A 64,394-nucleotide genomic window follows, 5' to 3' on the forward strand; every position below is an offset into this window, starting at 1 on the left:
CACTTTGACGGTTACCTGCTCCTTAAAAACTGCTTCTGAACTTTATATCAACCCAAGTAACTGTACATCTGACAATTACTTGTTGCCTGCAGTCTAACAGCAGACTTATATTAGAAGGGAAATGACACATTCTGATCCTTTGAAGATTTTCCTCTGCACATTCCAAAAAAATGTCTGTTTGCACCGAAATATCAACTGCTAATATTTCTATATCTTTGATCTTGTCTTGATTTAAATTTGTCCGTTAAAGATGTACATTGACTTATGATTTATCTGGAAGTAGAACTAACCAGACACATATCGATTTGTTTCTAGAAAGTCGGTTGATTTGTCCTACCGCTTATGAGATAAAAACCGATTTCTGATAACATGTTCACCGATTCTGAAGTTTAAGTCGGACCGGTCTTTTGATAAGATAAGTTAATTAAGTAATTCCGGTTTGTGCTATTTCAGAGATGTAGATTTGACCGGTCAAAATTATGACCGCTCCTTGTACCTATACATAAAGTTGAATTTAATTAAGTTTTTTAGATAGTTAATTACTTATTAATTAAGTATCTAATTGATCTAACAAATCATTTTAAAGATCTTAAAATTGTAATTTATGGTAGGGTTTTTGTTTTTCATGATCATATGAACTAACTATGGCTTACATATCATGATTCCATTATATGAATCAAAAGTTATAGCCTTATGAAATTTTGATCAAAATAAGAACAGACGGTCCTAAGGCTTTAGCTTAAGACCAGTGATCATCGGTCTTATTCTTGAGTATGGACCGTGAAAACGAACTTGGGTCAAAACTTGGGATTGAGAAAACTTAGCCTGGGACCGAGAAACTCATGACCAATTTTTCTAACCTATGACTGGTGTTCTTCATCTAAGATCGTGGATTAGGACTGATATTCTTCAGTTAGGACTAAGCACTCCCTTTAGCCTAAGATCGATGTTTCTAACCCTAGGATCGTGAACTATGACCGATTTTTTTAACCTAACACCGAGCACGCCCTTTAGCCTATGATCGATTTTTCTAACATAGGACTGAACCCTCACTTAACCTAAGACCGGTAAACTTAACCATAAACCTAGGACTGAACCCTATATTATTCTAGGACTGGTAAACTTAACCTTAATCTTAGACTTAGGATCCTAACCCTAGATTTAGGACCGAGCCCTCACTCACCTAGGATCGAGCCTCCCGAGCCAAATCGATCCTAGATCGACAAAATCGAACCGAAGCCCTATGACTCGGATCCTAAGACCTCTTTGATTCCACTTTTCAAAATCCAAAATTATTTTGATATTTTTGGAACTTCACTCCATTTTTAAATGGTTTTTCCAAGGTTTGTTAAATCTGATATCAGCCCAACAAGTACACATCCCTTTTTAAATAATTTTGTACAATTATTAATTAAGCTAAACTCATCCTTGTTTAGAACCCCATGGACTAATAATGTCATAATTAATATTATAAATAAATATTTAATAGCTATGATTTTATAAAAAAATAAAACCGTTCTTAGGCAGACGGGGAAGACATAGTGCGAAAACCTTTTCCGAGCGTAACCAAAACACTAAACCCCTTTACATAAACTCTGGTATAAATAAGTTTTGTACACGTATAATTTTACTAATTTACATAAAATCATTTGACAACTCTGATTTTTAAATATATAATCTTTTAAATTAACTATGTTTAATGGATTCTTAAATTATTATTTAAACTCCCATGATTATTAAAATTTGAAAAAATAATTAATTATTTTTACATTATTAATTTTTAACGGCTCTAGATATTTAAAAAAAATATAAAATTTATTTGTGAGACAATATGAAAAAAAAAATATATTTATATAAAATTAATTATAAAATATAATATATATATATAAGAGAAAAAATAAAATATAAAATAATTATTAGGGTAGCGTTTGGTTATATAAGTATAAGTTGTATGAGGTATAAATTGTAAGGAGGTATTACGAGGTATAAATTATATAGGTTATTAGTGTTTGGTAGAGAGTATAAAATATGTATAAATTATATAAGTTTTATTATTTTGTGTTTGGTTAGTGGTATAAGAAAGGAGTACAAAGTTTAAAAAGACTATTTTACCCTTATATTTATATAAATTGTTTTTTATTTTTATTATAATATTTATCTTATAGGTATTTTGTATTATTAATTATATTAAAATTAATACAAAAATAATATATAGTTATCATGTCAATGCATTTTTAATATAAATAATACGGTTTATATTATTGTATATGTAATTAATTCTAAATATCATTTATTAATAATATAATAAAATTTATTTTATAAATTAATTGTATACATGACTATTATTTTTTAATTAACATTATTAGTTTTTAAAAATAATAATTATATTTTATTAGATATAAAATTGTCTCATTTAATATTTTTTTCAATATAATTTTTATTTACAAAGATAAAAAATATATATATATTTAACAATCAAATACAAAAATAAGTATTTAAGTATTTATTATTATTATTAGTTAAATTGTAAAATTAAACCTAGATAAATATATATAAATATTTAGTTATAATTTATTATTATTATATTTTAAAATATAATAAATAAAATATAATTTTATAAAATGAGAGGGTTAAAAAGGAATTAAATTTTATAAAAGCTTATACAATTTTTGTAACAGGTTATAATAAGTACAACCTTATACCCCGTGTAATGTATAAATAATACTTAAATATTACTTTAGATATAAAAATTATCTAAACACTCCATTTAATTTACTGTACATATAATTATGCAACATCTACAATAATATAGAAATGAGTTGAACTTAGTTTTATCCCTTCATTACCAAAATTATTTCATCAATCATCAAAATCAAGTATGTTAAATTATCCTAAATTAATTAAGACATTAATCTAACAATTTCTCCATTTTTAATTATTTAAACTAAAATATCAAAACTAAGTGGGTTAATGATTTAAACACAATTCAACAATTTCTCCCTTTTTATTATTTTAACTAAATTATCAAAACTAGGTGAATTCATAACTTAATCACAATTCAACAACGATGGTGAAGACAAAAATGACAATTTTAGCGATACAAATAACGATTATGATGGTGATGACAATAACTATAATGAGCAAGAGGATGTTCAAATATTATGTGTAGTGGTTGGAAACTACATAGGGAAGAATAGAATATCATTTTTAGTCATCAAGGAAGTCTTAATGAAATAATGGGAGCAGAAATGACTAGAGAATGTTTCTGTAAATATATATGATCTCTATTTTATACAGTTCAAGAAGGAATCAAACTTGGATGATATTCTGAAATATAGGCATACTTATATTGGATCCAACTGTATAAAGCTGAAGAGATGGTCTGAAGAATTGAATCTGCTAAGCAAACAAAAAAAATAACCCATATATGGTTTAAGCTTTGGAACATCCCATCACACATGTACAATGCAGAAACTCTAAATCACTTTGCAAGTTTATTGGGGAAACCATTATATATGGACTCAATTATAGAAGGAGAACAACTTACTTTTGATAGAATAAGCATTAAAGTACATCCTCGAAGTACGCTACCAAAGATCATGATAGTAGTTGATAGGAAAGGAAAGTCTATAGTAATTGAAATCTCATATGAATGGAGGCCAGACATGTGTGTTTTATGTAATACTTATCAACATGTTAGCACTGAATGTGCAAAAATAATTGAGGAAGAGCATAAAATCCTAAAAGCCCAAGATGAAGAAAAATAGAAAAAAATAAAACGAAAGAATCAAGGATCAACGAGCATATTGGAGAAGTTAAAGAAAATCAGCAAGGAAAAAATACAAAGAAAGAAATCAAGGAAAATCAGAGAAGGAATAAAGTAATGATGTAGAGGAAGAAAGCAAGATAGAATCAGATAATGAAGAAATCAATGAAATTGATGAAACAGAGGATTCTGAAAAAGATAAACCTAAAAGTAAGGAAGAGAAAGAGACAGAAGATGAAAGCAAAGATACAACAGAGGAGAAAAATAAAGAGGAAACTAAGGTTGTTGATCCTCAAATACGAAAAACTGAAGCATATAGAAACCCTGAAATCCCGAAAAAGAATACATTTTATTATGTTAGTACAAGTTCATATAGAGGAAGATTAAACAATAAGAGTAGACAAATATCATCATCTACTTCAATTCAATCTCCCTTCATTAAGAATGCGAGAAGATTGGGACGTGGAAGAAGGCAATATGGTCAAAAGGCGAATATGGAGACAACATAGGTTGGGATATCTAGATTGTAGTCTTTGTTTATTTTAATCTGTGTTTTGTAATGTAATTTGACTGCCGCCATTTAGAAATTTTTGGGTCTTTTGTTTGTCATCTTACAATCAAAACTAGGGTTTGTTTAGTTTTGATTATTGACCTCTCCCACTTTTGAACTTTTTAGTGGTGTTAAACAGTTTTCCCAAAAAAAATTTATGATTCCTGATTTATTACTAACTAGTACTAAAAATCTCAAATGTCGTGAAAAATTATCTTTAAAAAATTAATTATTTGTATTGTATATTCAATTATAATTAAATGTTATCATTTTTAATTAAATAAAAAATAATATATTTTAAATATACATAATATAATAAATATAAAATTAATATACATATCAAATAAACTTATAAATTAAAAATTAAATGCAACTAAAAAAAATATTTTTTAATATTTCAACCCTACAAAATGTTATATATTTTAGAATGATGGAAGTAGGGATGACAATGGGGCGGTTCGGGGCGGGAAATGCATTTACCATCCCCGTCCCGTTTTTATTTCGGGGATTTTTTTAATATCATCCCCGCCCCGTTCAGTTTTATTCGGTTTCAAAAAGGGACGCCGTTAATAAAATATCTTTTAAAAAAAAAAAAATTATATAATAAAATTTTATAAACAAATTTTTTAATATAATATATATTGTAATATATCAAAATTTTATATTATCATAAAGAAATAAATTTACTACTCTTATAAAGTATAGTGAATAAATAAATATATTACTAATTTAATATATTTAATTATGTTTATAGTGTTCGGGGCAGAATCGGGGTGGGTCAGGACGGGAGACACAAATACCATCACCGCCTCATTCCCGTTCGGTTTCGGGGAAACACCGTTCTAAATAGGGTACTTTGGTTTGGTTTCGCGAGGCGGTTTCAAATTTTCATCCTTAGATGAAAGGAAAGATGAATCGATAGGGGAAGAAATATGAGAGAATGACGTGCATCACACTATTATTGGTTAGAAAAAAAATAGGAGAAAGAGAATAAAGTGAAAATTTTTATTATTTTTTTAGTTAATCGAATTATTAGTCATTCCCTCACATATTTACTCTTCTAAATAATATCTCTCAACCAATTTCTCTTATTTAGGACAGTTAATTGAAAAAGAGAAAAATATTTGTTTTTAATAATTGTCTTTTTATTTTAAATTTTTGATTAAAAGATGTATTGTTAGGATATTTAAAAAAGATAACGGACTTCTCGTTAGTGTGTGGATTTTAAAATGAATACATATTTACTCGAATCATTTTTCTTATTTAAGAGAATGATTAGAAAGAGAGAAAAATACTTGTTTCAATACTTATCTTTTATTTTAAGTTGGGTTTTAAAGATGAAATGTTATCATATTAATAATATGATTAGGTTAGTGAGGGTGGATTTTAAAATGAATACATATATATATATTGTTGAGGAAGTTATACAAAAAAAAATCATAATTTAAAGAGGATTTCAAAATGATCATACTCTTCTAACGGTGAGTGTATATTTCATGACTTTTATAGGGAACCGACATATTTGGATTTTGGATAAACTCTTGTGCTAAGCCAACTTTGGTTTTTTACTGACAATTTTTCTGTCGGTCGGGTTCCAACTTTTTCTAATAAACCCTTTAATTATATATATATATATATATATATATTAGTTTAAATAAATAATTTTATAAAAAACAGTTAACTTATAACGATTAGATCGAAGAATTATACGTTTTTTTTAAAGATTTATGAGCTCAATAACGGTTGGATAACGTGTTTTTATTTACTTTTTATTTTTTTTCTTATTATGTTTTGTCGTTTTACTTAAACTAGTGACGAATTTAGGAATTAAATTTGGGGTTGATTTGAAATTCTTTTGGAAAATTATAAATGAAACGGATAAATCAATATAATTTTTTTGCATATTTTTAGAATTAGATAAATAAATAATAAATTAAATTAAAATATATTAGAAAATTAAGGAGTTATATCACATTTTTACCGTAATTTTTGTTACGGGATGAGTTTGAGACCAACACGTCCTTAACGTAGATCCGTCACTGGTTTAAACAATTTTTTATCATTTTAATGCACAATTTTAAAAAACTAATATTTGAGATAATTATATAATTCTATCCTATTATATATTTTATAAAAGATTCTACTTAACAAATTATAAATTTTAAGTTAGATTCTCACTTACAATAAAAATTCAACTAAAAATCTGATAATAGATACCGAATTCTCCTCCATTCCTAGGCATGACAATTTTGCCCCGATGGATTGGGTACTCGAAGGAACCGAACCGATCGGTTCAGATAATTTGTTTGATTTTTGGTTCCGGATAATTTTGGATCGGAACCGATCGGTTTCGGTTCGTGGGTACCCGAGAAAATAATTCTATTTTTTTTTATATAATTTATTTCAATTCGTTCCAGATTTTTTTTATTATTATTATTTATAACATGTGTATATTTTTTTATCATGAAATGTGGTAAAATGAAAAAAAATGTACATGAGAGAATGAAGAATGAAGAATGAAGAATGAAGAATGAAGAATGAAGAATGAAGAATGAAGAATGAAGAATGAAGAAGAAGAGATGAGAGAGGAGAAGGGAGAGATAAAGAGAATGAAGATTAGAGACTTAGAGTAGATAATTATATTATTTTATCAAATAATTTTTTAAATCTTAATGAAAATTGATTTTAAATTACGTTAAAAAGTTTAAATTTTGTTAAATTATTTCAAATTATATTTAACTAATAAAAATATGTTAAAAAAGTAAAAAATATATTAATAAAGTTAAATGATTAAAAAATATAGTTTTAAAAAATCGGGTCCGGTTCGGTCCCCAAAACCCGAACATTTGCCATGCCTATCCATTCCCATGACCTCTTTCATTTGGCCCTTCTTCAAAATGTTACCCATCTTCTATGAGAGAAATTTTGAAGAAATTAGTTTTGGAACTGTAAAATTAAAGGTTTTTTCATCAAATTTTCTTATTAATCAAGAAGATGGGGATGTGCACCAGATTTGACTATCTCGAGCTTATCTTAAATGTTTATTGCGTTTCTCTCTCAAATTCAATAAAATATTCAATTTTTTTATTTTATATATTTTCATTATAATCATTTAATACAAATAATTTCTATATTTTTTGAAAACGGTTTAAACAATTTCATTAAAATCTCAAAAGTGGGAGGGTCAATAATCAAAACTAGACAAACATTAGTTATGATTAAATGGTGACAATCAAAAAATCCTAAAGAACCTAATTAGTAGCAATCAAACATAGATTACAAATAAAGATTATAAATTATATCAAATCATAATTATCCCAATCAAAATTTTTATTTCTATATCAACTTGTTGTGTCAACAGGTTGTCTTCATCTTCCCCTTATCATTTATCTTCCTTTTTTTAAGGAAAAACAACTTAACGTCATTTCATTACAAAATTCCCCAAAGCGAAAAAAACCCAAATGAGTTTCTGTATTTTCCTAGACAAACCTAGGGAAATTAAGTTCGTTACGGTCTAAAAACAAATGAATTACAAACAATTATCAGAATTATAAACAAATTTAAATTGCATTTATCTCGCTAAAAAAACAGCGTCTTTGGTGACTTCCTGATATGATACCTTTCAGTTCCTACAGAGATGAAATGGGAATATGAACTAAAGATATTGATGAATACTGTATATTCTCATTTTGGTTTATTTCTTTATATGAACCCGTTCTGATTTGATAAAAAAAAATCGTTTTTCAGGATTTCTAGGCTCTTCACCTAGTTGTTCTCAACTTGAATTTCTATATCATTGTCTTCATTTCCTTCAGCTTCAGCTTTAGAATCTTCAACAATTTTGGATTGCTCTGTATCAACCTTGAAATTCTCTTCTTCCTTTGATAAGTCTGAGATCTTTATCTATGTTTTCATCGGCAACCACTTCAACTTGATTTGATTGCGATTCCTTAACTATTTCTTCATCATGATTAGGTTGAGGTTTCACCTCCTTCTTCGTACTACTTTTTTCTTGTACAAAATTTTCTTTATCTTATTTTTCATTTTTTTAACCACATTTTCTTTTTGATTATAGACAACTCTATTTCATTTTTCTGAATCTTTATTTATAGCCTTTATGAATTTTTTGAACTTCTTCCTTAACCAAATCACATTTGGGCTCGAATGTTGGAAGGTATTGCAGAAAAAGCATATGTATGGCCTACACTCATAAGTGATTTCCATGATAATAGGTTTTCCTTTTCTGTCTACTATTGTCATATTTTTCAGCAGTGTGCTTCTAGAATTCACCTCAATGTCAATTCTAGCAAATAATATGTGCTCTCCTCCTTCGGTAATTTGGTCAATGTATAATGATTTACCTAATAAACCTGGAAAATGACTAAGAGTTTCAGAATTGTACATATGTGCAGGTATATTCTAAAATTTGAACCATATATGTGCAATTTCTTTTGGCTTACTCAATAGGTTCAAGTCTTCATACCATTTTTCCAAGTTCATACAGTTGGATCCTATATATGTATGTCTATTTTCTAGAATTACTCCAGATTAGACCCCTTCTTGAATTTAAGAAAATATAAATCATGGTCATTTGCTGAAATCTTCTTCATCCATTTTCCTTCTCGTTGCTTCAACAATGTCTCTTTAGTAATTGAGAAGGATGCTCTGTTTTTTCTTATATAGTTTCCACAACTATATTTTTCCTATTCATTTTATACAGTTTTCAATTATTTCAGTAGACAATTTAAATTCAAATGGAGAATTAAGTACATCCACTTTTGTCTGTGTATTGCCCAAGTAGGTTTTCCCTTTACAGGTGTGATTATTTGTTTTTTCATTGTTGTTCTTCTAGACTTCATTAGTTTTATATATCGAGTTGCTCCTGATAGTATATGGCTTAGATTTGGGATCCTTCATTAGCTTATTCATTGTAATAACTGACCATTGGAAAATTTCTTTATATTTTTCTTTTTTTAGTAGATTTCAGTCTTGAAGATAGTGAATGTTGAGTTTAATTGTAATATACTGTGTTTTATCCTTATTAATGACAATTTCTCACTTTTTGACATATATAAGGAGCTTTGTAATCTGATTTTTGATCCCAAACAGATTAACTATTTATTATAGCGTATCTCTCGAGCTTCTTCATTATTTTCTATAGGATTTTCTCAGTGATAGTTGAAACAGATTGCTTACTTGTGTTGTTATTCTACTGTCTTTTCCTTACTCTTTAACATTTTTTTCAATTTTTTTTTTACTGTTACTTCCTTAATTACTTGCAGCACAAACTTCCTGGCTTATTTATATTTATTATTTTTGTTCTTCCTTTTCCCCATTTTTCCCCATGATGGCAGAAACAGAGTAATAGAACAAAGTAATTGTAGAAATACTAAGAGATGATCACAAATAAACCGCAACAAAGGACAAATTTTAGCGGCATTTACAAATGCACAAGAAACTCTAGACTAGCGACACTTAATGACTGACTTACGGTACAAGACAATATCAGTCCGCCCATGCGATCGTGCTGTGCCGCCTGTGTCGATCGCGCTTTCTTTGATCAATGGAGATTTCGACACCGATTTGATGAGTTACGATCAGGGCCGGCCCCGAGAGTTGGGAGGCCCAATGCAAATTCAAAATTTTCCCCAAAAATTAAAATAAATGTAATAATAGTACATTTTATCAAAAACATATTAAATATATAACTAGATCATTGATTTCAAAAAAGAAAAAAATACATATGGTAGTATGTAATTATATGTTTTTTTTAATCCTTTTTTAATAATATTTGTGATATATTATGTATGATGTTTTTATAATGAAAAAAATATGATAGATATTTTAAAATGAGAAGAGATTATGAAGATAAACATAAGAATAAAAACAAATAAAAAAATAAATTTAAGAGCATTAAAATGTAAACTCGAAAATAATTGTGAGGTTAGGGTTTGATTTATGATAACAAAAATTAAAATATTAGAAATAAAAGGCAGCTACAATATAATAATATAATATATATATATATAACGATGCTTAATTTTTAAAGTGTATAGATTACTAGGTCGAGAGCTGTGATTAATTTGGATATATATGTGAGAGTAAATGGATACTTGGGTCGGATTGTGGGTTGACCCGCACATAAACTTAAAACGGTTAAAAATAAAATTAAATATGCTATAGGTATGATTCGAACTTGCAACCTAACAAAACAAATACATCTCTTTAACTAACTAGGCTAATAACACTTTATATTTTAAATTCAACACCAAATTTGATGAACGTGGGATATTTTAACAATATAAGTTCAATTTTTTAACTAACTAATCTATATATGATTGTTGATCGAGCTGTGGTTAATTTGGATATATATGTGAGAGTAAATGGATACTTAGGTCGAATTTTGGATTGATCTGCACATAAACATTTTTACCGTAATATTTTTTTCACGATTTTTTATATTATTACTCGTGCAAATGTACGGAATATATGCTAGTTAAAGTTAGTGATATAAAAGAGCTACAATAAAAATGAATAAAAAATAAGCTTAATATTAAGGATAAAAAAATTTTTAAAAAAATAATATAAACTTTTACAAAGAGAGAAAAAATTAATATATTATTATATTATATATAATATAAAGAGAGAGAAATATATTTTTATATTTAATATAAATAGAAAAAATTAGTTTATTATAAGAAAATAAATATAAAAAGAATATGATATTATACGATAAAATAGATATTACGGTGCAAGACAGAGGCTGCCTATGCTACGGTGCAAGACAATATTGTGCCGACCGTACCGTGTTGTCTGTGCTTATTGTGCCTCCATACCGATCGTGTCGTACCGCCTATGGCGATTGCGCTTTTTTTTATTTATGATGATTTCGCGTCTGATCTAATCTTAAGAGTTTTTCTTCCATTAAAGTCTTAATATTTATAATTTATATTTTTTGGTTAAAGTTAAGAGGTCTTTAAGTTTATTTTAGTTGTAAATGATTAAATCATATTAAATGTAAGTATAGACCTAATTTGGAATTGAACGTTGATGTTTAAAAAGCTTAAAAAAGAGTACTAAAATTGATCTTCATTAAAGTTTAGAAGGCAGTATAATTTGAATTTTGATTCTAGTCACAATTTACAATTTTGAAGTTGGTTATTAAAGTTTTACGCTCACCTTTTCTTCTTTTTCTTTTTCTTCATTGTTGGTTAATTAGTAGCGAGGCGGACGCCGACAAAGGCTGAAGATTTGAGTCCAGTACCACCAACTAGCAAGGTAAAATCTTGGTCAATGATATTATTGGAATAAGACCTAACTTGGCAAGTAGCTGGTTGAGTCCTCTTTGTTCTCGCCTTCTTCTCCAGTCTCCTCCTCCTCCTCCAAATCATCTAAGATAAGATATGTATCTATCTATCTATGGATGTATCTAGCTGTCTTCTTCTTCTTCTTCTACATTTACTTAATTGAACTTCACTAGTTTACTTTATAGTTTATACTACAAAATATATGTTACTGTAAGTAAATCTTTCTTATTTTCCGCCGACACGCTTTCTCTCCCTTCATTATTCTAAGCTTCGAATCTGTCTCTCTCTCTCTCCCAGTCCTTTTCTTAAATGTCCCTCACCTGCAATAACAATGGTTGTCCCCGCCGAATGCGATCTCTACGTTGCTTCTCCTTCATTCTCACTACTATGTTCCTCTTGCATGTTTTCCAGGCTTAACTAGCTAGATACACTCTGAATCTTGACCAAAATGGAGCACAAGCCTGCTGATTATCTTTTCAGATTTCGCATTTCCTTTATTCTTCTTCTGATCGCTCTAACGATTCCTGCTGCAGACTTTGTTCAAGGAACTACCGATCCATCTGATGGTAATCTTTTCCCGGTCCCCCCCGGTCTTCAATTTTGTTTTGTTTAAATATATATATATATATATATATATATATATATATATACATATATGATGTTCTTACTTGCTTTCTGATCCAACCCATTAAGTAATTCATTGGGCAGTGTAGTTATCAAGATCCTCTTATAATTGGAGTCAATGGAAGCTAATATCAACTATTGGAAAATGCATTTCTTCATAAACATTCTTTTGGAAACAGCTTATCATGGAATCTACTATTATAACGTCGGCTGAAGCTAGACGCCACTTTTAAATGAAACCAAACCATTATTTATTCTATCTCTCTTTTTCATAAGTTATTATATTGAAACTTGTGTTTCTTTACAGTGCAAGCTCTTCAAGTTGTATATGTTTCGCTAAACAATCCACCGCAGCTAACTGGATGGAAAGCCAGCGGTGGCGATCCTTGTGTGGAATCATGGAGAGGGATCACTTGCCAGGGATCTGCTGTTATTTCACTGTAAGTTCAATGAACTTTTACAATTGGTGTTCGTATGTAGTAGACTAGTATTTCTTCGCAGGACTGCTTAAATTACTATATTGATTTGATCACTGAAGTTTGCTGTTTTTCCTTCTTTTGTTTCCAGTCAAATACCCAATTTGGGATTAAATGGGACACTGGGATATTTTCTTTCTGGCCTTGTTTCATTGAAAACACTGTAAGAAATTCCTGTTTGATTTTATGCAAAAGAAAGTTATTGTCCGGTTTGGCTTGTTTAATATTTTTATTATTGCAATCTTTCAGGGATATGAGTGAGAACAGCATTCACGACACTATCCCATATGCATTGCCTCCTAACCTTACAAGCCTGTAAGAACATATCATTGATTTGTAGAACTATCAATTAGATCAGGGAAGTCCCAGTGCTTACCGTTTGAGCAATGCAGAAATCTAGCAAACAACAACTTATCTGGGAATTTACCTTACTCCATCTCCAGCATGGTTTCTCTTAATTATCTGTAAGTGGACATTTTTTTTTCAAAAGTGTTAACATTTATGGGCATCATCGTGGTCTTGTGAATTATGTTTTTCAGGAACACTAGTCACAATTCTCTCGCTCAATCAGTTGGAGATCTATTTACTAATCTGGTTCAGCTCACAACCTTGTAGGTTATTGAAATTACCTAGACAATCTTTTTTCTGATATCTTTTGTTCCATCTAAAAGCCTCTTATCCTGAGTTTTTACCCCATCACATTTCATGTTTTTTAACCTCCTGCTGTATGGGGTTTAGCAGACAAACAATTAATGTTTTAGGGGGTCCTGTCATAGTTTCTTTTTTTCTTTTGAGGTAGGCATTTGTAAGAAAGTGCCGCCACAGTTTCAAGGTTTAATCTTGGATAAAAAATGTGCATGTGTACATAAATTTCCCAAAAGTGCAAACATATACATGAACTCCTAAAAAAGCAAATGTACCCTCAAACTCCTTAGCTGGTGCAACATTGTCCATCCATTTTCTTTCCGCTATTGTCTTAGGGTTACATGTGGAGGATTGAGGTGTTATTGGAGAGGGTGGGATGTTATGTTTTTGTTGGAAATATCATGCATATATATATATATATATATATATATATATGCCCTCTTATCCTTTAATGTAATCAGTCTAAGGGCTATCAGGTATGTTTGCTATGTTTATTGATGTCAGCTGCATTTTGAATGTTCTCATCCTTATTTGTTTCTTGCTATGATATTTTGCATTGCTTAAGTAAGAAAGATAGTAAAGCTTCATTATTTATGTGAACTTATGGTTGTTCTATAGTTATCTATATAGGATATAGTATTCTTCCAACTTATTGGATCTCATAATCAATTATGACTTTTTGTAACATCTTAGCTGCTGTTGTTTTTTAGATAAACATGAGTACTTTTAATGCAGGGATCTATCATTCAACAATTTAAGTGGAGATCTTCCTAATTCCTTGAATTCTTTGTCCAATCTTTCTATTTTGTAAGTATGATGAGATCCTGTTGCATCTTTTTTGGGTTATTTTTATCTCACTAACAAAGTAATTTGGCAGACATCTGCAGAACAATAAGTTAACTGGTTCTCTCAATGCTCTCACTAGTTTGCCTTTAATAGAACTGTAAGTTCATTCCATTTCTTCCAGTATTAGATTGATGTTTTTGCTTACCTTTATCTTAAATAGAATGCTTTTGCAGAAATGTTGCAAAAAACAATTTTAGTGGTTGGATACCAAAGGAGCTTCTCTCAATTCCTCATTTAATGTATGTGTCTAACTAGTTTCTTTGTTCCTGTCATGGATATTTCCTTGTGTAAAGATTTTGCTGTATCTCTTACACAGCTTATTGTCCAAACAGATATGACGGGAATTCTTTTGATAATGGTCCTGCTCCTCCGCCGCCTCCGTATACCCCACCTCCTCCTCGCACTCATAATAATCGTAGTCATTTTCCTGGTGCACAAACACCCGGGGGTTCTGGAAACCGAAAACCCATTTCAGATAATGGGAAGAAGGGACTAGAAACTGGAGCTGTTATAGGAATAATTTCTGGATCATTGTTTGTTTTTCTCTTTGCAATATTAGTGCTCTTACTTTGCTTTTGGAAAGGTAAAAAGAAAGAAAATGCTGCTGCAAAACCTTCTGCAGAAAATCTTCCTGTTACAAGAGACAAAGGCATGCTCCTTTCTTCCCTTAACTTTCACCTTGGATTCCTCTTATTGTTGTCAATTGAGAAGAGAATATAAAGAAAAATCCAATAAGAGGCAGACTTGAGTTGCTGTAACTGAAGATGAGAATTTTTTTGATCTTATTGGTGTCTAACTTTTCTGTTTTTGTTTCTCCCCCACCCCCCTTTTGTAGTATCTGAATACTTCTTGAGTTTCCTTTTATAATGAAAAGTTGATCTTTTTAAAAAAAAAATGTTTTTAACTAGAGGTATCTTATATGAATCGTTTTTCTACAAAATACCTTAGTATATATGTGGAGTTGTTGAACATATCCATTAGGTGCAGAAAATGGATGAAATCTTTCATAGGTAGAAGAGAGAATGTGTTAACAATAAAAAGGAACTTCTATTTTCAAACAGCTACAGTGATATCAACTCCAATTTGCTCTGATCTCTTCTGCCTGCAGTGAACACCGAGGGGCAAGAGTACAGGATGCAATCAACTATGACTCTTGCAGATTTGAAGCCCCCACCATCTGAAAAGCTTGTGGCTGAAAAGATGCAAGGGAAAAATGGATCTCTGAAGAGAGTGAAATCCCCCATAACTGCTACATCTTATACCGTTGCTTCCCTCCAATTGGCAACAAACAGCTTTAGCCAGGAAAACCTTATAGGTGAAGGTTCCCTTGGTCGTGTCTATAGAGGAGAATATGCCAGCCAAAGGGTAACAACTTTACTGTTGAGAATGTAAAAGATGTTATACTTTTGAATGTTGAATAACTCTGTCAGGTTGCTTCTCTTTGTAGGTAGTTGCCATCAAGAAGATCGACAATGCAGCATTATCATTGCAGGAGGAAGATAATTTTATTGAAGCTGTCTCAAATATGTCAAGATTGAGGCATCCTAACATCGTAATGCTGGTGGGATATTGTGTGGAGCATGGACAACGCCTTCTGGTTCATGATTTTGTTGGAAATGGCAGTTTGCATGATATGTTGCATTTTGCTGATGAAAGAAGCAAGACGTTGAACTGGAATGCACGTGTTAGAGTAGCGTTAGGCACTGCTCGAGCTCTAGAGTATGTGATACTTTTCGTTCTCTATTCCTTTGCTCCATTCCATTCTTCAAGAGGTCCATTCTCTATTGTTCCTATAATAGGTATTTCTCCATAGGTACTTGCATGAGGTCTGCCTGCCTTCAGTTGTACATAGAAATTTGAAGTCCGCAAACATTTTGCTTGACGAAGAGTTGAATCCACACTTATCAGATTGCGGTTTATCTGCTTTGGCGCCAAATACAGAACGACAGGTAAGCTGTTGGGCTCATAAAATGTAAAGTGACTTTTATATTTCTTTCCAAAGAATTACTATCTTGTGTTCAATTTTTTTGGGCTCTTTTTTGTGTGTTATTATTATGTTCAGTATGCTATGCAAAAACAGTTGCAAACCTCCTAACCTATCCCCTGTCTAGTTCCATTTATATATAATGTGCACATATGCCTGCTTTCAACATCTCCGTTGTCCATATTTTTTCAAACAAAACCAACCACATACATCCAGGTGGTTATGTTTGCTGACCAGAGACTTCCGTATGTGATGGTGCACAAGTCCCTGTATTCAGTCTTATTTTTGTCTGCCCCTGAATCCAGGTGTCGTCAACCCAGATGGTTGGCTCTTTTGGTTACAGTGCTCCAGAATTTACATTATCTGGAATCTACACTGCAAAAAGTGATGTCTACAGCTTTGGCGTAGTAATGCTTGAACTGTTGACAGGTCGAAAGCCACTGGACAGGTAAACCTGCTCTACAAGATGAAATTTTCTTTTGAAGCTGTATACTTTTTCTCTTAAATGAAATGAAGTTTGTTGAAAAAAAAATTGAAAATTTTGGCGTTTTCCATCATGCTTATATGTTTATTTGCTTTTCTCATGCCTATTAATTATCTGGATTCTATATAGTTCAAGGGTTAGAGCGGAACAGTCGCTAGTGAGATGGGCTACTCCTCAACTCCATGACATTGATGCCTTAGCTAAGATGGTTGATCCTTCTCTTAATGGGATGTATCCTGCAAAATCATTATCACGTTTTGCTGATATCATTGCCCTTTGTGTTCAGGTAGCTTATGTTTGTTTATTGATCCATATATCCTGCAATATTCTATTAGGAGCTTACATTATTATCTTTTATTTATTTAGCTAAGCTTTGAAGTTAAGCATCAGATGAGAAAGAAAATCACATCTACATGGTTAACCAGTTGTGTTTTGGCGGGATATTTTTTTATCCTGAAATTAAGATTTTTTGCACCCTTATGTAGAATCAGATAATGACTAATACTTTCAGCAAAAAAACTAAAGAAAAAGATAATGACTAATAATCGTTTTGCTCTGCTGAATTAATCTTTTGTCAATTGTTATCGTGCCTGACATACTAAATTTTCTCCATGCATCATTTTCTGACATATTTGAATTGCATATCCTTTCTCCATTCTTTTCTATTTTTTTTGAAAAAGGTCAACATTTTATTAGCATCGAAAGTGACCGAGAGTAGCGGTCAACGTTTTTGCTATAGGGGAAATAATTGTTGGTTATTTTAAACTAAGAATGCTTTCTTAAAGTAGAAAAGAGATGGAAGGTAAAACATAGTAGTTTTTCATTAAGTTGAAATCATTTAAATACAACTAAATGACTAGATAGCCAAGCTAAAAAATAGGGAAATACATGGACATGATCTTGTTATATCTTGTAGTAGAATTAGGTATAAATCTTGAACATAAAAGAATTATATTGAAATGAGTAGTGAAGAATTGATGAAGGAAGGAGATATAACCCTAACTGCTAGGGTGAATACAATAGGGATGAGGGAGAGAAATTCTAACAAGAATTTTCAACTAAATCATTTCATAACTATTCTTAACAACTAACTGTTCTATTTATACTACTCTATCAATAACCCTAATATTCTTTCCCCATGTATCAGATCTACTAGAAACTCTCATAGAAACCACCCACCACACCATAAACTAAAACTGATATGCTAAAATTAAGAGCAGTTTCAAGCACACTTGAACAATAATGATCACATATTTGAATTGTATATCCTTTCTCAATTCTTTTTCCTCGTTACATCCTCATATGAATGATCACATATATGGCTCATTATCTATACAGGATGCTATTTTCATTTTGTTGTGAATTGGAGCAAAAGAAAGAATTCTTTGTTAAAATTTCGCTTCTTTTTTTCATAGGTTGTCAGAATAGAGCTTACTCAGTCCCTGACAAAAATATGTTTTTGACTTCTGCTGTCACCCCTTTCAATAGACAGCACCGATGAATGCATACTTTTGTTTGTTTTTTCATCCCTTGATCATATGAAGGTTATGGCAATTGGTTGATCGATTTCCTTCTGTTTTGCAGCCTGAACCAGAGTTTAGGCCTCCCATGTCTGAAGTTGTGCAGGCATTGGTTCGGTTAATGCAAAGGGCAAGTGTGGTTAGGAGAAGTTCAGGCGATGAATCGGGGTTTATGTACAAGGTTCCCGACGAGGCAGCACCCAGTATTTCCTATTAAATAATATGTAGATGCAATAATAATACCTAATTATTATGCTATTATTACTGATTCCTTTGAAATTTTGCATGCAATTATTATTCCATGGCGGAGGAGTGATTTGATTTGCTGAGTAAATTTTACCAAAATGCCAATGAGTTGTTTGTGGGCCTATATTATGTAAAGAAGTAGTCTGAAACTGGAAAATGCAGTTATTTTATGTACTTGTTCGTGTTTAAATTAGTGTTAAACAACGAAACCAATACTACTTAATGTATTTACATTATTCATATGTTAATGTATAATATTGTAATGTTTGAATGTAATTTGTTTTCTTTTTAATAAAAGTTACATGCCACTAATTAAGAAGTAACGTAAAATCTTTTAATTAGATAAGTCTCTTATTTATTCTCATGAAACCTTCTTTTTGTGTATGTATTTTTATTTTTTACTAAGGCCTCGTTTGATCTTTGGGTTATTGGGATAAAACCCAGGTTTTATTCCAAACCCTAACAATCCTATCACAACTCACATCAATCATTTTATTAATTAAAATATCAAAACTACCCTTTAGTTAAATTTAATATTATTTTTATTAATTACCTTAAATAAAAATTAAAACCCCATCTAAATCTAACTATAACATATTATTTATCATAACATTTAAATTTTAAATAATTCAAATAAATAAATAATTATACTAAAAAATAGAATTTATATATTTATCTAAAAAATTGATCGGATTGAGTTGAAGGAACTTAAAAGATCAAATGGATAATTGATAATGAGATCAAATGGAATCAGGAATTGATAATTGATTTGGGTTAGAGAGAATCTAAACTCTCTAACCTTTGATGATGTATCAGTAGAAATGAGATTTGAGAAGAGGGGAGAGGATAAGATAAAATAGAAATAATTAAATAATTAGAAGGGTAAAATTGGAAAAAAAAAAAAAAACCATAGATTTTTACTTAATTTGGTCAAACATGCGATTTTTTAGAAGAAACCCAGACATTACCCAGATAACCCAAAGATCAAATCGAGGCCTTAGTGATTGGATTGATCTAATTAAATTAAACTCCCAATAAATCACTAACAAAAATAAATAAGAGAGATGATACAGGAAACGAATATGGGGGAACGAAACCCTGAGCGAGTCTACCTGGCATGTCAAATAATAATTAATTTTGCTTTCTTTTTCCACGTAGGATAATCCCCTCATTTCAAACTCCTCTCATTTTCTCTCAATCATTCTCTCTCTTCAAACTATCCCCGCTCAAACTTCTCTCATTTCCGCTAAACAATCTTCTCTTCAACCTTCATTTCAATCTATATCCGCTAAAACTCACTTCCATTTCCGCTCAAACTCTAACCCTAAGTATCCGCTCAAACTCTAACCCTAAATTTCCGCTCAAACGGAATCCGCTCAAACAATGATAAAGAAGAACAATAAAACTTTAGGTAAAAGGAAAAGTTCAGATAGAGATAAAAGGTAAGTTATCGTTGTTGCACTATTTTCATTTACTGTGTCCCTTGTTCATTGTGGATCTATTGCAGCGTTAACTTTGTTGGGGTTAGAAATTAAAGATATGAAGATTTAGATGAATTTGAATCTAAACCATGGTTATTTTTATTCATGAAATTGGGATCTGCGCTTGTTTATTCTTCATTGAATCAGTTCTTTATTTTCTGGTATATGATTGACTGTCGATATCTGTAATGATTTAGGTTAGTGGTAGAAGGAAATGGAAAAGATAACAGAGGTATGAAAAAGTAAAGAAAAACTCACAGCCAATATATTATCAACCTCACTTTGTGTTCTCCAGTTTAAACAATCAAGCAGCTGTTATTACCACACTTGAGAGATAGAGACAAGGTATGCGCGAACCTGGTATTCACATAAAAGACAGATGAAGAGGAGATTTTATACTTCAGCAATATGACTACTCTCAAACGCGGCACCCTAAAGACAATTCAGAAAAATAGTTGGCTGAATGCAGGGATAATCGATGCTTGGGCTCATTAAATGAATATTTACGTCAAACACACTACAAAGCCAGGAGCACCTCGAAGTCGAGTTTTTTTCTCAACCATTCATAGTGTGAGTACTACACATGAACATTAAGTCTTTATATAATACTTTTTTTTTGTCTAACATAAAAGTTCTTCAACAGAGTGCAACAAACTTGTCACAAAAGGACTATAATACTGTATTACTAAAGGAATTGATGGAGTTTGAATTAATGTTTGGAGAACTTGAAAGGGCTGAACTTGTAAGTCTATTGTCTTGTGTTTAATACGCTATTGTACTGTGTTTTGTACTGTGTTGTCTAGTGTCTTACACTTTGTTGTCCCTTGTCTATACTATGTTAACTCTATTGTGTTGTGATATTTGGATACAGATTTTTCTACCCATAGGTTATGATTCTCATTTTTATCTGGTCGTTTACAATGCGAAGTCGAAGAAAATGAATATCATTGACAATAGGCCACTCCCGAAGGGTATAAATATAGGTTCAAAGTACGCAGTATTGAAGACTATTGGATGCAAGTTTTTGAACTTTGTTGCGGATATGAAGTTGAGCATTTTTGACACACTCTTTAAATGTATTGTGAGGCTATTGAAAATGACCTGGCAAGACGTAGGGAACTATAAGGATTGTGGAGTATTTTGTATGCTGCACATGGAGACATACAAGGGAGATCTGAAGTGGACTTGTGGCATAACCTGAGCAAATGCGAGCAAAAATATTCATTGTCTACGAATCCAATAACTATCGAAGATTCTACAATCCGATTCTAACATTTATCGAATGAACTTAAAATACAAGACCAGAAAGTTGTATGAAACCAAATTATCCGAAACATTAATGTAATGGTTTCATGTTAGTAGAATTAAAACACTTCCTTTTTGTGAACCATCAAGTTGTACTTAACGTTTTAATGTGAAGCAACAAGTTGTACTTACCATTTACTTGTTGTAGAAATATAACATTTATGTACTCAGGACAACATAATAATAAACACAAGACAACATAGTACAAAATACAGAACAACATGGTATAAGACATAGGACATCACCGTTATAAATATAGGACAACATAACAACATAGTATTGGTTTCTAGAACTGTTATAATTTTCGACACTAACGCTATTTTTAGAACCTGGTTTCTTATTTTCTTTCTAAATGTAAAGTAATGATGTATTAAATTTCATTCATAAAATAATGAATATAACATTTCTGTAATCGTTTTATCCAAAACAAAGTTATCTTTGGGAAACATATTATTAAGCAAAGTTATCTTCTAATATTGTCCCCACATGAATTATCTTTGGGAAACATATTATCAGATACATGATGTAATTGACCCAACAACAATGAAGTAAATGATAGTTGAGTCGAGACTGGATGGGTGGTGAAGTGTTGATTCCATTGCTCTTGCGTTGATATTGGAGAAGGATTACTTGTTGCGGTAGTATCCTAAAACAAAATGACAACGGAGTCTTAAAACATAGTGTAATATATATGACAACATAGTGTAATACATAGGACAACATAGTGTAATACATAGGACAACATAGTGTAATACATGGGACAACATGGTGTAATACACGGGACAACATGGTGTAATACACGGGACAACATGGTATTGGACATATGACGACATAATTGTTGACACTAACCTTATTTCTAGGAACTGGATTCTTCATTGCTTTCTCAATGGCAGACTGTTTCCGTTTTGTGGGTGGTCGCCCTCGAGCTCTTACCTTGACGGGCGAGTGGATAACTTTTTCGGTTGGTTCAGAATCCGTCGTACAATTTGGAGATATCTTAAACTTTTCCTTCATATCTTTCATCACTTCATCTAAAGCAGAACAATTAACTTGAGATTTGGATGCAAGTTGTTGAACCTCTAGCATGATGGGAGTTAGATAGTTGTTCCGATTTCTTTCAATTTCACACACATCCGAATCATAAATGTTGGTGAATATTTGGTAACCTCTCTTCAAGTCTTTACGCCAACGGTCCAATATATAATATGTAGACACCTGGTTCACTTTCATTCCATTCAAAACAGCCAATATATGCCTACAAAGCAGTCCAAAAATATTAAAAGTTTTACACAGGTTTTTGAAAACAACATAATATTAACAGTCTAACTACATAAACAACAAAAAGATATACATATTTATGTTCCTAGTTGTTAGTAGGTTATTTTCAGAAATAAACGACATCCCAACCTTGGTAATTTTGTCTTCGGTACATGGTGATGATGGTTCATCCATAGGGCTACATAAGACAAAAAAGAGAAATCAGCACAAAGAATAAATGACAACACATGAACAACATATTACAGTAATACATGACAACATATTGGATAAAATGCAAGAAGACATATTGGATAAAACGCATGAAAACGTAAAAAAAAATAGTTTAAAACACGGATCAACATATTACAATAACACAAATGACATCAGAATATTAATATTTCGAGCAACTTAAATATTTACACGGGACAACATAGTTTAAGACACGGGACATCATAGTTTAAGACACGGGACAACAAAGAACAAAACATAGGACAACACAAGCCAACAAAAATATTAACAGTTTTATATAGGTTCTTGAAAACAACAGAATATTAACAGTCTAGCTATATTAACAATCACCGGTTGTTGGTTCCTACACATAACAATCACAAAACAACAGAAAACATGAATCTCTTGAAACAAACAGAAGAACAATAAAACAAAGAAAAAAGTAAACTATGATGGTAGAGAAGATATACCATTAGAAAAAGAAACTAAACGGACAGTCGGATAGTGACGAAGACGAATCTAAACAAAACACAGATCTCCAGAAGTAGTGATCTATTCAAACGAACAAAAGAACAGTAAAAAGTGTCACGAAAAAGATGAAGACGAATCTAAAGAACAAAATGAGAAGAAGCTAAACGGAGAGGATGAAGACGAATCTAAAGAATGGAAGGAGAAGATGATAAACAACGTGTTGACGAGGGTGAAAAAAATGGAAGAATAAGAAGAATGAGGGTTTTGTTTGATAATGAGCGGTAAATGAGATTTTGCTAGAGAGAGAAGATGTAACTTTTTTATCTTTCCTCCGTGACATGCCAGGTGGCTTCGCTCAAAATTTCTTTCCCCCAATTCGTTCCCTATATCATTTCCCAACAAATAAATAAATAAACTATAAATAATTTACAGCAGCGCCTCATCATCATCATGAGTCATGATGACCTGACCTGACCACTCTTTTGAAATTCAATTCCTGGAATTATTATTATTTCGAAATAAGAGAAGCGGCGGCAAAGACTAAAAGAGCCCATTTTTTCATTCAACCGTCACCCACCACCCCCTTATCAATTTTCATCATAAATTCTCCTTCCTTCCTTCCTTCCTTCCTTCCTTGTTGTATTGCTTCTTCTTCTTCATCCATGGACTCTGTCTCTGATCCCATCAGTTCGTGTTCAAGCGAGCATCAGAAAATCTATCATCAATGGTTCAACGTCGCCGATTCTGGTCAGTTTCTTACCGCAATATTCCGCCATGAACACCTGCTTCTATCCCCCCCCTTATTCAGATAGAGAGTTTTTCCATATGCTTTTTGTTGATAGATGGAGACGGCCGGATCACTGGAAATGACGCCATCGATTTCTTTGCCACGTCCAAGTTATCCCGATCTGAACTCAAGCAGGTGACTATTTTACGTTCCTTCTCATGGCTCATGGCCACAAGAACAGAGATCATTGATATGTCTCGCAAATTTATTAACACTATACATTTCCTTCTTGTTTGTGAAATGTCTGCACTAATCAACTAAAATCTTATATAATCAATATCAGTTGTGTCTTCTTTCTATGCCAAAGGAAGCTAGCTGTATAGTGTTGTTGTTGTTGTTGTTATTGTTAATCAGACTCAAAGCTCTGAGTCTCCACCTTTTTATTTTTTTTTGCTAAGATTATCAATTAAGCCTGCTAACAAAGTGGATTTATTTTAATAAACTATAAACAAATTCACAACATATTAGAGTTAGAGCCAGCAGTGTAGGTCCGGGAAATCCGCAAAATATTCATGAGGCCTTGTTTGTTTTTTACTGGACCACTTAGAAGACTCTAGTACTATTCTTTTTACAGGTTTGGGCAATTGCAGATTCTAAAAAGCAAGGATTTCTTGGATTTAAAGAGTTCATCACAGCAATGCAGGTTGTGATTTCACTTCGCTTATCTATCTTTGCTAACTGTGTCGTTATCAATATTGACCTTTTGGCTGATTGCCTTATTACTTTGCCTTTTTCTAATCCTAATAAACAGGTGGTGTCTTTAGCACAAATGGGGCATGAATTAACTGCCCATCTCCTAAAAAAGAATGGTAAGTGGAATCCTTGAATTTCTTATATTTATTGGCACTTGAGTTGGAGATATGCATATATGTGAAGATGGATTTTGTCCTTAAAACATAGCGCATCTTATCTATTATTTTTGAGAATTATTATTTTTTAATTTCATAAGATTCTTTTGGGACAAATTATAAAACTTGCATGCATGTGTCTTGGACGCCAAAATTTCTATTCATAAAGGGTTCTGCAAAATTCAAATGTTATAGTTTTATACCCACTTTAAAAACAATTTGGACTGTTAAAAATACATCATAACAAAGTGTAATTTGTATGCATTGCCGCAATTTCTTGTAAGAGAAAATGAAAATTTCATTAATAATCATAAACGTAACGGCTATGATTGGAAAATAATCCAGTTAAATACAAGTCATCATGTGTAGTTTTGAATTCGAAGAAAAAAGAAGACATCAAGGGTCACAACAACTCACAGTGGTGCTCATATATGAAGAAGAGAAAAACAAATGACTTCCTAGTGCCGTAGTTGACTCCGGAATAGATAGATTCATTCTTTGATCTTGTTTGCATTAGGATAATATTAAGGGCCAGTAAATTACTAAAGTTGCTAAAGTGTATTATACTAAATATTTTATGTGTGAGAACCTTCTGGCTTATGCTAGTAAATAATTGTAAGCAACTCAATATGCTCCAGTTCTACGGTGATGAAGGAATGAGTTCCCATATAGTGACGATTTGAGTTTTTCTTTCTTTTTCTTGAGTGGTAATTGACATGTATTGATATTTCTCTTTTTACTTGCAGTTGATACAACGACTTTAGAACCTCCAATTATGGAAGGTCTGGATGATCTCATAGCCGTAAGTTTTCCCCAAATTTTGACGTGTCTTATTGATGCTGAAGTGTTTCTCTTACCAACATTATTATCCTTTTGGTTGCTCACTTGCAGAGAGGTAGGAAGATCCATCACATCACTAGGGGAAATGGTAAGTTATTTTTTATGGTTTTCTATCAGATAGTCTTTATTTAGCATCTGAATATTTTGATGATCTGCAGAAACTAATCATCAGCAATTACCAGCTTCAATTAATTCATTTTCATCCAGATCCAATAAGAAGGTACATATTTCGTGTACAAACAGCTTTCAAGCTTGGAAAGACGTTTAAAAAATGTTGCCTTTGAAGTTAAGCCAATGTTGATTCTAAGTTTGGTGTATCTTTCTACTCCATTTCCTTTTTAAGTGATTGCTATTTCATTAACCTTGAGGTCCACATTTAGTTGCATGATGCGTTTTTCTGATATTTGCTGAGTTTCTTAAGAAATCTTACCTACTTTTTGTTAAGTTGACCCAACACTCTATGTTTGGTTTGGGAGGATTTGGGATTAGAAATGGAACCGAGGGTCCAATTCTAAATCTTTTTTGTTTGATGACTTGAAGAAATAAATTGATACTAGAATTATAATTACAATGGAATTTAATGCATCTGATTTTCAAAGTTTCAATTCCATCATTCTAATATCGGAATTGAATTATAGTTCATTGCCAATTTCTTACAGAATTAGATTATAGTTTCAATTCTCATCCTACAAACATAGCCTAATGATTCTAAGGATTTTTCTTTTCAGAAAAATAAGATTTGAAGAGCTTGACCTCTGATTTGGGAATAAAATCTACAACCATGAGAACAAGCTTCAAGTATTTACAATTTATTTCAATTGTACAATGGTTCACCCCTAACAGTTTCTTCAATATTTCTTCTTGTCTAGCAGGAAACTCCTATGATAGTTACATCAGTGATTGATGGATTGAAGAGGCTATATAATGAGAAGCTTAAGCCTTTAGAAATTGCATACCAGTTCAATGATTTTGCTTCCCCATTAATGGTTAGTCAACCTAATACTCTTAGTTGTTACATAAACACTTCATAATTAGTTGCGTGTGCTTATGCAACGGATGAGACTACTTTGGCTTAATTGGATTTTAACTCCCTGTTTTTCTTTGATGCTTTCAGTTTCTTTTTTGTAATGAACACTTTTTGAGTTCCACTTTTTCCAATTTATAAAGAGTTGACCTCTTCTTTTTCAATTTAAAAATAAAATAAATTAGTTGTGTGTGCGTAATAGTTTTGGTAGATAATTTATCCCCCTGCCGTGGAAGTAAACTTGATCTTCATGTTTGGTCATTGATCTGATTCTTTCCAGACAAACAGCGACTTTGATGCTAAACCTATGGTTATGCTACTTGGACAATATTCAACTGGAAAAACTACATTTATAAAGCACTTGTTAAAATGCAGTTATCCAGGTTAGTACAACATGCCATAAATATATTAACAGTAACTTCTGTGTAGTCCAACTAAAGTTCATACTCTTGCAAATTCTTTTGTTCATTCAGGGTCTCACATTGGTCCAGAACCAACAACTGACAGATTCATAGTTGTCATGGTAGCGATCAAGCATTTACTCTTATGAGATATGTAGTTACTTGAAGCTAACCATGCATCTTATATTAAAACTGATGGTCACTCGGTTATGATATCCTTAATTTGTTGTTTAATGGTCATTTTTATTCTTGTACTAGTCTGGACCTGATGAAAGAAGCATACCTGGGAACACGATTGCCGTTCATGCAGAGATGCCCTTCACTAGTCTAACAACGTTTGGTGGGGCATTTTTGTCAAAATTCCAGTGTTCCCAAATGCCCCATCATGTAAGTTCTCTCATAAGAAAATCTCTATATTTTGTTAGCAATATCTTCTTCCTCCTTCACATGCTCAATGCACATCTCAAATTAATGCCAACACTTAGTTCCATCTCCGTAAATGCTTGTAGCTGCTAGAGAATATTACACTTGTAGACACACCAGGTGTTCTATCTGGAGAGAAGCAACGCACACAAAGAAGCTATGACTTCACGGGTGTTATATCATGGTTTGCAGAAAAATGTGATCTTATTCTCCTTTTATTTGATCCACATAAGCTTGATATCAGTGACGAGTTCAAGCGTGTCATTTCATCACTACGTGGCAATGATGACAAGATAAGAGTAGTGCTGAACAAAGCAGACCAAGTTGATACCCAACAAGTAAGGTTTTGTTAGTTATGTATATTAAATAAGCAACAGCTAGCCCGCCAAGTAGACCTCAAAGGTCAAATAAAAACAAAAGTAATATTATTATTTTGTCATGAAAATTATAAAATCTCAACCCCTTTATACAATTATGTTAAAGGTTTTTTTTTTTTTTTTTAATTTTTTTTTATACTTGAGTGTGCTTAATTAGTTGAACTATTCTTTTACAAAATTTAGCTGTTGGCTTAGTATTATATTATCTGTGTTTGTGGTTTTCTTTTGGTATTGGGCCTAAAGTTTGAGGGTTTATTATTTGATTATTTTCCAAAAGCTATCAACTCAAAGTATATATCTAGGAAAAGAAGAATCTTATAAATTTTAGTAGGGTTTATTATTTGATTATTTTTCAAAAGCTATCAATTACTCAATGTATATATATATATAAATTATTTTTTGTATTTGATATTTCAGTTGATGAGAGTTTATGGTGCCTTGATGTGGTCACTTGGAAAAGTTCTGAATACTCCAGAAGTTGTGCGTGTATACATTGGGTAAAAAAAATTCAAAGTTTTTCTTACTTTGTTTGTTGTTATTAATTATCGAGTGAGGTCTGTATTAATTTGGTAGTTAGTTAATTTTATTAGTAAAAGGGGTGGTTATAGAGTGAAACAATGGAAAGAATCTCTTGGTTGGTTCTCAAACTTATCTTGAGAGTTTGGACTATTTTTACAGGTCATTCAATAATGATGAGTCTGTCAATGAAGGTGTTGTTGGTTTCAGAGGGAAGGAGCTATTTGAGAAAGAGCAAGACGACCTTCTTGTAGATTTGATGGACATTCCAAAAAAAGCTTGTGATCGTCGTGTATGTATGCTGTATCTCAACTTTTTTGTGCAAATCGAAAGATTCGAACAAAGTTTTACTTTATATTTCAGATAAACGAATTTGTAAAGCGGGCCAGAGCTGCTAAGATACATGCTTACATAATTAGCCAACTGAAGAAAGAGATGCCAGCTGTCATGGGCAAATCCAAAGCTCAACAGCGTCTAATTGACAACCTTGAAGATGTTTTTGCAAAGGTAATTAAAAATATAATTTCTTATTCTTTCTTCTTCTAATTTTTCTGTCTGTCTGTCTGTCTGTCTAATTTGCAAAGGTTAAAAAAAAAAAAAAACAGGTCCAACGAGATAATCATTTAGCAGCAGGAGATTTTCCAGATGTGAATCATTTCAAAGAGATTTTAAACAACTATAACATTGATAAGTTTGAGAAACTGAAACCTAAGCTAATTCAAGCAGTAGATGACATGGTTGGGTATGACATCCCTAATCTCTTGAACAATTTCAGAAACCCCTACGGTTGAAAACGCTTTTACAATTGCATGTTTTTTTTTTTTTTTTTTTTTCTTTCTATAAGAATTGATGATGATGATGATGTAATATTTTATCTTTAGACGATTTGTTGAATCTCATAGTGAAACAATTATTTTGTCAAATTGGATGGTGGATGTGAGTATTATAAATGAAAGGTGTTATGAAGAGCATGGTTTATTAAATTGTTGTGTATAGCTAAATGACTTAATATTCTTTCACGTTTGAGTTTGAGCGAAACCTGGTTAGTGAGTTTGGCTGAAGAAAACGTGCTTGACTGACCCCTGGCAATTGGACGGAGTAATAAATAAGGCGGTAAAAGAGAAAGACAAAAGTGTGGGACTCAGAGAATACGTTTGACATACGTTACTAATTATTAATTAGATATATGAGAAAGATGGATAGATAGATAGATAGTCTTAATTCTTAAATATATATATATATAGAGAGAGAGAGAGAGAGGGAGAGAGAAGATCAAATCCATGGCGGCGACGGCATCGAAGAAACTGAAAGCGTTGATGAACCACCCAGCAGGCCCTAAAACAAGTACTTGTTGTTGTTGTTGTTCATAATAATTATATTCATTTAATTCTTCTAATTAATTATACATGATTTGTAATTTGGTGAGCAAGCGAAGCGAGGTGTATAAATGGTTTTCATCCAATTTTGGATCATCATCCTCGTACTGAGTGACTGGTCCCTCCAAATCCAATCTATAATAAAAAGAATAAGAGTGGAGCTAGAAAGATGATTTGATTTGATTTGATTAAGAATGAATAGATTTGATTATTATAATTAATGGTGCAGTTCATTTCTGGGCACCAATGTTTAAGTGGGGGATTAGCATCGCAAATATTGCAGACTTTAAAAAACCAGCAGAGGAGGTTTCTTATCCTCAGCAAGCAGGTATAATTAAATTAAATTAATTAATTAATTTAGCTAGTTCTTCTTAATTAATTAAGCTGTTAAGTGTGTGTGTAGCTGTTACACTGAGTGGGATAATCTTTTCACGCTACAGCACTGTCATAATTCCGGTGAGTTGGATGGATGGATGCAATAAATAATAATCGAATTAATTGAAGATTATTTAATAAATAAGAATGAATGAATTGAATTGAATTGAATAGAAAAACTGGAACCTTGTTGGCGTGAACATGACAATGGCTGCAACAGGCATCTATCAGCTTACGCGTAAAGTCCGGTCAGTATATATATATATATATCTTTATTTATTTATTTTGATGGATGCTAGCTAACTAACTTCATTTCTTATAATTATTAGGCATGACTATTTTTCCAAGGAGGAGGAGGAAGAAGAAGAAGAAGCTGTATCTGCTTTGGCCAAGGAATAACAACAACAAGAAAGAAGAATTAAGAACTGCTTCCAGCCAGCCAGCCAGCCAGGGAATAACAAGACAATTAATTAATTAATTAATTAATTAAGAAGAAAGTTAAGCTAGCTATAGCTATAGCTATACAAGCTTGTAGTTGTAATAATAATTAATTACTTATAAGTTGACTGCTATGCTTCCATTAATTAGTCTCTCACTCTCGCTCGGTCGGCTGGCCCCTTATATATATATATAAATTGATATTTATGATCACAAGTCATTTGTTAATAATTATTTTGTGTTAATTTGAGATTAAATTGATATTCCCCACCAGCAGAGCAGCAGCAGCAGAAGAACATTCATGAATGAATATATTCAAAAGAGGATGCAGTTTCAAATTGAAATATATCCTCTTTATATTTATTGAATGAATGAATGATAGGTATAACTAACTAATCGTGTAGATAGGAAGGAAGAGGAACCACTCAATATTTTCACCTACCACGTGGACACACACATACACACGCTCCCATCTGATTCTCATCTCAATCTCAGAAAAAATAAAAGAAGAAAAAAAAAGTATCTAATAGTAGTACTATATAGTTAGTATATATGATGAGACACTTTCGTCCTACCTTGTTTGGTTGGTTGTTGACTACTTACTACTTACATAGATACATACTTACTTAATAAGAAGATTTCCCTAGGAGTGAGATTAATTAAATATCATTCGATCGATCGATCTACGATCTACGATCTACTATCAGTGAGTGAGTGAGTCTAAGAAAGAAGGAAGGAAGGAATGAAGAATATGGGCGGCGGCGATCTCAAGTCTTTCGTCCAAGTTCACCCTGACTCCCATTTTCCTATTCAAAACCTACCCTTCGGCGTTTTTAAGCCCCAATCTTCTTCTTCTTCTTCCAACCCTAGACCCGCCGTTGCCATTGGCGACTTCGTATTGGACCTCTCCGTCATTTCTTCTGCCGGCCTCTTCAATGGCCCTCTTCTCACAAACTCAGACTGCTTCAATCAGGTCCTTTCTTTCTTTCTTTCTTTCTTTCACAACTTGTCATTCTTTTTGTTATTAATAATAATATATTATTATTATTTGCTTCTTCGTTCCAGCCTAACCTCAACAAGTTGTTGTCTATGGGACGTCCAGCATGGAGAGAAGCTCGGGATACAATTCAAAACCTTTTATCCTGTAAGCATATATATATATATATATAATCATCTTCTTGACTTGGATGATGATGATGATATATAATAATAATAATAATCAGTTTCTTCTGATTTCTTCATTTACTGTCAGCAACAGAGCCAACATTACGTGATAATGCAATCTTGAAGAAGGAAGCACTTGTTCCCATGGTAAAAATAAACCAGCCTACATTTTTTGTTATTTCTCTCTAGTAACAGCAACAGCAATAGCAATAGCAATAGCAATAGTAATAGTAATAGTAATAGTAATAGTAATATAGTTAGTTAGTTGTTACTCTTTTTGTTCTTAATCCTTCAGGACAAGGTACAAATGCTTCTTCCAACTGCAATTGGGGACTATACAGATTTCTTTTCATCTATGCATCATGCCAAAAATTGTGGCACCATCTTCCGTGGACCAGAAAACCCAATTCCAGCTAACTGGTGATTTTTCTTTTATATCTTACACAAGTCTCCTTTTTGTCTTCATTTACTATTCATTCATTCATTCCACTATATATGTATGTTATTCCTTCAATTTCTAGGTTCCACCTTCCTATTGCATATCATGGAAGAGCCTCTTCAATTGTTATATCTGGTACTGATATTGTAAGACCAAGGTGAGAAAACTATTATTAGATTTGGATTGTTTATGATTTCAAAGACTATAATATAAAATTGTTAATTATTCCTATCTTTCTTCAGAGGACAAGCCTATCCAAGTGGTAGTAATTCTCCACCTTATTTTGGACCGTCGTTAAAGCTGGATTTTGAGCTGGAAATGGTAAGTTGTTGTAGACGGCATTAAAGCTGAGAAAATAATCAGTTTCAGTGTCTACTTAACACTTGTTCCTTAAAAAAAAGAAATGCATTTTGTTGTTTGTCATTCATTATGATGATTGATGATTGTTGTTGGCTACTTTTTTTCTTTGTATGTATGTATGTATGTATGTAGGGTGCTGTAGTTGGACCAGGAAATGAGTTAGGTAATCCCATAGATGTCAATGAGGCTGCAGATCATATATTTGGACTGGTTTTGATGAATGACTGGAGTGGTATGTATTATAACAAGACTGCAAACTAATTCATCCTTAAATCACAACATTAGTTTCTATATATATATATATATAGGAGCTCCATCTACTCATTTGGGTATATATGATCATGCTACACAGCTAGAGATATTCAAGCATGGGAATATGTCCCACTTGGCCCTTTTCTTGGGAAAAGTTTTGGTATGCAATTGTTTCTACCAATTATATGACGTTTTATCATCATCCTGTATGCATAAAATTTATCTTGGAGCATTAATTAGGTACGACAATATCTCCATGGATTGTTACCTTGGAGGCCCTTGAACACTTTTCTTGTGACGCCCCTGAACAGGTTCTTCTTACGTTTAAGAATATAATACTTAGGCATGAAATCAGTTCATTTCATTTTGTTGTTTGCAATGCTTCATTTGTGTAAGATTTTAATCATCGATCATGCATGTGATTTTTACAGATCCCTCAACCTTTGCCATATCTGGCTGAAAAGATTTCCAAGAACTATGACATTTCATTGGAGGTTGGTAATAACTAATAATAATATGCATGGTGCTTGAATAATATATTTTTATATATTTTATTTTGTTATCCCATGATTTTTGCATTCAATACTTTTTTACATGTTGGATATATTTATCCTTTACGAGTGTTGCATTCAAATATCATATGCATTCAAGAAGATGGATCAGAAGAAGTCTAATTCTTTGTTTAAAAGGCTTAAGTAAAAAAGTGCTATGTCACTGAAGGTGCGGATCAAACCAGCTGGGCAAGAGGAGTCTCATGTGGTTACAAGAAGCAACTTGAAGCACCTGTAAGGGTTACCTATTACTAGTTGCAATAATAAATGTTTTTTAGCAATTAGGTAATGGAGTGAATAGACAGGTTGTATATTATCTCGTGTGTGGATGCGTGCAGATATTGGACTCTGAGTCAACAGGTAGCCCACCATACGATTAACGGTTGCAACTTGAGGCCCGGAGATCTCCTTGGCACTGGGACAATCAGTGGACCTGTATGTGACTGAAACAAAAATAAAAACTATCTCTGTATGGATCATTTCATTCATTCATGATGTGAATTATATAATTAGGATCCAGAATCTATGGGATGTTTGCTGGAGTTAACATGGAACGGGCAGAAGCAACTGTGTTTGGGAGGAACTGAACGCAAGTTCTTGGAAGATGGAGATGAAGTCATTTTCACTGGATGTTGCAAGGTGAGGACTACTTACTTACTTGTTCATCGTATCATTCATTCATGTAAGGATTTTATTAGAAAAAAAAAACCATTCATTCATGTAAGGGTTGGATTAAAAAAACAATTAAATAAAAAATAGTAATAATAATAGGTTTAGGGATTATTATAGCATGTGGAATTTAATCATGTGGCATGCAGGGGAATGGATACAATGTGGGCTTCGGGACATGCTCAGGGAAGATTCATCCCTCCACCAAATTAACCTAGGTAGGTACCTGCTGCTGCTGCTGGGAGTCATATGTGGGTTTTTCTTTATTGTGGTGTGTAAAAATAAAAGTTAATGCAAATATACTCAACTCTAGCTAGAGTAATATTTGGTATGTTGTTGATGTATTATTATTGCACGACTCTAAAACATTTTACAAAGATAAATAAATGTTGGTTTTTAATTTTGGAAGGAAGTTCAAATAAGCAAAGGAAGGTTATTAATCAATTGTAGATGGGGGTTGTTGGTTCATGATCATCTACATGAATCCAGATGATAGATGAATAATAAGAATTGAATGATGGGGTCCTGCCTGGCTGACAATAATCATAGACTAAAGTAAAAGATAATATTTATTATATTTTTTAGTCTTCAGAATTACAATTTACAACCACCCCAAGTATGGCCACTCTCAAGTTTCTTATATAAATAAAAGCATATCATGCAATTTTATTTGAATGTTTATGACACGTTCAAAACGAACGATTACAGATTAAATCGAACTCGTGACCTTTTAGTTTAAAAGCATATTATGATTTGATTCCTAAAACAAAACAAAAATTTTGCACAAAATCATATGAAACATCTTGCCAATTTATCTTTCTCTTCCAAACCCAACAAGAATACATTAACAGGTGGGGTGTTCATCAACCGCGGTGCCTTGGGAAAAGAAAAATGAACATCTTGCCAATTTTTTTATTTTTTTGGAATCCCAAACAATAGAAATCCCTAGCCTCTATTTATGTTTACCCAAAATATGATATGCTGTTGTTGTGCCATCATGACTGCCACAAGGGAAATGAGGTTTGCAGCAGCATTTCTATTTGGAAAAAAAAAAAAAAAACTTCCACTGGCAGAGCAAATACTTGTTTATTGGTCGCTTCCCCATTTCCTTAACACTCTGCTTTTAGCGGATGAATCATAATTGGCATCCCCAGTTGTCACATTTTCAAATTCACCCTTTCCTGACATATGTGTTGCTAGAAAAGCAAATGCATTTCTTGTTCCTCTTAAGGCAAACAGCAAGGGATTGAGTATAACTGCCAGCATAACTTCCCCTTTTGCAATGATGAGATACTGTGCAAAATGACAAGAGGATGGATCAGTAGATGATGATGATGATGAATGGTCAAGTAAATTTGTTTGGAAAATAAATAAATAAATCAATCAATCAATCTTACTACAAGGATTATGCCTAAAACAGCAAGGCTTGCTTGTTGGGCTTCCTGCCAGAAATGGTCACCATTGGACCACCATCTAAACCAACCACCACCGCCACCTCTTCCTCCTCCTCCTCCACCTCCACCTGCCGCCTCCTCCTCCTCTCTCTTCCTAATTTCTTTGTCCCACTTGTCCAATTCAGACTTCTTTCCACCAAGAGCATCTTCCAACGCTTTTCTTGCTTGCTCCTGCAGTAAACTTTATTTAAAGACACCAGAGCTAGCTAAAACAAAAGATGAGGGAGGAAACAAGACAGTACACATAAAAGAGCATAGATTTCTATTCTATGTAAGCTCCCACTAAATAATCACCCATTCTTTTCTTTCTTATTTCATGGCCCTCTTTTTCCAAAGTAAGTTCCTGGAAAATATGGCACGACACTAGACAAACAAAACAGGCAACGCCACTTATGTGGAAAGTTGACCAAACTAGAATGAACAGCTAATCTTGTATTCATGAAATCGCATTTGGCGATATTTTTATGTATTAATGAACAACTAATTGCTTTAATGACGTCAACATGCAAAAGAACATTCCAGTCACGATATTACAATAAAGTAAGGAAAGAAAAAATGGCCAATTGATGACAAAAGGGACTTCAAACCATTCTATGTGCACTTTATATTTGGATACAGAGATGTTTGGAACAATACATGAAAGTGGAAGATGCCAAAATCTCAATACATCTTAGTAAGAAGAGTACTTGCCCAATGATACAGAAAGCAAATCTTAACCATTTAGGACTCTGAGAGATTTTGATTTTCTATTTAAGTTGTCTCTTTTGCAATCTTAAAGCTTTTAGGATTCTAGAGATTTTGATTTTCTGTTTAAGTTGTCTCTTTTGCTTGTTTGTCTTTGAAACTATGAGATGTGGAATTGGGTGGAAAACTTTGTTTGTGCAGTTTCTATTCTCTCACGCAGCATTTGTTCATCTGGATTAATCACAAATTGAATAATTTCGGAGGAGGGTGGTGTCTCACGCTTTAAGTTTGGTTAATGGTTGCAGGGGGGATCAGGCCAATTTATTAAAAGCCCCCAAATTTAATGGACTACAGATCTGATAATAGACAATGAAGCTCCATGATGTTACATAACAATGAAGTCTTCAACTACATTTCTAGACTTTATTAATCACTCGGATAATATGAAATGAAAAGGATATGCTTACCTGTTTATGGTTATCCCAAAGGAGACAAGTGAATCGTCCATTGCATTGAAGGCTGTTTCGCAACGAAGACCAACTTGTTGCATCCTCTCTCGGACGGCGCCATAAAGGCTGCTGCGTTTTACGGAGGCAGCACAAGGAGGACGAGAGCGGAGGGCCAAGGTTAACCTGCGCCATGGCTCAACCTTCGTAAGCTTTTATTCTGGTTGCTGGCCTGTGGGCCGTGAGGTGAGGTGAGGTGAACTAGAAAGAGAGAGAGAGAGAGAGAGAGAGAGAGTAGCTAGTGTAGTGAGTTTAAATCTATCTGATTAATAAAATTGGTTTAGGTAGAGAACGATAATTTGGTGGGGTTATTGTGTGATAGAGAATTCAATTATAATAGAATAGACAAATTTTATTTTTCAATTTCACTCCAAACCAAACCTTGTTCATGACATACTCCCACACCCAAAAAATAGTAAAAAAAAGACCCAAAAAGAGAAAAAAGATGTTCGGACACCATTCATGACATCAAAAAGAAGAAAAAAAGAAAAGTATTCTACCTACCTAGATCAGTGTAATGTACTATTAATTTGATCAAAACAGAATATCATTCTTCATTATTAATTTATTTATTCATATATATAACTAGTATTATTATATCCACAGTTGTAAGGCTCACGAGAAGAAGAAGAAAATATATATAATGACAACGATATTATGGAGAGAGATAACACCATTATTTCATAAAGAGAGAACCAAACAACTAAAAACTTGTTCACCTATTATAGTCTATATATATATATATAGTTTGTCCTGTACACAGACAGACAGACAGACAGACAAAGTGACAGAGAGAGAGATGGGTGGGTAACAAAATCCTTTTTTTTTTTTTTTTTTTTTTCTTTTTTTCTTGTTCTTATTCTTCTTTATGTACTACTTATTACTACTACTCCTTAACAACAGGAAGGAAGGAAGCAAGCAAGCAGCAGCAGCAAAACAACCTAATGAAATGAACTAGTCTTTTGAGAGTGGTCGATTATCTGACATTCGAATCACCATGTACCAAAGCTGCTGCCCACATGATCTTGAGTGATGATTCGCAGTCGATCCTTCATTACATCCATTGAAGGATAAGGCGGGAAGCAGAGTCTATAGAAGCATGTATGAGATGATGGAAGGTGATCATTACACTCTCTTGTCTTGTATATGTATAGCCGTGACCCCAAACCCCCAAACCCCTCTACTGGCAGATATTTCACCGACGTCCAAAACAACAGCAGTATCCTTCTTTCCGATCCCAACATACCTCTTAATATCTGCACCCACATAATAACATCATCATCGTCATCATCATCATATCATCTCTAATTAACAATTAATTTAAAGCAACATTCATACCTTCCAGAACCAATTGATCTGCGGATCGCTTTCTTTATATCCATTGTACTCTGTATGCGCCTCCCAATCATCAACACATATCTCACTTCCACTACCGTGCAGCATCAAGTCAAGATCCTCTACCTCTAAGCTCTTAAAAAATAACCTTTTCAGCTTTGAATCGCACATAATATCCGAAAACCCTCCTGAAAAATGTTCTACCTGCTGCTCGATACATTTCACAAAGTTATGCTCAATAAGAAGCTTAATATACTCTTCCCTGTTCCTACTATTTACACCTCTATTTTTCCCTTCATGGCATAGTTCTATCGTTTTCCTCATTCCTAATTCTTCAATCTCTTGCACAAAAGTTAATCCCAACTCCTCCGAATCCATTATCTCGCTTTCCATCTCCAGTATCTTCTTGTAACTACTGTACAATAATGGGTCCGCATCTTTAATATCTTCCAGTGAAACGACATTCCCTGCCAACTGTGACAAAAATACGCGATCAAGAACAATGCCTACGTGCACCTTATACATTAGAGCCAGCGCAATCACCCTGCCAGCAAAGGTAAAATAATCCAGGTGCAATGGGTCCACCTTCGATGCTGCAAATTCAACATAATAATAATCAGTGCATCATTCAAATAGTTGTAAAACGCCGCTGCATTCAAATAGTTGCGCAGACAACAAACAAATGCAGCATCGGAGGGAATGATCGTCACTCTATTATCAAGTATTAGAAATCATGACCACTGCCAATAAACAATTGGAAAAAACAAAACAAGCAAGGCTTCCACATATAATGCATACACAAGCTTTATCTTTAATAATATATTTTCACCATCTCATGGCCTGTACTTTCTGTGACAACAACAAAAAAAAAAAGCAATGGTGTATAGGGTACCGTTTCTACATCCCATATGAACTTGGAAGATAAAACAAAAATTATAAAAATTTAATCTGTAAGGAGGTGAAGATGTCTCTAGGAGAAAAGGAGAAAGAAAGTTGATAGCACCTGTAAACAGGAGTTCAATTCTCATCAAGTCCACTATACATGGTTGGTTTCACATTTTCAAAAATAAAAGAAAAAAAAGTCCACTATTAATGGTTGCACAAGAATTCATGGACCCATGGTTTGCAAGACAAGCGAATGGTCTCGATAGACAGTGACTAAAATAAAACATCAATAAATCTTGTCTGTGACTGTGAGGCAGAAGCATGTGCCCACAAATGTTCGTATCAAGCAAACAGGCTACAACAAATTTTAGACACAATATCCACAAGTCTTCCAGGAATGATTTTGCAGTGCAAGGCATAGCAGCTGGCATGCTACAGTCCAAGACTAATAATAGTGTCACATGATGCATGCCCATACATGAAAAACCCACCCTTCATTATGCTGCTGTGTGGCACATATCCACACAAAAATTGTCTCCATGTAGCTAGATGAACAATGTAAACTCAGAGGTTCATAATACGCTTCTCTACACAGACATGACTGAAATCTTTACAAGAGGTCCATCATAGATAAAGGTTCATCAAGATTCAAATGTTGGGCGGTGCTAAAGCATGAATTTTAGAAGATTGCGTGGACATGTAGTGAGGTTAATTTTAGGACAAGGATGTCAGAAAAGTTACAAGATGAACTGAACTAGCTGGGGGTACCTCTCTTACAAAAATTGAAAGAAGTAATATCATCCAAGCAGAATGAGGCACCAGTAGAACAAGACAAATACATATCTACAGAGAGAAGGAAAATTAAGCAAAATATTGGAGAGTTGAGAGGAAAAGAAAATCCCAACTTATATATCAAAATCTTATTGATACATTCTTTTTCCCTTTCTCATGAAAATGGTAATAAAGAAGTGCTGTAGACAACAGGCTAAATAAAGCCTTAAGATGGTTATCCATCCATCTTAGTCCTACCGTCTGTAAACTATGTATGTACTACATCATAGTTGTAAAGTTCATAAGATAGATAACATCCTGAAGTTCATGGTTGAACAGTTGCAACGGAAAGTTAAAATATTTGACTTCATTGTGGAAATCTACCTTGTCAAATGATTATAAAATGTTGAAGCTTCAACCATGTCAGACAAAATACCTATGTATGTACCTATATGCATTTCTCAAGTAAAACAATCTAACAACACTCTACCTGGGAGGGAGAGGAGAAGGGAGGTGTATTAGGGGCACCATTAACGTATGAATGGATGATATATTTTGAAGTCTGCGATAATAAAATTCAGTAACATTTAGAGTGTAGAAACTGAATATACCTGGGTTGGGATAAAATCTTCTACGATCATTTGGGCAGGCCACAAAAAGGGCATTTTCAGGATTAAAAATGGCTTGACATACCAATAAAAACCATTCTCGCAATACACCTGGGCCTGTAGCTTCCTCGTTTTTGAACTCCATAAACAGTCCACCACGTAATGCTTCAGCATCTGCATGAGCTAAGTACTCGAATGACTCGGCCAACAAATGTGACCGGTCAATAAGCATTTCATGCAGCTCTTCATACTCATCCTTCAGCTCAGGAAGCATCAACAACGTCAAATGTCTTCTACACTCGAAATCAGTCATCTCCTTACGCTCAAGGAACCAGTTGTTGTCACCATCCCTCTTAGCATAGTTAACAATAAGGTAACGTACAGCAGCCTTTCTTTTTCTCATATTTTCCCAAAAATGTTCATCAGCCCCTCTATAAAGCTTAGAGATGCCATGCAACTCCTTTAGAATAGTAAGATAATGGGACCAACCAGGGGAGGGAAGATGACTTGTCTCCTTTGCAGCCAAGCGCTCCTCCATTTTCTGAAGACATTGGTCAATTTTGCCTAACAAATCAATGAAGATGTCATGAAGAGACCTAATCTCCCCACTGTAATAGGCAAGATTACAGTTTTCCTCATCAAAAGGTATGCTGCAGGGGTTATTCCCTAAACTCATGGCAGTTCGCAAGGGAAGCAAGAATGCTATAAAGTCATTGATGTCGCTTAGCAGCAGCCCGACAGCGGCGGAATGTTCCATGGTTGACAGAAGATCACTAGACAACCTATCTGCAAGCTCTTTAAAGAATGGGAATATATCTTGCATTGAGATGGTCCCGCTTCTTCCTGGGTAAGTAGTAGTAGTAGTAGCAGTAGTAGTAACAATCTCGTTCAGCTCATGGCCTCCTCCTATACCCACACGCTCTACCATTGAGCCAAGACTACTTCTACAGAGAAAATACAGGGAATCGTGAGAGGTTCTACCCAGCAGCTTACAGAATTCTAAGACAATGGGAGCACACAAGGGCTGTAAAGGCAGGGGCATGACGGTGCGGCATGAATTAAGAAATTGACGGATAGAACCTTCAGCACATTCCCTGTTACCTTTACGGGGAGAGGTGTAGAGCATAAGCAATGCGGAGGGTACATCAGAGGATATGAAGACCCGCAGATGTCCTTGTGCGGCTTCAAAATGACTTTTTGCAGTGATATTCAAGAATTCCATCATTCTGGACTTGACGAACCTGGAAGGGGAAGTCAATTCGCCCTTGCAGAGCCTGCATATTATGGAAATCAAATCGTCGATGACCTGCCAGGCTCGAGGGTAGTGGGTACTCTTCAAACGAGCTACCAATTGAAGTCCTGCATCCTTCTCTATACATTGGGACAAGGACTGGTCCCACTGCAGTTGTTTCCCGCTATAAATGAGCCGCTGCTCCTGCAAGGGGATTCCAGTGATGGACTCAATTGTCTGGTGTACCGATTTGACGGTATCGTCAGAATTGCCGTGTAGTACAAGTGTATTACCTCTGGGAATCATTCGAACGAAGAATTGTATTCTGCTGGAGACGGGGGGGAGGCTATGATTTGAAGGAGGGTCTTGTTGTTGTTGTTGTTGTTGGGGGCTATGATTTGAAGAGCAAGTGGGCAATCTGGCATCGAAGGCCCTAGGTTCAAGTTGAGATAGCTGCAGCAGGAGAGGAGGAAGCGGTGGTGAGTTCTGTTGTTGTTTGTCGGAAGAATCGACGGCGTTGGATTCGTCCTTCCTCATCCTGACGGTTACCAAGTCAGAGGATAGGGCGTCTTCGTCGGCGGGGCCATAGTCGTCCAATTTGCGCTTGGATGATATGCGATCGAGGAGGAGTCGTTGTTCTAAGGAATCAGCACCACCACCACCACCAGAGAGGGGTTCGACCGGAGACATAGAGTAGTTGTTGCCGTCACAAACATCAACACCGCCGCCAGCAGTCGATCAAAGCAACAACCAAAAGCCCATGATACAAGATAGATAGAAGATAGATAATTACTTGCAAACAAAACAAAACAAAAGAAAAGAGAAGCCTGTAATAAATAAAGTATATATATATATATAAATAAATAAATAAATAAATAATCAATCTTGAATAAGTAAACAGATAAAATCAAGAAGAAGAAGAAGAAGAAGAATACTTTTTGTTTTTATTTTTATATATAATAGAGATAGACTCCGATGATCAATCGATGGTTCTTCTATCCCACTGCCTGCCCCGTCCCCCTACACATTCCAATCTTCTCCACCATTTAATAATGAGTTGCCACGTCACCTAATTAAATATGAGCCATTGATTCATTTATAAATTAAATATTTTATAAATAACTATTTATAAATTACTTTTAACTTAACTTTTTTTTTTTTACACAATTGTCTACTTTTTTCTTTTTTTTTTTCTAATTAAGGAGAAACTTATTTTCATGAAATTCATAAAGAAAGATTTAGGTCTTTTAAACTGATACTTATCCCCTAGCGCTATAATACAGCATATTGCATTGAATTGCACTATTAATTAGCAGTTCAGATCTTCTGCTACCGATTGCCGTGTTCCCCTGTGGCGCACCAATCAGATTGCAGCATTATTAATTTAATAATAAATCAATCTGGGCAGGAGACGGAGGGAGGGAGAATCCGGAATCCGGGTTTAGGCCCGGGTTCACACAAGACGCCGTTAACGGAAGCGCCCGTTAACGCCAGGAAATAATATAATATTCAGATAATACCCAGATAAGATATCTTCGCTCTGATCTACACGCCCGTTGCCATGACCCTCATGTAAACCCCGCATACCCACCCATGAGAAGAACGCCTGCCGTTCATGAAAATACACTTACACGTCCATGTAAAGACCGAATTGACATGCATATTATATTTACGTTTTTTAAATATTAGTTTAATTTATTAAATAATACAGGCAGCGATATAATATTCGCTTCAATTAATTCAATCTTTTATTTTCTCGGATTTTATATTTTTTTTTTATGTAATTATTTTTTACCTCGAGACTCTCTGGAGCGAAGATATATATGCTTCAATTAATTTTAATAAAAACCTCATGTAAAACCCCCCTACCCACCCATGTGAAGACCGCTTGCCTACCATGTAAAGACACTTACCCGTTTATGTGAAGGCCAAAATGACATGGATTTTATATTTCCGTTTATTAAATATTAATTCAATTAATTGAGGATGACATGCAGCGACCGAACAAATCTTCGCCTCAATTACCGGCTTGTTTTCTTTTTCCATTTTTTTTTTATTTCATTTTTTTTGCCCCGAGACTCTCTGGAGCGAAGATATATTTGCTTCCATTAAGTTTAATAGAAACCTCATGTAAAACCCCCCTACCCACCCATGTAAAGACCTCTTGCCTACCATGTAAAGACACTTACCCGTTTATGTAAAGACCAGAATGACATGGATTTTATATTCCCGTTTATTAAATATTAATTCAATTAATTGAAGATGACATGCAGCAACCGAACAAATCTTCGCTTCCATTCCTTGGCCACATTTTTTTTTTATTCCGTTTATTAATAAATGTTAATGTAATTAATTTAAATTGAAAATCAGTACACGACCAAATATTCGCTTGAATTTTGTTTTTCGAGTAGACGATTGAAAGCGAAGATTTCTTATTTTCCAATAATTTTAGCCTGACGTTCATGTAAAACAACCTCCCCTCACATGAGAAGCCAACTTGACTGTCATGTAAATTCACTTACCCGTGCATTTACATTCCACGAATAAATCTTCGCTTTTATGAATACTATCTCTTTTACATTTATTTTTATCATTTCTTTATGAATTTACGATATCGAACGAATATTTATTCGCTTCCATTACTAGTTGATATAATTTCAATTTCCCGCTACAAGCCGACTATCCCTCTATTTCATTTTCATAAGCAACTGTTCATATTCTTCTCTCTCTATCTCCCGGCGATAATCCAAACACTGAACGTCGAAACCCTAGATATTTCGTTTATACTACAAGGATTTCTTCTGAACATGTCGGGTAACCAAGGCAACAACATGGAAGTGGATCATCCCATCGACTCCCGAGAGGTCGTCTTGCAAGTTTGTAGGAGCATAACCGAAAACGAAACTGCACCCACTCCGGCATCCAACGTCAATCCCAGCACTAAACCAGAGAGGTATGTTCATCTTATTGTGTTTATACTAATTTTACACATGTTTATTCAATTTATTTCGTTGAATACTGATTTATGCTATCCCACCCAAAATAATGACTTCGAGGTTTAATAACTTTACATATGAAAGGAAGAGGAAGAGAAATCCGAAGACGAATACTAAGTCGTCGATGACTGCTGAATCAGTTTCCACAGTTGCTGTCGAAGCTACTGATGTTGCTGCAGGTACTGATGAGATTTTACCACCACCTTTTCCCCCTAAAAAAAAACGAAATGTTATTCATACCTCCACTCCAACAGTCGATGAAGAGTTACCAGAAGCACCCCCAGAAACCACTAATATTTCTCCGTCTACTACCCCATTCGATGAAGAGTTTCCCCCCTCTCCCCAAAAAACCAAAACCCGCAAGAAACGTCCAGTGACATTTCTAACCAGATCATCACCTCATGGCCTCGCTCAACTCATTCCTCAATTGAGCGTAGAACAGAGGGAAGCCGTTAAGGAAATCGGGTTTGGTTCTCTTCTTACAATGGGCGTCTCCAAGTGCCTTGCTCATTTTTCCAAACATGTAATCCAATCTTTTGACCCGGATAAGAGTTCTCTGGTATTGGCCAACGGTGATGAGATCCGTATCGATGAAGATCTCGTACAGCTCGTGATGAACCTCCCTAGAGGCTCAATGAACGTAGTCGAGTCCGTTGGGTTGGACAAGACTAAGGACCCTGCTTATTTTAATTTCTTGAGGGATTGGAAGACCAGATGGACCGGGGAAGATTCCAAAGCTCCCGAAACACTTTCTATGATCCCCAAGATATTAAGTAACACAAGTGCAGACAACGATTTCAAAATAGACTTCGTTGTCTTTGTTGTCTCTAGTTTTTTATGTCCTGTTCAAAATTCACGAGCCAGGTAAACATGTATTCAAACCTCTTATATATCTAATTGTATTTTTGAATACTGACAAATGTATTTTTTTCATTTCAGGTTCAAAATTCTCAAATCCTTAATGGAGGTTGATAACATAAAGGAACTGAACTGGTGCCACTTTACACTTCAACGATTGATTGACAGTGTAAGAAGTTGGAAAGAAAAAGCAAGTAAAAATAAAAATCCATATTTCGATGAACCTATAACCCTTTTATCGGTAAGTATTGTTGCCTCTCTTATATATGATTTATAGATATGTAATATTTTCTAACATGTCTCCCACTCCTTTACTCCAGATTTGCTACCTAGATGGTGTTTTTGTGGAAGGTGAACGTATCCCCTACGAAAGAAAATTTCCAATCATCTCCTGTTGGGATGACGTCAGCGTGTTGGAGTTTACCAACTTAGAAGGTCGTGCCGGTGGTTTTGGGCTTGGCAGGGCAAGGGCGCGCCTAGCAGTTAGACAACCCGAGAATCCAGTTGACTCGGTTGAAGTAAAAGAAGACGATAATGAGGTATGTGGAAACAATAAATTGACTCCCATTGTTCTTTATTATCCTGTTTTCAAGATTAATGAAGTATGTTTTTCATAATGTACAGTTGTTGACATCCAAAATCCTGCAAACTTTTAAAGATACAGCCCAACAGCTGAATTACCTATCAGGGGAGTTGGAGAAACGCAACATCGATCCGAAGCCCTTTTTTGAGGCCGGTTTCCTGAACCTCAGAGAGTCTGAAGGCTTCATGAAACACTTGAAGGTGGTGTTCGATGGTCCGGTTCATGTAGGTGTGGAAGATCCTACAAGGGAGGCACTTGTGGACACTTTACCGTGTGCGGGCTTGAAAGTCATTAGTCCCCGGGTTGATTACACATGTGAGACTGCATTGGAGGACCATGCAGACAATCCAACAACACGGGTTGAACAGAATGATTTAGAGGATGCAGTTATGCCCCATCAAGAAAATCGTTCAGATCAGGTAGAACCGAATGATCTCGATGATGCAGTTCTGCACAATGAAGATCAGTCACTCCCTGTTCAAACGAAAGATGTTGAGGATGTAGGTCATGACATTGACGATGAATCACTCCTTGTTGAACAGGAAGTTGTACAGGCTGCATTTCAGCCCATTCAAGCCAAGTCACCCCCTTTTCAACCGGACGAACCTGAGGATGCAGTTATGCCCCCTGATGAAAATCGTTCGGATCACGTGGAACCGAATGATCTCGATGATGCAGTTCTGCACACTGAAGATCAGTCACTCCCTGTTCAAACGAAAGATTTTGAGGATGTAGGTGTGGACATTGACGATGAATCACTCCTTGTTGAACTGGAAGATGTACAGGCTGCAGTTCAGCCCATTCAAGCGAAGTCACCCCCTTTTCAACCGGACGAACCTGAGGATACAGTTCTTCCCAACAAAGATGCCTCACCCCGTGTTGAACCAACTGATCATGATGGCGAAGTCAAGGAACCGGATGAGGTACCCCCAGTGCAGACACCCACTCTTGAAGACGATGATCAGGGTGAAGGCAAGCAACAGGTTGAGGAACCCAAATCTCATCATTTAGAACCGAATGATCATGGTGCAGGGAAGGAAAATGTCGAGGAACCCCAAGCTCAGTCTGTTGCACCAACTGATCAGGGTGAGGGCAAGCAACAGGTTGAGGCTTCTAAGGCGGTTGAATCTTCTGAAGATGAAGATGAAGGTGATGGGGGGGGGCGCATCAACATTAAAGAATATCCTAAGAGGAAGATCTCAAAAATTCCTGTGCACCTTCGATCCCCTTACATGCAACAGGTGGCTGATATGTTGGACCACAAAATAACCAACAAGGAACAGAGATTAGCCGATTTTGTGTTTGATGAAGACCTCCCTGGATCGTAAGTTATTTCGCCTTGTTTTAGAAATTTTAAAAATGAAATTATTTAGTTATGGTCTTCTAAATGAATGTATTTTGCAGTGACGTTCTGTACGTAGGTGCACCTGGTAATATCACCCGGGAATTACTTCGTTCAATGAAAATGGGTCGCGAAATTTCGAGCGAAGTGATTGACGCTTGGTCCATAATTGTGCACTTCAAATGCCGTAGGTTGCCAAGGCATGAACCAAGAATAATTTGTTTCTCATCATGTTCACATGTAAGTGCATCTCTTTTTTTTTGCTATGTATTGTTTGATGTTCATGACTTTGATGCTCTGCCCTTATTTTGCAGGTTAATATGCAGCATGATGCCACGTTATTTTCCCAATCCATTGAAGAAGACATGAGAAACTACCAAGTCACAAAAGAAGACCTCATCTTCGCTGACGTGGTCTGTACATATCCCTCAATTCCAAGTAAATAATATGCAATAATGTATTAAATGTTTGTGTTCTTTTTGCAGATATTCCTACCCGTTGTCGTTTCCCGACATTTCTTCCTTGTTTGTGTGAATATTAAGGACTCCAAAATCGTTGTAATAGACAACTCCGGCCGTCCTCATGGAATGAAAATTTTGGACAAGTATGTCACTTTGAGTAAACAACTCGATTGTTTTGTGAAATTCTTGTTAAGTCAAGGCATGGACAGAATGGCTGCCAAGGTTAAAAAATACAGGATAACGGCACCAAAGCTGGACTGGCAAGACAAAACAAACAAGACAGACTGTGGTGTATACTTAATGAGACATATGGAAACATATAGAGGAACGGCGAAGAATTGGTCTATTGACATCAACGAAAATAATGTAAGTGTTATACCATATCTAATTTTTAGTAGATGACATTGAACAATTTTAGATGTTCTTATACTTTCTCTTGTTCTTTTGAAGGCCGAAGAAGCTTTGAGTACGTTGAGGATTAAATATTTATACAGAATTCTTATGTCTGAGCACAATGTCAATAGGTTCAAGTTAAAGACTGCAATTAGATCAAGATATTAGGGATTTGTATGTCTTATACGGAATTATACTTGTACAGTAATTCTTATGTTTACACAGGTCAATTCACATTTTTTAATGTATGGATGTTTGATAGTGAATTATAACTTATAATGCAATTCAGATCTTAATGTATGGACTGCAATTCAGATGTTAATGTATGGAGTTATAATGTATTGATGTTTGATGTGTCTTCTTGTACCGATTTTTTTAAAATCATAAACGAGGACATTTTCTTAACTGTGTGTTTTAATATTCTTAAACGAAGATATATTGTCAACATCATGAAACTGAAAAACTTGCAACCGTAATATCTTCTTCACTGAAAATTTTGAAATTCTTAAACGAAGATATCTTCTTATGTTAATTTTTGGTGAAATCCATATTTTGGAAATCCGAGACGAAGATATCTTCTTCACTATATGTTTTTAAATTCATAAACGAAGATATCCTCGCAACTATACATTTTGTAAATCATAAACGAAGATATCTTCTTATGTTAATTTTTGGTGCAATCCATATTTTTAATATCCGAGACGAAGATGTCTTCTTCACTATATGTTTGCCAATTCATAAACGAAGATATCCTCGCAACATGTAATGCAACCACCTGTGGTATGTATTGATTTCAATTCAAGAATGAAAACTCATTTATTAACTTCAACTACTGCTGTATCAAGATCATCACTCTCATACCCTCACTCTCACTCTCACATTACACTCTTACTCCTTCCCGAATCTCTATCTACCGTTGTCTTTCCTTAAGCGTAAAACTCATAAGATGGATGTAGAGATGGACCCAGACATGCTGGTTTTATCGCAGCAACAACTGGAGCGATACTTAAGTCTGATCAACGATGACCCTGTCCCTTTTAGTGTCTATCATGTAGATGAGATTCTTCCTCTATTACGAATAAACGTTAACGACGGACTGATGGCCCACATGCAAAGCAGATGGGATACGGACTCTCGTTCTTTTGTTATTGGGGAAATGCACATATGCCCGACGCTAGAGGACTTTGCTTCAATCCTTAGGTGTGGTACAAATGCACTCATGATCTTGCCTGTCCATCAAGATCCTCATATGGCCGTCCACATTTGCGACAGCTTCTATGGATGTACAATGCTTGATGCTCTCTTGTTTACCCTCCAACATGGATTTCTGAATATGACAAACATAGACGAGTACATTTGGCGTGTCCAGGGAGCTGAGAGGACCATCAGCCACACACAAAGCAAACTGATCATGCTTGTGGTTCTGGCTCATTTTTTTTTATGTCCGGCTGCAGGACGCCGGCCTTCGGAAAGGCTCCTGCGTGTAGTTCCTGCACTGATGGGAAACGCCCCAAACCTGGCTAGCCTGGTACTTGCTGAGACATTACTTGGTCTTAACGAATTTGTTCCCGAGGAAAACAACTATTCTCGCCGTGGATCACCTTTGGTTCTATACCTCTGGTTGTTAGACAAGTTGCATTGGTTGCCCCGTCCTTCAATTCCCTACACTTCCTTTGCCAATCTACAAGTGCAAAGGGTCAATGGACTCGTGCCTCCGAATTTTATTTCGGATATTCACCCAATTAGGTTCATTGTTCCGTGGTATCTGTTTACTGAAATGATGTACGAGATGAGGGGTTCTCCATTCATCATTTTGTTGGGCCTTCAGGGAACTACCTCCTACTGCACAAGTGTCATATACAGACAATTTGGCCTACGGAATCCCCTACCTTCAAATGGAGACAATCCTCCGGAGGACTTCATGTTTACTCCTCAACATCTTTACTTAGAGTACGCATCAATAATTGAAAATTCTTTGACGGTTTTCATCCCCAACCGATGGATCAATGCTGTGAACGAAGCCATTCAGCTATACATTCCACCCGTCATCGAACATGAGGTCGTGTCGCTGACAGGACCGATAGACGAGTCATCCTCTCATGAATCAGACTAGAGCTTCATTTGTATTGTTGAACATCTCTATTTTTGGTTAATCTGTGCAGTACTTATGTAAACGGATTATGGAATGTTTTTGTGTATTCATCAATATTATGAAGTTATGTTTGATTATAGTCTGAAGTTATATTTTACATTATGTAGTTCGTTTATTCTGTAGTGATATAAATCGACTCATTGTCGTTAGCTTTGATTCATTCTTTGATTGCAATTTGGATGTCATGATCAATTCAAAGTATAATGTAAAACAACTGATCTGTTCATGTAAACCCCTTCGATTGATCAATCGATTGGTTGCTCGCTTCCTTACACCATATCTATTCAGTAAATCGAACGGACATTTCTTCGCCTGTAAAACCCTTAAAAACGAAGATGATGTCGCATCCAATCTTTGAAGTTACATATTATTGTTGACACTTTCATGTCATACTGTAATGAATTGGAAAACGAAGAATCATTCGCCTGTAAGTTTCTATATTAAACAAAACATTGTTACGAAACGACATAATATTCGCTTGATCTTCATATTTCAGGTCGACCACATTCAACGGAAATGTATTGAAAATATCTTTCATCATTCAAAAAAAGAAAAGAAGTGTGTTTTCGTATAAAACCCTATAAAGAAATCATTTCATATCTATGGATTACTGTATGTAGCCTGTAATGACATATCAAATCGGAACAGTGTGCAGTATTGTTGTCACATCAAAAAAATTAATAAATATTGTATTTTAATGAATTTGCAAATTATGTTTATTTTTCAATTTTTAAGCACATGACTTCATCTAATTATATTTGAAAAGAAGCGAACATATATTCGTGTGCATAACTAATTTGAAGCGAATAAATATTCGCTTGAATGAATTCTAGGTTGACTTACATGTGAAACACACAACCCCTACATGAGAATACCCTTTACAACTGATGTAAGTACACCAACGCTTGTATGTGAAGACCAAAATGATGAATGAAAGTGGGAGGAAAATACACGCCGCGAATAAATCTTCGCTACAAACAATTTTTCAATTTCTCACATTTAATTTTTATTTATAATTATTACACATCGAATCGGACCAAAACTTACATTTAAAATTATGGCAATGATATGACTTATGGGCAACGTATACTTAGCCAGAAGAGTAGATATGATAATACTTTCTTATTTTTAACAAATTCGTTATTTTATTAATGTTTAATGACATTTGCATGAAAATATAAATAACAAATAATTATTATAATTCGACGTACAAATTTTCATTACAAGTTTCATAAACATTTCCCCGTTTCATAAACATTTGTACATTTTAACAATATTAAGCTGCATCTCCAGCTTCAAGGCATCTCCATTGAAGCAACCACAGCGGATCTCTCACGCATAACTGGGGTCATACACCTGTTGAGTTATCTCTTGAGATGTTTTCCATCCCAGGGAATCTCCCAAATGGTACATCCCAGGTAAGCAACCACAGCAGTGTACACGAATGATCTTCATTTGATCGGTAGTTTCTACTTGAGTTACCAAGCATTCGTGGTAACTGAAGATGTTTTCCACCAGTTGATCTTGATTGTACAAGTTTTCCATCACAGAGAATCTCCCAAATGATACATCCCAACAAACTATATGAAAAAAACACACGCTATCAACATAAACGCTCAATAGATATTTCATGCTGCCGACGAAGATTGTTCATGTAATCCCTACATTTATAGCAAAAAGAAAATCTGTTTTATTCATAAATTATTCAGATCTATTGATTCAGAAAAAGTAAATTTCCCGTGATGAAATATCAAATCCGAACAGTGTGTAGTCACTTTGTCACATCATGAAAAAGTAATTTCATTCACGAAAAAGTAATAACACTTAATAATATTAAATAAAATAAATAATTCAATATTGTCATTCACATTATATTAAGATAATAAATTATTTCAACATGAATAAAAACATTTTCATGAATAATTATAAAATTATATTCAATATATTAACATTAATTCTTTTTATTAATTTTTAATTAAAGTTTAATTATTCAGCTTTTATTATTTTTAATTAAAGTTTAATTATTTTTAATTTTTTTGAATCTTATTCTTTTAATATTAACAATAATCCTTTGTTTTGTCACATCATGCAGAAATTATATGTCATCATTGAAAAGAAGTGTGTTTTTGTATAAAACCCTATAAAGAAATCATTTCATATCTATGGATTCAGCAAAAGTATTAAGCATGTCATGACATGTCAAATCGGAACAGTGTGCAGTATTGTTGTCACATTACAAAAAGTAAAAAATCGTATATTTTAATACAGTTTCCAATTCATTTTATTTTTATATTTCTAAACACATGCATTCATCTAATTATAGAAGAAAAGAAGCGAACATATATCCGTGTTCAGTGAAAATTGCACGTTATGAGAAACTATTATGAAGCGAATACATATTCGCTTGAATGAATTATATGTTGACTTACATGTGAAACACACAACCCCTACATGAGAATACCCTTTACAACTGATGTAAGTACACCAACGCTTGTATGTGAATACCAACATTAATGAATGAATGTGGGTGGAAAACACACGGGGCGAATAAATCTTCGCTTCAAACCATTTTTCAATTTCTATCCCCTGGATCCCATTTCATTTTTATTTATAGTTCATTACAGACATATTTTTGTACGTTACATCATATCTTAAAGTAATCATTATACATCGAATCGGACCAGTCTTCATTATTTTAGATAGGGAACATCAATCATAATTTATATATTGTTAATTAAAAAGTTTAGGTGATGTTTGATCTACACTTACTATAATTAAAAATTTATAGTAACAAATTCAAAAATTAAAAAATTATTCAAAAATTTATTCATACATAACAAAATTATTCATACATACATCCTATCTGAATACTACGGTCATAAATTCAAAAATTACAAAATTATTCAAAAAAATTATTCATGCATAACAAAATTATTCATACATACATCATATCTGAATACTACGGTCATAAATTAAAAAATTACATTTACTATAAAAACCATTATATGAAATATTAAATTATTCATACATAACAAACCTTGTATTTATTACATGAGTGTCAAAGTAAAATTTATATATTGTCATATATATTTTAAAAATAAAATTAATTAAATTTAATTCACAGCTCAATTAAAAATGAAATTAATATACTGAAGCGCCAAAAAAATTTCCACATGTCAAGTCAACTGTCACAAAGTCTCAGGCTTTTTGACGACGGCCAGTCAATCGCTACCATCGAATCAAATGTCATTCGTTTAGATTGGATACGATCTGTCAGATTGGCAGAGCGAAGATTTGTTCGCTTATTCAGGATCGAGAAGCAAATAGTTGTTCATTTGGTTGGAATTTTTTTTCAAAACATGGGAAACAAGAAAGACATGTACTAAGCGAAGATATATTCGTACATTGCGGAGTTCGGCACGAATACATCTTCGTCCATTGTAGTATGTTACTTTTCATAATGAATAATTACCTTTCACACTACAAAAGCGAATATCGCTTCGACTAGTACGAAGTTAATGAGAAACTCCTTATTCATGTTTGTGAAAACCGATACGGCCTAATGAAAATACATTCACACTAACAGTGCACTGTGCCAAGTAAAACCGTAAAACATCTGAAGCCCGAATCCGGCCGTCATACGTTATTCGACCATCTGACCTAGCGCTGTCGTCTCCTGCATTTCGACTACGAATCCATTTGTCTTCCGGTTAGTATCTTCGGCTCCAGCGAAAATGGTAAGAAGTGTTTACGGTTGCATGCTTGTGTCTATTTCTTTTTCTTAGTTTACGTCATTCGAATCTAAATGTGACTTTAACATCTCAGAATCAGGATTCCGATATGCAAATAGTTCCATATACTGAATCCACGACTGAAGTGAACACACTAAGGTAATTACGCGAATGTTACAATTGTTAAAATTTTACTCTATTTGGATTAGGTAATAAGCCAATTTGCCTAATGATAATGTAGCGTTCAACAAAGGAAACGAAACCCGATTCATCAGGCACGCCAACGACACCACTGGATATTCTGGCCAACGCGGCGAATGAAGCACTTAGTGAGAAGCAGGTTCAGAAGAAAAGAAGAAGGACTCGTGACCCTGACGGTCGATTTCAAGAGCAGAACCTCTCCATCGGGCCTTCATCACCTGATTAACAGGTTATCTGAAGAACAGAAGCAGGCTGTGAGGGACATAGGATTTGGTTCCCTTCTGTCACTTGGCATATCAAAATGCCCACTTCAATTCTCACGCTGCATTGTGAGTCTATTCAATCCCAGAAGGAGGAGCATCGTCCTACACAGTGGAGAGGAGATGCAGATTGATGAAGAGGATGTTCAATGTGTATTGAACATACCCAGAGGTGAATTAGTTGTGGCAGAGTGTTTGGGAAATCACACGGACGACAAGGTGTACAAGGACCATCTCACGGCGTGGAGAAGGAGATGGGGATTCGAGAACAGTGGAGGTCCTTCAACCTACCAAATGCCTGACAAAATTCTACAGAACACAGAAGGAGACAGTAACTTCAAGATGGACTTCGTGGGTTTGTTGTATCCAGTTTTTTGTGGACATCCCAAAATCCACAGTGCAGGTATACCCAAAGAACCTAGCATTAATTCTGTGATCTCATTTAGAACTTCAATATAATTTTAAATGGCTTGAGTCAATACTTTTTTATTTTCAGATTCAAAGTACTGAAATCCCTCCAGGATGTATCTAAAATCAAAGACTACAACTGGTGCAAGTTCACGTTAGACGGGCTAGTCGACAGTGTTATAAGTGGAAAGCAAAAAAGACATCCTATTTCCATGGACCATTAACCTTTCTTTGGTGAGTGTAGAAATCTATTGGCTGGAGGTTGTCCATTCATAATTTTTTTGATGACTTTGAACGTAACATATATTTGTTCATGCTAATGTATCAGTTGTGCTACTTGGACCGTGTGGTTGAGTTCAAGGTAAACAGTAAGATTTCAAGGAGTTTTCCTATTATAGGATGCTGGGACGAGAAGAAGATGTACGAAAGGGTTGACTATGAGGCTGCACAGGGGGGGTTTGGACATGGTAGGGTGGTTGCTCGCATAGCCATTCCGAATGAGCAACCACCGATGCAACAAAATGTGCAGCCAACACCACCACAAACTGGAGATGACCATCCAACTGAGCATGCTCCAATTACAGAAAACCTGGCGTCATGTTTGAGGAAGGTTGCGGCCGCTGCCGAACAATTGGCACAAGGGGCTAAATATCTGAATGAGATGCACCAGATAAACGCCATGGAACTTGTGCAGTCTGCATTTGAGCCATTGGCCACGGTGCTAACTCCAATGCAATCTTGAGGGAAGGCTTACAGCGGAGTCTGGACCAAAACCAAAAAGCAGCAGCCCAGAGGAAGTGGCATTAACCCCAACACGGACGCCACCACCCAGCGAAAGGCAACACCCTTCCTACCAACAACCAAGCCAAATCCAACACCCCTCCTCTAAACACCCCAGACCACACACAACCCACCCTCACACCAACACCCCCCCCATCCCACACGAACCGCCTTCCACTCAAAACAGTTACCCAACCCCACCCCCCCCCCCTCCAATGGCACAAGCCAAAGCCAACCCCCTTCCTCCAATCACAACCACACCCCCTCCAGTGGCACAAGCCAAAGCCAACCCCATTCCTCCACTCAAAACCACCACCCCCTCCAATGGCACAAGCCAAAGCCAACCCCCTTCCTCCAATCACAACCACACCCACTCCAGTGGCACAAGCCAAAGCCAACCACCATTCCTCCACTCAAAACCACACCCCCTCCAATGGCACAAGCCAAAGCCAACCCCCTTCCTCCAATCACAACCACACCCCCTCCAGTGGCACAAGCCAAAGCCAACCCCCTTCCTCCAATCACAACCACACCCCCTCCAGTGGCACAAGCCAAAACAAAACCCCATTCCTCCACTCAAAACCACACCCCCTCCAATGGCACAAGCCAAATCCAACCCCCTTCCTACAATCAAAACCACACCCCCTCCAGTGGCACAAGCCAAGCCCAAAACAAACCCCATTCCTCCACTCAAAACCACACCCCCTACAATGGCACAAGCCAAGCCCAAACCAACCCCATTCCTCCACTCAAAACCACACCCCCTACAATGGCACAAGCCAAGCCCCAAACAAACCCCATTCCTCCACTCAAAACCACACCCCCTACAATGGAACAAGCTAAACCCAAGCCAACCCAATTACTCCCAAACAGAAACCAACACGAACACCAGCACTCCAACCACCCAGCCTTGCATCCTACTCTAATTATCCAAAAAAAAGAGGAAGCAGTACCTTCAAAGGCCTTAAGTGTCCAAAGAAAACCCCCACGAAATTAAAAACTGATTGGTTAACCGATGTCATCAAAACAGAAACCAACAAAAACTCCCCTTCTTTGGCGATAGTTAAAAAGGAACCTGAAGAATGCATCTCCAGTCTACCACAGCCACTTCAAACCGCCTCTTCATTGGAGACAGTAAAGAATGAACCTGAAGAAGGCATCTCCAGTCTACTGACGCCATTTCACACCGCCTCTTCTTTGGAGATAGTAAGGAATGAACCGGAAGAAGGCATCTCCAGTGTACTACCGCCACTTCAAACTGGCTCTTCTCGTCCAAACATGCAAACGAAAGAATGGCTTAAAGCATTGCACTTGCCTACAGCTTTGAAAACACCACAATTCAATAAAATGTTTAGGGATGACAAGAAATTAACAAACTTTCAGAAGATTTTTGTGGGTTTCGTATTTGCTGGAGGACTTGATCCAAGGTAATGTTTGCTGCAAATGCTAATTATTCATACAAAATAGGAATTGCACACCCTCTTGAAAATGTTTTGCTGTTTTCATGCAGTGAAATGTTATTATTGCGGAACACCTATGTCTACACGTGACGCGCGGGGACATGCTTACAATGGCTGATCAAACCTGGGTAGACAGTATGATTATTGATGTTTGGTCATACATTTTGCACAACCTTTATAGGAAAAATGTCAACCCCTCGTTACAAGAAGATTTTCTACACAACCGTGCTCACCGTAAGTTGTACTAGCACTGTTTATTTATCAATTATGTTATTCTTGTGAGACTAAAGACTGCTGTAAACAGATTTTTCGTGAAGGTGGGATAACTACCCGAGACAAATTCAATGACAGGTTCTGTCTAGAAGGTCGGGCTTTCCAAATTTCAAAATGGACCTCTGGGAAGTGGACCTCGTAAGTACATCTCTGGCTGTCATATCCTTATAATATCATTTACCACTCAGTTCAAATCTAATCTTTTTTTAATTCTATCCACAGTTGTTTTTTCCCAATCATTGATGACAGACATTTCTACCTTGTTTGCTATAACTTCATACAACGGCAATTTCAAGTAATTGATAACCGGGAGTCACCTATGCAATCGCCCTTCGAAAGAAGATATAAGAATGCCCAAATCTTGGTATGACACTACAATTAACATTTAAAACAGTTCAATTTTGGAATCTAGTAGCACTAAAATACATTACATAATGTTGTTTGTAATGATGTATCAGGATGACTACATTCAACATATATGAACGACGTAGACCCCGTCTTGCTAAAAAGTATGGCGGTTTGGAAAAGATATGTCTGAAATTGCCATGGCAGGATTCAAAGAATTACACTGACTGCGGCATTTTTGCATGAGACACATGGAGACGTATGAAGGTGAGGTGAAGGGGTGGAAAACTGGCTTTGGAGTTAAAAGAAATGTAAGGAACCAAATAAAGACATTGAGGATGGATACTGTTGGCGTGTCATTGGCTCGGAGCTAAAAACCAGGCCAGGAGCGAGGTCTACAATTCCTGCCGGGGGGGGGGTGTAAATGGATAAGTCAATGAATTAGGAACTGTATACATATTGTGGAATTAAATTTTATGTAGAATTTTAGTGACATGAGTACAATAATGTCCTCATAGACAGATGGGGTAATTAAACTATTCCTATAATTGTAATGATTTATTGTTACAATAAGAATATGTTGTGTAATTTCAATTCTCAAAATTGGTACTTCACATCCTCACACTAATGAACGTGTATACATGAAGTGTGTTCTTTTATGAAAGTTGATTTTTCAAATACTTGTTCAATTATGTGTTAAATGAATAAATTAAGTGAAATAAACATGAGCCGCATAAATATTCGCTTCAAAGACCTTCTCTTCATAAAATATATATGTGAAGCCTGGAATTCATGAAAGAAATATGAAGAGAATAAATATTCGCCTATAAGACATATTTTCGATGAAGCGAATACATATTCGCCTCAATTATTGATAATGTAAAACCACCTCTCATCCATGAGAAGCGGGATGACTTGTCATGTCACTGCATTACCCCGACATGTACATACCAGTTTCAACATAAAGATCAATTTCATCCGACAACTATGAGGAGAATAAATATTCGACCGAGATACATGGTGAGGTCCAAGCGAACAAATATTCGCCTCAAGATCATGTTTCATTTTCTCAATTTGCATCTAAAGGGATACTTAATATTAGTTGACTTGGGGCGAATAAATATTCGATTGATTTAGGTGTTTGTAATTTTTTAGAAATGAATTAGTGTGGTCATTCATTTGGTATTTCATAAAACTTCGCATGCATACATTCGACCTTATTCTTTGTTTCAAATCCAACGTACATACAATACTTAATACATATCATGTTTCACTGAAACTGGAATTCGATAGTTGAGATGACAAAAGAACAGTGACGGAGTATTGGCGTCCATGCTGAAACTTTCGTCCCATTGTTGAGGAGTTGAGAACTGAGGAGTTGTCGTTGGCATTGCACTTGATGGCTGGAAAGGAATATCAACTTATTTAAAAGTTTGTTATTATATGAATATTAATAACACAATTATTAGTAAAGAAGGTAAAGTCAGCAATTTCATACCGGAATATGTGATTCACTAGTTATTCTTGTTGATTTTCGTTTTCTTGAGTTTCTTCTCCAGTCCACCTTTCCTTCTCTTACCCGACTTTGTTGGCTTCTTAGTTTTCATTCCTTTTGCTTGAACAGGGGCACCCTCGGCAGAACGTGATAAACCGGTTGTGGAGTTTGCATATTTATACTCTCCTGCAAATTTTTTATCCACAAACGTGCACTGGCTCAGCATGATTTCTTTGACATGATTGTAAGTGTCATCTCTTTCGGCTGCCTTGTTAATAAATGCATGGACAAACCCACAACAAATCTCTGTATCTTATTGTTATGAAGCTCACTCGGATCAACATTAGTACGTCCACGATTGGATCAGTTCCAAATATTCCATCTTTGGCTGTTCTTGTCCCCTCTTCAATATCAACGCCGAGGAATCTTCAACACGCTCAATGTTGTGAAAATCTTTAGGATGTGAGCACACAAAATCCCTCCAATTCAAATTTACAAGCAGCTACACTCGATATTCTTACGTCATTCTTATGAACTGTAACTGTATGAGAGCATCTCCTAGTGTGGGGTGTTACCTTGTATTTTCTGTGTGTGTCGACAATCCTCTAAACATTTCAAACACCACAATCTGCGACATAAACCATTGTTGTTCAAAGCACTTAAAGACCTCTGGGGTGTAAACTTTGCAGGCATCCTTTAAGATCAAAACTGGATAGTTAAGACTAGGTTGGCTGGTAATTGATTGAAATCAGCCTTCAAACACATCATACCTTCTTTCATCGAGTAGTCTTTCAAAGTGTTATGAAAAATTCTAAAAACTTGTGTTTGTAGGGAGCAGTACCTTTTTCAACATACTGTTCATACTCTCACTTCTCTGTGTTGTCGTCATATCAGCACAAACATTTGTCGTCCATACACTAATGCCCACTTTCGCCTAATGCTAAACATGCGTTTCAACCAATCGTTGTTTTCAAGCCCGTAGTTGTCAACATTTGATGCCAAGCTTCAACAAACTCTATCTCTTCTTCAAATCATATATACACGAAGAAAAATCCTTAGAAAATTCTCTGAAATTATGGAACACCGAGCTAAGATGTGGCTGCATTTTGAAATATGTGCCAAATACAGAGACGATGATTTGTTTCGGGCCATTGAGACTCCAAGGCCTTAGCCATGGCCGCGTCTTGATCTGTAAGAATGGTTTTGGTTTTTTCCCATGCATAGCTTTGGTGAAAGTCTCAAACAACCAATCAAAAGTCATCGCAGTTCATCGTATAATAGAGCTGCTCCAAAAAGAATTGATTGTTTGTGATGATTGACACCTACAAAAAGCGCAACTGGACGACCTTCATTATTCTTCTTGTATGTGGTGTCAAAAACTGACCACGTCTCCGAAGTATGATAATCGGACCGCATGTTGGAATCACACCAAAAATATTCGTTATCAAAATCGTCCGCATCAAGTTGAAAAGCATTATAAAAAAACCAGGATCATTGGATTGTTTGTTCTGCAAATACTCTAATACACCCCCTGTTTCCCCAAAAGTACACTCTCTGGTTTTTTCGTGCGCAGGTACTTTTTGTAATCCTCAGGAAGAAAACCTAGATTCCTCCCTTCCACCCGATTTGTTTAGACATTAGAGCATGTGATTACTTAGGAGGAATTCCCACGTTAGTGCCATCTCGATATGTAAGCCTGCAACTAGCAGAATATTCCTATGGCATCTATAGCAGGTGAGTTTTCTTTGGACTTGCAAGAGATGACTATGTCACTAATAAATTTACCACTTGGAATTTCCATTGTCTGCACGCTTATCCTCAATTCGCTTCACAACAGAACCGAGTCACAGGAACGTCTACGTTTCACATAGACATCACGTTTGTCCTTTCCCCGTTCACCCTGTGCACTACAACAAAAAACCCTATCCAGTATTTTACCCTCCTTGTCTACATGTTTTGAACTGCGCCTTATACCAAATCCTATTAGTTTAGCGTATGCTAAGTAGAATACGTAGCCTTCTTCTTCACTCTCAAATTCTCTACCTAAAAGTGGAATTAAGTTGGATTCGATGTCCTCCAAAGGTTGGCCGTTTCCATCGAAATTCAATTGACGACGACAAGTAGCAGATTCGCTGTTCAGTTTGAACAAGTGGAAAATAAAGGTTTGTAGATTATTGGAAAATGAAAACAATATAAGCGAAGAAAGCTTCACTTCAACAGTATGAAGAGTGTAATATTAGGCGAATATAGTTTCGCTTCATAAGATATTATCTCATAATATAGTAGTGAAGAGATCTTCGCTTACATGTGCACTACAAAAATTGGAGAAGTTAAACAATGTTACCTTAAATCAATAATATCATTCTCGTCCATATCATTCTCGATGATACGTATTCCTTCCTGATAATCAAAAAGAACAGAACATTTCATGTCGAGTATTCAAAAAACATAGAAAAGGTTGGGAAGAAAAGTAAAGGAGGTATAGATGACATTCAAAAACATACCATTTTATAATTTAGGAAGATGGATGATATTATAATGAAGTCTCCGGCGAAGGAGAGGTCGATGGTAGACAATGTAGTATAACTCCGGCGAAGAAATGGTCGTACGGTAGAGAGAGAGAAGAGTACGAAGTTGTCTAGCTTAGCAGCATGGCTTGCTGCATGCAGCATTTAATGAAAAGGTGGCAGGTGTTAGGTGGCGGTGAGGTGACATGTTAAAAAAATTATTTCATTTTAATAATTAAATGACAAAAATTATTATGAAATAAAATTAATAAATCAATCAATCAATCAGTAAGCGAAGATTTCTTCACATTATTGTTTTGACAATTGTTTTACAAATATTATTTTCACAGTAGTTTTAAAAAATATTAATTATTGATCAAATTTATACTTCAAGTTATACAGTATTTGTTAATGTTTCAAGATTTAGTTACATATAAGGCTGATGTTTAAAAAAAAACAATTCGAAGAACAAATAACATAATTCTGAAATCAAATATGACATTGAATTTTCAAGAATGCAAAATATTGAAATATTAAGTAACAAATTAAACCAACACATGTCTATTACAAAAACAAAGGCTGCAAATCACAAGCAGCAATGGATTCTAGCAAGCTGGTGTGAGGAACACCAAACACATCCAAATATGTCTTCAGAGGATTCTCTGCCTCAAATACCCAAACAAGTTCATTAACATCGTGCCGAGACTTGTCGTATACAACTATAGTTTTGTCGTCCTCGGGCTCGACAAATGGATTCTCCATTTCTTTAGTTGTACCTCCTCCAGCAATTACAAACCCCATAAGATCAAGTTTGTAAGCCGGGATGAATTCCCCTGCAAATATGAAGGTGTAACTGTCGAAGAGTTTGGGCAGCTGAAAGAAAATACAATACATTATTAGTAATCATGGACAATTGAATATCATATGGAGGAGGGAATAAGACAAAACTTACATTGTTCAAATAACGCATTCTGCCAGCTCTTGGACCGCCCACAGTCCCATGATTATCTCGCTGCACCTCGTATGGTTCCTCGTCCACGTAACAGTTAAATCTGATTGATGATTTTATCCCTGTATAAAAGCAATAGGTGTTTTTAGTTTCATATATGTGAAAATGAATATTGAGTTAACAGTAAAGGGTTAAGAATAACAGAGTCTCACAATCAATGGTAAGGACCCAACCCGTTCAATATGCCCTTCAATACTTTGATAGTGCGACCGCATCCACCATTAGAATCGGTGGATGCTATGACGTGGGTAACATCGTCTCGCCACCTCATTGACACCGTGGCACCACATGTGTTAGCATATTGTTGCATCAAGTGCTGTTTAAGAACAATCATAAATATTTCAGTTAAACAGGATGAAAACTTATACATTATGGAAAAAAAAGGGAGAAATGTAACGAAGAGTACTATCTCTTCACTTGTTAATTGATTTGGGCATAAAATCCAATCTTTGCCAAAGTTTTGGACGGATGCTGAGGCAGCCTGCAAGTGCATGAAAAAAAAAACGGTCTTTGTGAGTATGTAATAGGGTTTCAGGGAAATAATATCACAAAACACAAACTAGATAAGTTTTCCTGAATAACATTGATTTACAGTCAAGGTAACATTTTGAGAGTAGGGTTTCCTAAAGATTAAAGAGACAACAACATCACATAACAGAATCTAGTGTAGTAGTTCCATAATCCTAAATATTAAAAAGCTACTAGTCAGGAATACGTACCATTGTGGAGTCGTGAAGATGTGGATTCAGGTTCGGTCGACGGGGAGCCGGTTACGAATCGCCGTGAAAAGGAGGCAGGAAGAGAGAGAGATGAATCGGGCGGAACTGATAATAAAATAATCATATTAGGGGGTATTATATTCATGTAATCGGGGCGAACATGTCTTCTTTCGAAAAGCGACTATTCATTCCGTGTAACATGACACAGGGACCAGGGGCGAACATGTCTTCTTTCGAAAAGCGACTATTCATTCCGTGTAACATGACACAGGGACCAGGGGCGAATAAGTATTCTCTCGAGAAGCGACTATTCAATCCATTTTACATGGAAAATGGTCTAGGCGAACAAATGTTCTTTTCCAGCGAAAAAATTTAAATAAATAAAAAAAGTAATGAATTAATTGAAGCAAATATACATTCGCTCATGAAGGTCTCCAGACATAAAAAATGAAATAAAAAAAATAGGAAAAAAAAATATCCGGTAATCGAGGCGAAGATTTGTTCGGTTGCATGTCATCTTCAATTAATTGAATTAATATTTAATAAACGGGAATATAAAATCCATGTCATTTGGTCTTCACATAAACGGGTAAGTGTCTTTACATGGTAGTCAAGCGGTCTTCTCATGGGTGGGTAGGGGGGTTTTACATGAGGTTTTATTAGAATGAATTGAAGCAAATATACCTTCGCTCCAGAGAGTCTCCAGGCAAAACAAATGAATAAAAAAAATAGGAAAAATAAAAATAGCCGGTAATCGAGGCGAAGATTAATTCGTTTGCTGCATGTCATCTTCAATTAATTGAATTAATATTCAATAACGGAATATAAAATCCATGTCATTTTGGTCTTCACATAAACGGGTAAGTGTCTTTACATGGTAGTCAAGCAGTCTTCTCATGGGTGGGTACGGGGGTTTT

At 34.9% G+C, this 64,394-nt stretch overlaps 6 protein-coding genes across 6 annotated transcripts; 4 read left to right on the plus strand and 2 right to left on the minus strand.

The window, feature by feature from the left end:
* The first annotated feature begins 11,792 nt into the window (after positions 1-11,792).
* LOC124911339 (protein STRUBBELIG-RECEPTOR FAMILY 8) lies at positions 11,793-18,666 on the plus strand. Its single transcript, XM_047451808.1, has 16 exons — positions 11,793-12,189; positions 12,555-12,687; positions 12,815-12,886; positions 12,973-13,038; positions 13,116-13,187; positions 13,263-13,334; positions 14,104-14,175; positions 14,246-14,311; positions 14,388-14,453; positions 14,547-14,863; positions 15,323-15,579; positions 15,662-15,933; positions 16,028-16,163; positions 16,504-16,646; positions 16,812-16,968; positions 18,267-18,666. Exons 1-16 carry the CDS (start codon positions 12,072-12,074, stop codon positions 18,417-18,419), a joined length of 2,172 nt encoding a protein of 723 aa, XP_047307764.1. The 5' UTR covers positions 11,793-12,071; the 3' UTR covers positions 18,420-18,666.
* Positions 18,667-23,734: 5,068 nt separating this feature from the next.
* LOC124912171 (EH domain-containing protein 2-like) lies at positions 23,735-29,370 on the plus strand. Its single transcript, XM_047452733.1, has 16 exons — positions 23,735-23,937; positions 24,033-24,112; positions 24,552-24,620; positions 24,729-24,786; positions 25,572-25,627; positions 25,717-25,753; positions 25,824-25,885; positions 26,535-26,651; positions 26,970-27,072; positions 27,163-27,212; positions 27,349-27,477; positions 27,600-27,851; positions 28,308-28,387; positions 28,569-28,698; positions 28,770-28,913; positions 29,012-29,370. Exons 1-16 carry the CDS (start codon positions 23,853-23,855, stop codon positions 29,195-29,197), a joined length of 1,638 nt encoding a protein of 545 aa, XP_047308689.1. The 5' UTR covers positions 23,735-23,852; the 3' UTR covers positions 29,198-29,370.
* Positions 29,371-29,644: 274 nt separating this feature from the next.
* LOC124912445 (mitochondrial pyruvate carrier 4-like) lies at positions 29,645-30,559 on the plus strand. Its single transcript, XM_047453065.1, has 5 exons — positions 29,645-29,750; positions 30,012-30,110; positions 30,186-30,238; positions 30,332-30,405; positions 30,487-30,559. The coding sequence occupies exons 1-5, from the start codon at positions 29,687-29,689 to the stop codon at positions 30,554-30,556; spliced, it is 360 nt and encodes a 119-aa protein (XP_047309021.1). The 5' UTR covers positions 29,645-29,686; the 3' UTR covers positions 30,557-30,559.
* A 735-nt stretch (positions 30,560-31,294) lies between these two features.
* LOC124911348 (fumarylacetoacetase-like) lies at positions 31,295-34,477 on the plus strand. Its single transcript, XM_047451817.1, has 14 exons — positions 31,295-31,568; positions 31,661-31,739; positions 31,848-31,906; positions 32,055-32,179; positions 32,281-32,355; positions 32,441-32,519; positions 32,691-32,790; positions 32,911-32,970; positions 33,051-33,121; positions 33,242-33,304; positions 33,531-33,595; positions 33,700-33,796; positions 33,875-34,000; positions 34,180-34,477. Exons 1-14 carry the CDS (start codon positions 31,338-31,340, stop codon positions 34,246-34,248), a joined length of 1,299 nt encoding a protein of 432 aa, XP_047307773.1. The 5' UTR covers positions 31,295-31,337; the 3' UTR covers positions 34,249-34,477.
* Positions 34,478-34,887: 410 nt separating this feature from the next.
* On the minus strand, positions 34,888-36,858 carry LOC124912241. The gene is made up of 3 exons (XM_047452808.1): positions 36,636-36,858; positions 35,428-35,655; positions 34,888-35,323 (listed from the first exon to the last, which is right to left on the minus strand). The coding sequence occupies exons 1-3, from the start codon at positions 36,807-36,809 to the stop codon at positions 35,117-35,119; spliced, it is 609 nt and encodes a 202-aa protein (XP_047308764.1). The 5' UTR covers positions 36,810-36,858; the 3' UTR covers positions 34,888-35,116.
* A 763-nt stretch (positions 36,859-37,621) lies between these two features.
* Positions 37,622-42,314, minus strand: LOC124911460 (E3 ubiquitin-protein ligase UPL5-like). The gene is made up of 3 exons (XM_047451945.1): positions 40,277-42,314; positions 38,013-38,602; positions 37,622-37,930 (listed from the first exon to the last, which is right to left on the minus strand). Exons 1-3 carry the CDS (start codon positions 42,192-42,194, stop codon positions 37,667-37,669), a joined length of 2,772 nt encoding a protein of 923 aa, XP_047307901.1. The 5' UTR covers positions 42,195-42,314; the 3' UTR covers positions 37,622-37,666.
* Positions 42,315-64,394: the final 22,080 nt, after the last annotated feature.

Source organism: Impatiens glandulifera, chromosome 8 (assembly GCF_907164915.1).
Source record: "Impatiens glandulifera chromosome 8, dImpGla2.1, whole genome shotgun sequence".
NCBI classification, from domain to species: Eukaryota; Viridiplantae; Streptophyta; class Magnoliopsida; order Ericales; family Balsaminaceae; genus Impatiens; species Impatiens glandulifera.

Coding starts and splice junctions, on each gene's coding strand:
- LOC124911339 (XM_047451808.1), top strand. CDS start 12,072: ATGGAGCACAAGCCTGCTGATTATCTTTTCAGATTTCGCATTTCCTTT. Junction 13,188..13,262: donor ATGGTTTCTCTTAATTATCT/GTAAGTGGACAT, acceptor TATGTTTTTCAG/GAACACTAGTCACAATTCTC. Junction 16,969..18,266: donor TCATTGCCCTTTGTGTTCAG/GTAGCTTATGTT, acceptor TCTGTTTTGCAG/CCTGAACCAGAGTTTAGGCC.
- LOC124912171 (XM_047452733.1), top strand. CDS start 23,853: ATGGACTCTGTCTCTGATCCCATCAGTTCGTGTTCAAGCGAGCATCAG. Junction 25,754..25,823: donor TCACATCACTAGGGGAAATG/GTAAGTTATTTT, acceptor GATGATCTGCAG/AAACTAATCATCAGCAATTA. Junction 27,073..27,162: donor GTTAAAATGCAGTTATCCAG/GTTAGTACAACA, acceptor TTGTTCATTCAG/GGTCTCACATTGGTCCAGAA.
- LOC124912445 (XM_047453065.1), top strand. CDS start 29,687: ATGGCGGCGACGGCATCGAAGAAACTGAAAGCGTTGATGAACCACCCA. Junction 29,751..30,011: donor CCCAGCAGGCCCTAAAACAA/GTACTTGTTGTT, acceptor TTAATGGTGCAG/TTCATTTCTGGGCACCAATG. Junction 30,239..30,331: donor ACAGCACTGTCATAATTCCG/GTGAGTTGGATG, acceptor TGAATTGAATAG/AAAAACTGGAACCTTGTTGG.
- LOC124911348 (XM_047451817.1), top strand. CDS start 31,338: ATGAAGAATATGGGCGGCGGCGATCTCAAGTCTTTCGTCCAAGTTCAC. Junction 31,569..31,660: donor ACTCAGACTGCTTCAATCAG/GTCCTTTCTTTC, acceptor TCTTCGTTCCAG/CCTAACCTCAACAAGTTGTT. Junction 32,971..33,050: donor TTTTCTTGGGAAAAGTTTTG/GTATGCAATTGT, acceptor AGCATTAATTAG/GTACGACAATATCTCCATGG.
- LOC124912241 (XM_047452808.1), bottom strand. CDS start 36,809: ATGGCGCAGGTTAACCTTGGCCCTCCGCTCTCGTCCTCCTTGTGCTGC. Junction 35,656..36,635: donor TTTGGGATAACCATAAACAG/GTAAGCATATCC, acceptor AGTTTACTGCAG/GAGCAAGCAAGAAAAGCGTT. Junction 35,324..35,427: donor TTTTAGGCATAATCCTTGTA/GTAAGATTGATT, acceptor CATTTTGCACAG/TATCTCATCATTGCAAAAGG.
- LOC124911460 (XM_047451945.1), bottom strand. CDS start 42,194: ATGTCTCCGGTCGAACCCCTCTCTGGTGGTGGTGGTGGTGCTGATTCC. Junction 38,603..40,276: donor AAGATTTTATCCCAACCCAG/GTATATTCAGTT, acceptor TTGAATTTGCAG/CATCGAAGGTGGACCCATTG. Junction 37,931..38,012: donor AGATCAATTGGTTCTGGAAG/GTATGAATGTTG, acceptor ATGTGGGTGCAG/ATATTAAGAGGTATGTTGGG.